Consider the following 72089-nt stretch of genomic DNA (forward strand, 5'->3'; position numbering starts at 1 on the left):
TCCCCTTTTGCATATAGCTAATTCTAAACAAGGCTTTTCTGCTCCATAAATTTGTTTTCCAGTAGTTTAGAAACTGCTTATTAATGGATAGAATCTCTGAAGCAATAGAAGACAGACACTGGCTGTACACACTATAGTTCTTCATAGAAGTGCTTTACTCATAGAAAAATGTCAATCATTCAATTTCAGCCCTTCTACTAAAATCTTGTAACGATAATCTAATAGTACTTGCCAGATGCTATTAACATTTGATAATAACAAATATAGAGAAAGATCTGGGCGGTAGAAAATTCCAGGCAACAGAGCAGTCAGTGATCTTCGAGCAGTCAGAGAGTATATCCTTCTCTGTCAAATGAATCATAATACCGAAAACATTGTACTAATTACTTTTGAAACTGTTTACTCTTCTTTTAATTGCTATCTCTTTAGGATATAGATCGTCTCCTGTCTGTTTCTGTACATCAGACAGAATGTTCTGGTCTTTTCCAAAATCTTTAATTTCAGGTTATTTTTTTTTTTGTTCTGAGAAATTGTCTTCCTAAATTTCTTTCCATGTTAACAATAGCATAAAAACTGGATTGCATAAACTCTAGTAACAGAAAAACTACATTTTTACTAAGGGCAAATCATACATCTCCTGCCGAGATGTGTTAGAAATATAATCTTAGCTTTAGGCAAATGCCAGCTGTGGTCCAGGAGAAAAAGTTCTGTTTGATTGCCTGGTTTTGTTTCTTTCTTTGTAGAAAAGTCTGAGATCAGGAGCCTCAAAAGGTAACTTTCGGTCCTTTATAGATTTTTCAAAAGAAAGCTATATTTGCTTTTATATGCAATGTTCTTTGGACATAAAACATAAAACCTACCCTACTGTTGATGATCTTTTCTACCTTTTTTTTTTTTTTTTTTTTTTTTAGTTCAACTGGGGATCCCTTTCAAGGTCTACCCCTTTCAAGATTTCCATACAGCCTTCAAACATCCATAGGGGTTTACACAGCTGAACAATAATGTTTTCTATTTTGTTCCCTTAACCCTTTCTGATAAATTCCAAAATGCAGTATGTCTTCGCAGAGTCATGGGATGACTGAGGAGGGAAGGGACCTCTGGAGGCCATGTGTCTAACCCTGCTCAAGCAGGGAAACCTAGAGCAGGTTATATAGAATCATATCCAGGTGGCTTTTGAAGATCTCCATGTGGGAAACTGCACAGCCTCTCTGGGCAACCTGTGCTAGTGCTATCATCTACACATTAAAGGAGCACTTCCTTATGTTCAGAGGGAATCTCTTGTGTTCCAGTTTGTACTCATTGTTATTGCAGTCGTCCAGTGTGTGTGCATTGCATTATGTACTTAATGTAATTAGTTATTAAGCAGTGAGCTGATGCTTCTGTACGGTTATCTATAGCGACTCTGAGCTCTTCTAAAGAGATGGTTGATGTACTATGCCTCTAAGTATTTAAGAAGCATTTGATAACATTGAAGTTTCAGGCAGTTTAGACTAGACGATCTTTGTAGGTCCCTTCTATGCAACTATTATAATTCTTTTCCTAATGTCAACGCCAGATGAGAATAGGAATCATAGGATGGTTTATGTTGGAAAGGACTTTAAAATCATTTAGTTCTAAACCATATGCCACGGGCAGAGGCATCTCCCGCTAGATCACGTTGCTTAAAGCTCCATCCAGCCTGGCCTTGAACATCTAGGTATGACGCATTCACAACTTCTCTGAACAACCTGTTCCTCATCACCCTCATAGTAAAAAAATCCTTCCTAATATCTAATCTAAATCTACAGTGTCAAATGCTTTGCACAAGTCTATGGAGATTACATCAGTTGTTCGTCCCTTATCTACCAGTGTTGTGATATGTTGTAGAAATTTGTGCATAATATATCCTTAGTGAAACCACATGGGCTGTCACCAATCAGCTCCTCGTTTTCTGTGCACCTTTACGTAGTGTCCAGAGGAGGTTTAGGTTGGATATCAGGAAAAACTTCTTTACAGTAAGGGTTGCTAAGCACTGGAATAGGCTCCCCAAGGAGGTGGTTGAGTCACCATCCCTGAATGTGTTCAAAAACTTCTGGATGTGGTGCTCAGGGATGTGACTTGGCAGTGGGTTGTTAGAGTTAGAGTAGTATGGTTAGGTTGATGTTGGACTTGGTGATCTTGAAGGTCTTTTTCAAGCTGAGCAATTCTATGATTCTATGATTCTATGTGCTGTGTAATCTTGCAATGTACAGAGGCAAGCTACCTACTGGCCTGTAGTTTCCCAAGTCTTCCCATTTATCCCCCTTTATAAATGAGTTATATTTCCTCTTTTTCAGTCAGTAGGAACTTCACCAGACTGCCATGACTTTTCAAATATGATAGACAGTTGTTGCTTATAAACTTCATCTGCCAGTTTCTTCAGTACCCTTGGATGTGTCTTATCAGATCCCAGGAATTTGTTTACCTTCGTGTTACTTAGATGTCTGCAAATCTGATCTCCTACAGTGGTGGTTCTACATTCTCCCAGTCCCAGATTCAGCTTCTTGGGTAAATGGAGGCAAAAAAGTTGTTGAGTACTTTCTTCATGTATATTGGAGCCAGATCTCCAGTTTCACTCAGCTGGAGATGTACACTTTTTTTTTTTTATCTTTGTTATCCTATATGCTTGAAGCCTATGTACTTGAAGCTTACAGTCCATGATCGGGTATCAATAGCTAATATTGTTTTACCCTTGGACTTTAACATTATAGTAATTTGTCATTGTATTACCCATACTCTTTATACTGAAAAATCTCTGTTTACACTGCAATCATCTTTGTTTCTTACCATGAAGTATAATTATGCATAATCAGCAAACTGTTCTGCTGCTGACACTCACTTAGCTTTTTTTTTTTTAAGTCCAGTGCATTTATCAAACTGATCATCACCCTGCAATGTTGAAGACTAACTCAGAAAACTCTAATAACTTTGTGAAGCATAGCATTCTTCTATGAAAGCTGTGTTGATTCTTTCTCCATATTACTTTATTTAACCAAATTTTTACATTGTAAATATTAGAATTTTGAACAAGTAGCCTACTTCTGAATCAAATGTTGATCTTTAATAGTTTGACTGTTCCTGAAGCACTTTCCCAAGGTATAATTTTTGCTTTTCTAACCTCCAGTTCTTCAGCTAATTTAAATACTAGTCTATATTACACAGTTACTACTTAAATAATTTCTGAATTCCTTTAATGCTTAGAATGCTATTTAGCCCTAACCAAGAGTTATTATTTGTTTTCTTTATTTGTTCATTGTTTTATTTATTTATTCAGCTGACACTGTAATTTGAGACAATTTCTTTGAGTCATATCCATGAAGAAATCTTTACTGTAGTGAAAAGTGATGTAAGTAATAGTATAAAGTTTCCTACCATGGTCTTATTTGTTTCCTGCATTGATCTTATCAGAGTCACTGAATCATAGAATCATAGAATCATCATATCTGTTGATCTACAAAGTTGGTGCTAAGTACTTCTGGTAGGTTTGAAAACATCCTATTAGGAGCATCATGGCTTTGGGAAAATTTTCTTCAAAGTCGTTTTTGTCTTTCTAAAATTTCATATTTTACTTGATAGAACTTTTTTTCCATTCACCTTATTCAGACAGCATTTATCTTTTCATTGTAATTACTGTTCTGTAAATACTATATTATAAATACTGTACTTCTGTAAAGCCTTTTTAATTTTGTTCTTTAACTATTATTCTTTATTGTTCTGTATTTTGTAATCAGACTGATTTTATAGTTACTCTATATCTTGAAGGCATCTTGAAGGAAGCTACTTGCTATCTGCAGAACTTTATTCTTCATCTAGTTCTTTCAGCTTACTTTTAAAAAGTTTTCTTGTTGACATAATTTTTCTTTGCAAAAATGAACATCACTGTAGTAGTTTATTTTCTGTGTTTCACTCCTGCTTAGATTTGAACACAAGTGTGTTAAAATCTCTTCTTGAGAGATTTTGAGAGAAGTTGAATGTACATCACACATGGACTCTTACATAGTAACTTACTGTAGATGTTCCCCATAAACTTTAAAGTTTTAGCAAAGCTCAGAAAAATATTTGCATCTTGCATTTTTGGTCTTCAGTGGAATCAATTAATTAACACAGCCAAACCCCACTGCTGTTGCCAGAAAATTATCCCCAGCACCAACATGGGTAAATATTAGTTAGATGGAATATAAATGTTGCTTTAAAAAGAATCAAACCTTTTTAAAAAAGTAAAAACGTAAAAAAAAAAAACAACTTCATAATGCTAAGATTTTTAAGTGATTGAAATAAATGCTATCTGCTAGCAACAGCATTTGAGTGGGTGGTAATTTTGATTCTGGCATGATGGTTCTATTTGCATTTACCACTGATTCCTAGAATCATAGAATGGTTTGGGTTGGAAGGGATCTAGTTCCAGCCACCCTGCTGTAGAAAGTCCCTCCACATCTTTCAGGCCCCCTTCAGGAACTGGAAGGATGCTATAAGATTCCTACGGAGTCTTCTCTTCTCCAGGCTGAAGAACCCCAGCTCTCTCAGCCTGTCCTTGTAGGGTAGGTGCTCTGATCAACTTCATGACCCTCCTCTGGACCTTTCCCAATAACTGCATGCCCTTGCAGTGTTGGAGGTTCCAGAGCTGGATGCAGTACTCCAGCTGGGGCCTCACAAGAGCAGAGCAGAGGGGGCAGAATCACCCTCCTTGACCTGCTGGTCACTCTTCCCTTGATGCAATCAAGGATATGGTTAGCCTTCTGGGCTGCAAGTATACACTGCTGTCTCATAGATTCACAGAATCACAGAATGGCCAGGGTTGGAAGGGACCTCAAGGATCATGGATCTCCAGCTCTGCCACATGCAGAGCCACCAACCTCCCCATTTAATACTAGACCAGACTGCCCAGGGCCCCACCCAATCTGGCCTTGAACACCTCCAGGGACGTGGCATCCACAATCTCTCTGGACAGCCTGTTCCAGCACCTCACCACTCTCTCTGTAAAGAACTTCCCTTGACATCCAACCTAAATCTTCCCTCCCTCAACTTCAAATGATTTCCCCTTGTCCTGCTGTTATCTACCCTTTCAAAGAGTTGATTCCTCTCCTATTTGTAGGCTCCCTTTAGATATTAAAAGTCTGCAATGAGGTCACCTGCAGCCTTCTTTTCTTCAGGCTGAACAAGCCCAGCTCCCTCAGCCTGTCTTCATAAGGGAGGTGCTCCAGTCCCCTGATCATCTTTGTGGCTCTCCTCTGGACCCTCTCCAACAGCTCTCTGTCTTTCTTGTACTGGGGGCTCCCGACCTGGACACAGTACTCCAGATGGACCTCACAAGAGCAGAGGACAATCACCTCCCTGTCCCTGTTGGCCACCCTTCTTCTGATGGAGCCCAGGATACCATTTGCTTTCTGAGTTGCAAGAGCACACTGCTGGCTCATGTTAAGCTTTTCATCCATCAAGACCCCCAGATCTTTCTCTGCAGGGCTGCTCTCAAGGACTGTTCCTTCCAGTCTGTATAGATGCCTGGGATTCCTCTAGCCCAAGTGCAAAACCCTGCACTTCACTGTGTTGAATCTTTAGTGAATATTTAGTGAAAATGTTAAAAAAACCTGAATACCAGTGTTGGCATGGCAACGCTTTACATTAATTGGCTCCTTGTGTTTCACGCTGGCCTGAATCTGATATTAAAATGACCAGTAAACAAGAAAACTTGTGTTGATCCATAGCTACATGCAAAACCAAAAAATGATTAATTGGCCCAAACAAATAGTGAATGCAATTTGAAAAAAATAAAAAAAAAATAAAATTTCCACACAGAAATGTATCTCATGGCATTGATATGTTCTTGAGTGCAAATATGTATGAAATCTGAGTTATCCATCGTAGCAAATCAAATTGGAATTCTCAAATGAATTGATTAAACTGTCAGTTTAATTGAAAATATTGTTTACTTTTGATACTCTTGACTGGTAAGGTTGCAGTTGATGGATTTTATATTCCTGTTCCTTGTTCCATCTTAAACTGTGAAATGGATGAAGAAAATAGAAAAAAAGAGTGAAATTTCTCAATCTTTTCCAAGCTTTCAGTTAAAGTGTTGGTAAATTGCAGATGTGTTTGAATTCACTTCTGTCATTTAGAGAGGATAAATCTTGATTTCTTTATATAATCATACCACTAATGATTGAAAAACATGATAATATTACTGGTTGGTAATGATAATTCAATAGTTGTCCAGACAAGCTGTGGAGTCTCCATTGGTGAAGGTATTCAAAATACAATTAGACAGCCCTGGGTAACCTGCTTTACTTGACTCTTCTCTAAGCTGAATAGTTGGACTAAGAAATCTCTAGAAGTCATAGAATCATGGAATCATAGAATAATTAAGATTGGAAAAGACTTCTGAGAACATCTTTCGCCTACCAGCAGTATTGCCCAATAAACCATGTCCCTAAGTACGCCTACAGTTTCCTTACACACCTCCAGTGGGACAGTGACTTCACCACTTTCCTGAAAAGCCTGATCCAATGCCTAATCACTTCTTCTGAGAATAAATTCTTCCTAATATGCAACCAGAGCCTCCCTGGTGCAACTTGATGCCATGCTCTCTTGTCCTATTTCTGGTTATGTGGGAGAAAAGGCTGACCCCCCCCTTGCTACTCCCTCTTGTCAGACAGTTGTAGAGAGCAATAACGACCCATCTGAGGGTCCTCTTCTCCACACTAAATAATCCAATTCCATCAGCTGCTCCCCGTAAGGCTTGTGCTCCAGACCCTTCACCAGCTTCACTAACCTTCTCTGGACATGCTCCAGGGCCTTGAGTCTTTCTTGTAGAAAGGGGCCAAAAACTGAACACAGTACTTGGGGTGAGGCCTCAGCAGTGCTGAGTGAGGTATGGTCACTTCCTTGCTCCTGCTATTTACACTATTTCTGATACAAGCCAGGATACTGTTGGCCTTCTTGACCACCAGGGCATACTGCTGGCTCTTGTTAAGCTGAGCATTGACAAACATCACCAGATCCTTTTCCTCCATGTAGCTTTTCTGTCACTCTGTCCCAAGCCTGTAGCAAATGCATGGGTTATTGTGACAAAAGTACAGGTCCAGATACTTGGTCTTGTTGAACTTCGTCCCAAATCCCTTCCAAAGTTAGCCATTCTCTGATAATACTAGATATAATCTCACAACCATAACTTGATGAATATAATAATTGCAATATATTTGTCTTTCTTAATTCTTGTTTTCTGCCATGCCAAATTAAGGCTCTGGTCCTCAAAACTACTCTGAGTAATGAGTCATTTGATCTGCATGGGGTCTTTTGAGGCAGGCAGCCATTTATATTGGTCATTTTCATTCTCTCCCAGTTTGTTTACATTTACAAATATGTATTTAATCTGAAGTGGAATATACAGCATTATATAAAAAAGGAAGAAAACTTCAAATAATCTTATTGTCTTCTCAAAACCATCAACAGTAAATGTAAATGTAATTTTGAACTTAAAGAAAAACAAGCAGTGTGAATTAGGTATCTTGGAATAGCTACTTTGTAACCCTGAATACAGAAAAAGAATGGAGAGGAAGAACAGAGTGAAGCAATATGATTCAGCGACTGTATCAGGTAGGTGGGACATCACCCATGTGGCTAGCAGCTACTGAGCCAGAAAATCAAGCTTTACCAAGAGTGAAACATTGGATCCCACATGAGTCTATTTTCTAGTCTAAATGGTTTCTAGCTTTAGTGGCATTTCATTAGGTCTACTCACATCACTGCATCCCAGTGATCCTATTCCATATCTGCTCTGCTCTCAGTTTTCAACAAAATTCTGTTATATTCTGTTTTGATTACCTGCAATATGAAAATACATCCCAAGATGACCTTTCAGTGAGTTATTTTATGCAAGCTGAAAGCTTTGACAGCTGAATTAAACAAAATATAGAGACTATAGCTAGTCGAGCCTTAAAGCATATTGTTTTCAGTGTAGTAACTACAAATAAAACTGCTTCAATCCTCCACAACTCATTTAACTTTGTATTTAAATATGCATGTAAATGTGATGGTCCCACTATTGAGTTCTTGTAGACTTGCAACTACCCACTGGATCATTTGTGTTTCCAGATGTCTTAAAATTTCACTTTGCCAGATCAGCTCCTTAAAGACTTGTCATGCCTACCCAGCATGTAGCATTATGCATGTTTGATTAATGCCCTGATATTCCACTCAAATTAGTAGTGCCATTTCAAAGTATTCCATCTCCTGAAGGGAAATTGTAGCCTGATATTCAGGGGATTAAGCTACAGATAAAGTAATTATCTTCTAATGAAATCTCTCCTCCTTAGTTTCATAATTTTTGTCATTATAAAGCAATAGTATAGTTTATAAACAGGAAAAAGCTACGTAGCCAAACATATTTAGAGATGTTGCATTTAAAAGACTGAATCATTCAGCTTTACAATCAGACAAAAGAAAATGTGACGACCCATTCAATCATTCTACACTTAAGCAAATACGTCTTTTCACTAGGACTGTAGAAATTCAGCAGAAGTCTGCATTTGTCCAGAGATCCTTTGTCTTTATTTTAAGACTATTTTTAAATTGTAAAATAAAATATTTGAATGCTGATATACTCATGATATAATCTGACTATTAGTAAGAAAATATTTTGTCTAGAGTGGACAATCTAAGCTGTTTTAAATAGGTTAGAACTGTAAATAAAACAGCTTTTATTATGTTGAAAAGAGACACAAGGATAATTGTAAGAAGAGAAAAAAAAAAAAAACCAAACCAAAAAACAGAGAAATGTCATTACTAACAACACAATAATGTGCTTTAGTAATCAACAGACGATACCAAATTTGTTCAGGCTTATATATTTCTTGGAAGGGGTAAATATTTTCCATTTTCTTCTCCAATTAATGTGGGACACATGAAATTACTATATGTTCATACTTTTATTTGTATCTCCTTTCTGCATCAGTCCGAAGAAAGACAGGTGCAGTCTTGTAAGTGAGGAATTTGCTTGGCCTTGTGACAATGACGATGCTGCACACTAAAGGAATTTCAGGTCCTGGAACAAATAGAGACAACACAGCTACTGAACTATGTCAGGACCCATAATTCTTTCTATGTGATAACAGCGCTTTGGACCCTGATCTCCTTGTCTTTTCAGAAAAGAAGCATGCAGTGCCGGAATTTGCTAGCAACTATTTCCCTTGGCCTTTCCTTAGCTAATATTGAAAACATTTTCAGTCAGATATCTGGAAATAGAGAAGATGGCTTTATGCTTTCTTCTCTAGGTGCTCATACTGCTTCTTATTATGCTTTGAGGAAAAGATGATAGGACAATTTCTATCAAAAACAGATAAGCCTTTCTTGATCTGCCCTGTTAATTGATTTCTGTAGCAATTAATAACAGAATATCTATGGAGGCTCTTTCTACATTCATACATAATCATATATACATTGATACATAATCACTCTCCTACACTATTCTGTCTATTTTTGCTCTACCTGAATGTAGTTCAGGACTTGCTTTCACTTCTGCTATAGTTTCTACCCAAGGAAGAATAAAGATGCCACATCAAGAGACATATTTAATCTAAAATTTCACAGTTATTTACTATGCAACAGGCAGCTCTATGGTCTTTTCACAACCGACTTGATTTGAAATGGTTTTTGCATGCAATATGCTGAGTTTTCTTCTGCAACTCTTTATACACTTCAAACATCATTTTTAAGCTCATAAGACAGAATATTAAGTGCTTTAAAAAGTGTACCAAGAACATTGGTGGGGCTTTCAGTTCCCATTCATGTGCACAAAAGAAAATACATCCCCAAATATATGCACTAGGTAGAGTGACTTAGGAGTACGCTGAATAATGAAAATGGTGTGGGTTCATCACAATAAGAATTTTTTCTGAAAATACTACTGATCCTAGGTATATTTTAATTTTATATCAGTAACATCTCAAGTGCCTGATTCTGTATAAAAAAACTTGATCACCTTCTTAGTGAACCAAATATCTGTGTCAAATACTCAGCATGCACATACATACGTGTATATATGCACACAGAGATGCAAAGTCAAGGTATTAGAGAACATGGCAAAAACAAATACTGCAAAATGTAAAAAATTCCATTTTCTTCACCTTTATTTTTTTTAATTACCATAATTATTTTTTATTTTTATTTTTCTCAAAGCCACATATTGGCTTCATATTGGAGGATTTTCAGAAAGAGTAAAGACACATCCCTGACACAAAGATCACCTCCATCAGTCAGCAGTGGATACATTCTCACCTTAAAATAACTGCTAAATGTTCTCAGGAAAAGTCTGCAAGAATATTTTTATCTTAGGCAGAGAAAATATTTTTACCTCACTTTTTCTTAGAAATGTCTGAATCATTTTGGCTGAAATTTTGTGTTCTTTTTTCAACAGTGACAGATGAATTACAGATCTGGTAGATGAGCTAAGCCTTCTAGTAGAGAAGATATATTCTGCTATGAGCACCTTTTGAGTATCCAGTCTGTCTACGTAAAAATCTAGAATACATATTTCCATATGTTACATGTGTTTTTCTCAACAAAACCATATTTGGATGTGGCTCTTATTTGTTTAATTATTCATTTCTTTATTAATCATCTTGTTTTTGCCCACAAGTTATTTAGACATTCTTCTGGTGCTAAGTCCATTATTTTCTTTCTCATTTTGAAGAACTGTCTCAATTTCTAGATTCTAAGAATAAATACATAAGGAGGTTTTTGTTTGTTGGTTTATTTCTTTCTTTCTTATTCTGTGAAGAACAAAGAAAGAGAAAACAGAAATTGAGGAATGAGTTTGGTATTTTTTTGATCTAATATGTGAAGTTGTTAATGGCAATTAAGTATATCACTGAGTTTTGTTTCTCCTAGGTATAGACTTCTTTTGTGATCTTGGTTTTTCTAATTTTCAATCCATGTTCTGAGCTGAGGACTTTCTGCAGAATAACGAGGTGAGTAGAGAAGCACATCTGGAGACTGTCCCATCCTATTCTAAAACAGGTATTTAAAAGGAAAAGAAAAATCTGTAGAGGTAATGGCTACCTCTCTTCATTGTTGTGTGAGGAATTGGGAGAAGTAGCTTAGATTGGATAACAAATTTAAGGATAGCTAAAAGTAAGTGAGATATATAACAATATTGAGGAACATAAAGCATCTTCTGCCACTTAAAAATTGTTTGAATTTTGATGTAAATAAGTGGGGAGAAAATATTTGAGAGGTTTTGTTTTTGTTTTCCAAATAATAAAGAAAAAGAGTTTGGTTCTTTCTTTTCTTCCCTTGGATACACACTATATTATTTACATTATGATTTTCATCATTTTTTCCTTCTAACAAAATCTATCTATGTACATTTTTATTCCTGACTTTTAATTATCCTTGAAACTTTTCTTTAGCTGATATTATGTACTACTACTGTACAAATAATTTATACACAGACATTTAAATTAAACATACTGTTTAAATTAAACATATTATCCGTATTCAAGTCAAAACAGACCTTTTTTCTCAGACTTATTTTTTTGTCCTTCCCTACTTCCCCAATTGTTATGTGTTTTGTAAACTTTTTTTTTTTTTTTTTTATAAACAACCTTTCTCCTAAATTGTTTGACAATCTAAGAAATGCATCTTAAGTTTCTGTAATGCATCTAAGAAGAAATAAGAATATATATCACTGGACAGGAAAACAATTCCCAGACATTCAGCATAGTAGGTCCTCAAGATTCAGTTATTTGCTCTAGAAATTATAAATTAAAACTACATGAACTCTTCAAAAGCGAATTCTTGCTGTTAGAGACTATCAGACTCACGTAAGTCACAGAATCATTTAAAAAATGCATGGATTTGCAATCATCCTACACTAAGGAGAGATAAGAGAATGGCCTTTCTGGATTCCATTTGTCAAGAAAGGTGTCCTTTTTAAACTCAAATACACTTAGAAATGTCAGAGAAATATATGTCAAAACAGCTAGTAAAAACTGACTGCAAAGATTTTGCTTCCAGAATGTCAAATTCAAAATAGTAACAGCAAACATAAACAAAGCATTCAATAGTACTTAAATGATTCTATTCCATAAATTCAGTGATCTTCTGAAAATGCATTTTCAAATCCAGAAGATGCCTCAGATCCACTGATATGGATTTAGCATATGACAGATTATAGAATATCACCAGTTGAAAGTATATATCCTGTAGGGTGGCTTCAGAAAAGCTGTGGAGAGACTTTTTATTAGGACAGGTAGCAATAGGATGTGAGGGGGAATGGCTTTAAACTGGAAGAGGGTAGATTTAGACTAGGTATTAGGAAGAAATTCTTTACTGTGAGGGTGGTGAGACACTGGAACAGGTTGCCCAGTGAGGTTGTGAATGCCCTATCCCTGCAGGTTTTCAAGGCCAGGCTGGATGGGGCTTTGAGCAACCTGGTCTTCTGGGAGGTGCCCCTGCCTATAGCATCTTACAGTGATCTTAAATATAGGGATTTAATATGATCTTAATATAGGTATTCCAACGCAAACCATTCTATGATTCTGTGATTCTATGATTCTATGATTCTATGATTCTATGATTCTATGATTCTATGATTCTATGATTCTATCCTAGAAATTTATTTTATCTTCTGATTATTTCAGGATAAGGAAAGTCTGGTTGAAAACGATCAGGTTTCACATTATAAATAGACTTCTGGAAATCTTTATAAAAAATTACATAGAATTTATAGTCTTGGCACATCCACATTACATTATTAGTCCAGGGCAGGATGGTGATTGGTGAATTTCTTGATCCACCATTTTTATTTCCCTGTGTAACTTGTGGGTTTTCACAGGCACATCTGTAAGTTTCAAAAAATAAAGCTTCAGGAATAGCTAAAGATTTTATCTACTAATATTTCTCAACAAATCTTTTTAAAAGAACCATTTGCATAACAGTTAAATAAGAATTAACTCACTGACAATTGTTTCCCTGATGACACACAGCTTCAGTGTGATTACTATTAGCTTGTTCCTCCAATTAGAAATTGAAAAGATCAGTTGAAAACACTGGTGAAGTTGGTTTTAGCAAACAAATAACTGCACTGGAAACAGCAAGTAAAGTTCACATATTCAACCTGAAAACAAGTATTGTCTTCTGGATTGTTCTGTGGCAGTAGAAAAGGTTACCTTCTTTAACTGATTGTTATGCCTTCCTGAAACCTTAAAGCTTGGCTTACCTTGGCTGTTGGTATGTGATACACTGATATGTGAGTGGCTTAATTTACATGAATTTGCTGAAACAATGATAAATAATGGAGATGTTTTTCACAATGCTGCCATGTTGGCAGATATGCAAAACTCTCACATACTTCATGAAAGAGTTGAGGGATAATGTCAGTTATTGAGCCAGCTGGATCTGAAGAAGACATCTGTCCTACAGCCTCATTTGCAGTTTGGAAATAGTTTAAGAAGCAGTCGATTACTGTCTCCAAAAAGAGATACCAATAGTAACTGCTGGTCACTTACCATGTAAGCATTTCTTGTCCATTTCCCGGTAAAATCAAAATAGATCAGAATGAACTACCTTTGAGGATGACAAACTAATCTACACAGAAATTGGCTGAGATTGTCCACACTGATAGATATCATCTCAAAGTGTTGCAAAAATCTCTGATTTGCCCACTTCAGACTCACTGTGTTAGGGACCCTGACTCAAGATGTGGACAGAGAAGTAGAAATGTCTTGAATCCAGAGGTTTAAGAGAGCACCACTTGATAAATTGTATTAATTATTAATTACTGCTTATATGCAGGGCAGACTTTTCCCAATAGGCAATAAGAAAGGAGAAAGCTGTTTACTAATATGAATATAAGCTGCACTATCCAGTGTCTCTCTGACACAAAAGGATCTGTTTTTGTTGATGTTTCTGTTAGAGAAGCAACCATACACTTTTATGTCTTTATTTTTGACTGTGGCCTGCTATGGGAAAACCTTGCACCTGCTTAAACTTGGGTGATCTTCCTCTAGAAACCTACGACGAAAACTTCTTTTTTACCAAACGTACATACTAATTCTGTAGTGGGTCACAGAAGACAGGCAGACTGTCACTCTGAGTGCTCTTCCCTACTGTTTATAGATAAAACAGTTTGTGGAGTTACTGTCATATTCATTTCATTATAACTTCTAGCAAGCCAGAAAATATCCTTGCAAAACTATTCACTTTTTGTCTACAGATTTCCAGATGAACTTGCCCTTCCCCCTCATGTAAATTCCTATCGAATCTGAGACACATTTGGCTCTTCCAAACTGTCATGCTGCAATTCACACAGAGTAGAGACTAAAAATTAAAAAGCAAAATTAATCACAGTCACACACAGTTCCCTAGGTGGGTTACCACAGTGAGACTAAATTTAGCTGATGGATGATATAAATGCTATCTACTGCATATAATGCATATTAAAATTTCTGAGCGTATCAGTCTAAAATAATGGCTCAAAATCTCTTACAAACACAAAGTTTAAGATGCTAATCTGTGCACAAGCATGCACTATGAGATAGGAAAAGAACTGTGAAATATTTTTAAAATTTTGTCTCTCAAATATAATATCAGTTTTTTTCTTATCTATGGTTTAAAGGAAAAATATTTTTCACATTAATGATTAACTAGTTTGTTCTTTTTTTTTTCTATTAAAACAAATCGTGATGCTTTATTCTTGTTGTGATATTGTGTTCATGATGTAAGATGACTGACTTCAATTGACTGTGAAGCACATTGTATTATGCATACATTTTTAGATAGTGAGTTCAACTGCAGTTCCTTGATACATTTATTTTGTGGGTTCACTGATGGGTTCACTGATGCATGCCCCTGACTACTTATGTTATTTTTTCCCTCCATAATTGCCCTTATATACTTAAGAAAATGATGACACATTTATATATTTAAGACATTTGTCAATTCTTATGTTTCACACCTTCTTTTATGCAAATGATTGTGATTTTTACATTGAAATGAAATGCTGTTACTTGAGCATAAAAGCTGAGTTCTATCAGCATGGTTAAGCTGTATATATTTTGCATTTTCAGGTAGTCACTAAGTATTATAAATCTTATTCTGGTTGGGCTTCTCTGCTGCTTCAAAGCACGAGAGACATGAACATTAGTTTTAATGCATTTCATTATTACTCTGATGATGTGTGAAAGGTTTGTTAGGATCTTTTTCTGGAAAACTTCAAAGCAGGATTGGAAAGAATGACATCATCTCCCTTTTCCCATCTGAATTTCACATGGTGTGGATTGAGAGCTTATGTGCTTCACTTGGCCACACTTGAGCTGATGAGATTGATTATCAAAGGTGTATAAAATTCATTACTTGCTGTTAAGTAGGGGTCCTGTACTATGTCATATTACAGTAAAAAGGAAAAACTGCAGAAGTGACCAATAAACTACTGCATTATCTCAGAGCAACAAAAAAGTTTTATGACCGCCTTTAAATATAAATACATTTTCATCTTTTCATGCAATCCACATTTTCTAGAATACTTTTATAATTCTGATTAAGCATCTTGATGTCTGACACTTGTTATTTATTTATTTACATTAAAGATTGAAGAATCTGAATACTTAAATATGTAAATCAATACATAAAACAAAGTTTTATAATTTCACTGATTTGTGGATAGGTATGTGGTGCACAAGGTGAGGCTGCAACACTTGATTTTGTTAAGTCCAAAGAGGAGAGCTGAATAGGGATCCTGCTGTCTCTCTTCAAATATCTAGTGGCTGAGTATAGAAAAAATGTAATCAGACTTTTCCTGGAGATCTGCAGGAAAATGAATGAAAAAACTGCAAACAAGGAAAAATCCGATTAATTATGGGAAAATGAGAAAAGTCACATAGAGCAGTTAAGCTTTCAAATGGGTTGAACAGATAATCTGTGGATCTGATCAGCCTAATTTCCAGAATACTTCTTCAAACTAAATTATTCTCTGTACAGGAGGGTTTCAATAGATTTCAAATAATTTCCTATACTTAGCATAATGTTAACATAATCCTGTGACCAGCAAAAATCAGTTGCCTTTTGCTTTTTGCTTTACCTTTGAATTCTTTTAAAATGACTTCCCCCAAGTAAGGTCACAAACAGTACTATTATTAACTATACAGATGTGTTTTCATAAAACTTGAAGGAAGTATAAAAGACCTTCATCTAGCTTTGAGAACTTACTGAAATTAGCTAGTGATTCAAAAGGCAGCAACATACATCCAGTATGTCCATAAAGATCATATCAGTGATCACACAACCGTGTGATCTTTATGAAGGATAATTTCCTTCCAGATCCAGGCTGCAACTGTTCCTATCTGTCAGCTGGGATTTCTTGAATTTCATGTAAAGTAGTGCTTCTTCCTACCTAGTTTGCTGGATGTTAACACTTGTGCATCTGGACATGGAATTTATTGCACAGAATTTTGTGGATCCCTTCATTCTTAATTGTTACCTTGAGTTTCCATTCTCTACCAATGGGAAGATCAAGTATAATCTTGTGTGTTAATGCCTTTAATATGTTCCAAAGATTTTTCTGATGTGGACAGAAACCTGTCTGTTACAACTCTTTCTGCATCAAAATAATAAGTGAAACAAAGTTTTTTTCAGAAATGAAAAACAAAGATGTGTGCATCTACATACACACACAGTCATGTCATTCTGCAGGACTGCAGCCAGAAGGATTTACAAGTCATTAGTGAAAGGATTATCACCAGTTCTTGTAATCTTTCCCTAATAGTATTATGATGTTTACAAAAAACAGTACAGCTAATTTTTCAACATTTTTGTTGAAATTTTGGTACTTAACATTTTTTTAAAAGCAAATTGATAAATATAATAATGAGAAAGTTCTTAAATGGGCTTGGACCCCTGTTGGGTAGTTTTTATTTAGTGAAGGATATTAATGTTGTACAGAATATGTAGCTAAGACACTCAGGTCACTGACAATCAAAAAAATGGCACATGTTTAATGATCTTTTTCAAATTTATGTCTACACACTATAAAATAATGGTTTCTTGTGACAGCAGACCCTAAAATACTTTTCTGATGATGAATTCTTAAAACGTTATTTGTAAGAGCCATAGCAAATAGGTAGAGAAGGAAGCCATGATGGAATTTCTGAAAAGAATTCCGTGAAATTGCAGTCGTATCTGTAAGGGTTTTTTTGTTGGTGGTGGTGTTTTTTGTTTTTTTTTTTTAATAATCTTCCCTTAAGAGGAATAAAAATTTAGATCTCTTGTTAAACAGAAGAAGACTAAGTTTTTGCCATTATATTGCTGAACTATTTGTATAAGTTCAACTTGATCATTTTCAGAGAAAGAGGAGCAGGGTGAAATTAGAATTTTATGGTACTGATTGAAATAAACATCCGTGTTCTGTCTGAAGTCCTGCTAGTAAAAAGTGATTAAAAATACTTTATTTTGACAGGTATTGTGTTTTTAGACCACCTAGTGAGTATTCACGCAGCCTGATGAGTTCTGCTAATTTTTCTTCTATTTTTCTCTTCAACCAGGCACCATAAAATCATGCGGGTTGAACATCTTCCATTAAAAGAATATCCAAGAACAGTTTTGTTCATACAGATAAAGGAACACTTTGGACATATGAGTGTCTTAATGAAGTCCTATTGCACTGTTCTGAAATTTGTGCTTTGGTCTCATGCGGAGTTTGGGCTAAGGCAATTGGGAAAAATCACAGATGAACATTCAGATTGTTTTATTATTTATAACAACTATATAGCATTGAGAAATGAGAAAAGCAGCTGGCTGGCAGTTGCAGCAATATAGCACAGATTGCTAATATGTTATCAAATGAGTAATATGATAATTCATTTTTAAATAGTTTTGGTACCAAGTTAAATTCATCTACTGCCAGATTCAATAATACTTGATTTTATCCCATCTTGAAAGACTTTAGCTTTTTGTCTTTTTTACACGTCCATTTCCAGTGTGTACTTGACTAAAATCAATATTCATACTTAGATTATGTTTGTTTTTCAATGTCCTTGAGTGAAACTTACTTTGTGAGTATAAAGCTCAAGTAACAGTCATTGTATCCTCTAGATTTCATGGGAATTAACGAAAAACTTTATGCTTAACCTCACCGCTTTAGACCTCTTTATCAAAGTGGTTTGAAAAAGTGGCTACAAGTCTTACGGTTGCCTGATTTTTCCAATAGAAATCTCCATTTTTTTTGGTCCACTGTTATCATAGATGTGTCTGAAAGAATTAATAGACAGTAAAGAACCAGAGTAAATCCAGATTTTGTGAGGAGTTAAAGGTTATACACCCTGTTGATCACCTCTGTTTTTATTAACTCTCACCTGAAAAATGCTTTACAACTGAAATCCTTTTTGACCCTTAAGACATGATTGATAACTTGAGTGTAGACAGATTGTACTGCAGCAGTGCATTGAGGGGACCAGACACTGACCAGGTACCCTGATATCCAAATTCTATTTTTGTAATTTTTTCATTTCTCCTTATGCTCTAGATCTTCTCCTGTAGATTTCTACCTGCTATGTTTATTGTATGTGTTGAAACAATTTGACTCACAAAAGTATGGGCAACTTCTGAAGTGGCTGGGACACTGAAACCTTTATTTCCTCGAGACCCTTCAGTACACTAAAAAAAACCAGCTGAGTGGCAAGTGGATAGAAAGGTCACCTACACAAGCGTAGATCTACTTGGCAGCATAATATGTTTCTATATCAGCAAATAACTACTTCACTAAAGAAGCAGTAAGAGAACCAAGGAAAGCTGGTCCCATGGGAGGCAGCAACTAATGCTCAAGTGCTGTCTGAATGTTGATAGTACATGAATTCAATAACCATTGTTCATTAGGAGTTTTTTTTTATGAATGATAGTTCTTTGAACTGGATAAGGTAAAGAAATACAAAATTATGTCACAGATTTGTGGATTTTTATTTATTTACTTATTTTCTTTCATTTCTAGAGAAGAGGAAAAGAGTGGGAAAGGAATTCATTCTTTTTTTTCTTTCTTCCTCCTCTCCCCCTTCCCCCTTAAAAAAATAATGGATATCTACTGACTTGTTTTAGGTTAGACATGAGGAAAAACTTTTTCTCTCAGAGAGTGGTCAGGCACTGGAATGGCCTGCTCTGAGAGGTTATGGAGTCGCTGTCCCTGGCAGTGTTCAAGAGGCGTCTGGATGAGGAGCTGCGATATATGGTTTAGTGCTTGTGGTAGCAGTGGTAATGAGAAGACGTTTGGACTAGATGATCTTATAGGTCGTTTCCAACCTTGTGATTCTATGAATCTAAATCGTCATTAAGACATTTAGAATAACAGCATATATTTTGGATCAGTTTGGAGGAAGGAAATTGCTACTGCACAATTATTTAACATTGGAAGACTACTTATTTTGAAGGCTATACTACTAGAAGTGGAAAAAGAGGTTTTGAAAATGTATGAAGTCAATTATACATTTATTATTGTTTAACAATGTGCACATTAATAAAGGTCCAGAGTATGCAGAGTTTATGCAAATTCACTGTATACTATTTATACAGGCTCCACCACCTCTCAGCATTGCTGATTAAAATCACTTGTAGCTATGAGAATGATCATGTAATCAAAGACATATAAATGTGATTTTTTAAAATTATTCACACCTGCACAAATTTAAAATAACACACCCTGCTGTATCTTTTAGATGCTGGAAGAAACAAACATACTGTTCACACTCTGTGTGGTATTTTTAAACGCCCACAATTTGTTATTTAAAGATCAGTTTCTGCTTTATTTATTTATTTATTTTTTGTTTTGTTTTAACATAGCAAAAAGTACTGTTTATCACCCACAGAGATGAACAGTTTTATTTCACTTGGAATTGTGTGCATTGTTCCATGTGAACTGAAAGTAGAATTTTTGGTGTAAGGATATATAGAAATACTTATTGAATATTGCTTTTAATCCAGCAGTTTGTGAATTACAGCATTCTGCAAGATCGTGAGATATGGACTCAGTTTCCAGCTTTATTTGAACAATGAACTGAACCATGCTACCTTTAATTCTGAGGTAAGGCTGAAGAACAGTGAGGTGAAGGAAGAAAACTGGCTTGTGTGATGGAAATAATTAGATAGTTATTGTTGAAAAGGTAAGGTAAGGTAAGGTAAGGTAAGAGAAGGGGAGGGAAGGGAAGAAAAAAGAAAGGAAAGGAAAGGAAAGGAAAGGAAAGGAAAGGAAAGGAAAGGAAAGGAAAGGAAAGGAAAGAAAGGAAAGGAAAGGAAAGGAAAGGAAAGGAAAGGAAAGGAAAGGAAAGGAAAGGAAAAGGAAAGGAAAGGAAAGGAAAGGAAAGGAAAGGAAAGGAAAGAAAGGAAAGGAAAGGAAAGGAAGAAGAAAGAAAAGAAAAGAAAAGAAAAGAAAAGAAAAGAAAAGAAAAGAAAAGAAAAGAAAAGAAAAGAAAAGAAAAGAAAAGAAAAGAAAAGAAAAAAAGAAAAGAAAAGAAAAGAAAAGAAAGAAAAGAAAAAAGAAAAGAAAAGAAAAGAAAAGAGGACTCATTACTACTCTTTGTAGTTAATGTATCAGGTACTGTGTATGAACCTCTGACTCACAGAATATTTCAACAGTCCATACAGAGTGAAGTTACTATTACAGGAAGGATAGGCATTGCAATGATCAATAAGAAGATGCTTAGCCTTCATGCTGGTATTGAAACCAACTCTGACACTACATCAATCTTTGACTGATTCTTAACAGGCATATAAACTTCAGTTTTCCACCCTGCTTTTGGGTATGTCAGCCACACTGGGATAAAGGCCCACAGCTGTCTCTGAAGAGCCATGTATCTAGAGAAAATTCACTGGTATTTTGTTTTGACAGTGACTATGATTTTATGAGAGCAGTCCATTGCTTCTGTTTTTCCTCTGTCTCATATATTCAAGGAGCCCCTGGGAGTCTGCTTGGCCTGTTCAGGCACAGCAAGGTTTACTATTTGAACTTATTGAACCCCAAGGAGGCTTCTGGACATTCTCCAAGAAAGTTGTCATAGCCACAGAATCTTGATTCTTTTTATTTGTATGTGCTCTCCTATGTCATTCCCTTCATGGTGGTAATTCACACTAGACCTCCAGGATGTTGCTGTGCCTTGAACTCTGTCTGCATCACCTGTCATGATTTTCAGGTCAACCTACAGGCAGGCCTTTTTCTTTTATGGTTAGTTTGTGGTGCTGCTTTTTGCATTACCTCATCTAACTGTGAGAAAAAGCAGAGAAGAAACTCACAATCTAATACTTTACTTGCTCATTGCTTTCTCTTTTCTGTCTTCCCTCTGGGTGGGCACATAATAAGTCTCCATCTTTTCTCTCGTTCGTCCTTTTCCATTACTTTCCAGGAAGTGATAGAAAGGAAAAGAATAAAACCTGCCTAATAACAGCATAAATCTGCTTCTGCATGCCTCTTTCTTCTTTTAACATTTATAATAAAACAATGTAATATCCTCTCCACACAAATAAATGCATACATTTATTTTAAAATTTATGTAGTCGGTAAACCCTGTGTAGCTGCTGTTACCGATGCAGTCCTGACCAGGCAGAGTGCCCAAGCACAGCAGCATCACACTGCCAGGAAAGAAAAATCCATGTCTGTTGTGGAAGAACTGGAAAAGAGAAGTGAAGATGAAAGAGCTGCTGAGTGGGGGCTGGAAAACAAGGTGCAAGGTCACTATGGAAGGGCAGTTCTGTCAGTTGTCCTACACCAGGTTGCTTACCACTGTTCAGCAGTCTCTGCCCAAAGGTTCCCAGTGTCACAGGCTTATGGTCTCAACCACAGAGATAGCCTTAAGAAGGGCAGATAATACCTAACGTCAAAGGTTAAACAAACAAACAAACAAACAAACAAACAAACAGCTGAGCGAAACTGTAGGAGCTATGTGGTCTAATTTTAGCAGCAGCAGAATAGTTTTAAAATGACTTAATCTGCTTGAGGCATTCTGAGAAACTCCAGATTTATGTGTGATTCTACTAATATACACTAATCATGATCCTGTGACTAAAAACATTCATGAGATCACAGGTGACTTAAGGGGATATATTGCATCATGGTAAGTGGGTATAAATGGATAAAAATCACATATATAGATATGAATGCCACATGAAAGTCAGCTGAGTAGAAATAGTGCATGAGTAAGCAGACTTATCATGCTTATTAAAAAACAACAAAAATACATTCCAGACTGCTATTGCTCTACTCTAAATTATAAAGCAGACAGTACTCACCCTTCTCAATGTGTAGGAGAATAAGGGAATATTTGTACAGATTTTTGTTTGTTTGTTTGTTTGTTTGTTTTAAATTTGTGCTGCTATTTGCTGATGTATGAGTTACCAAATGTGTACTGCTAAAGGTAAACTGGTTTACAGAGATTTAAGTTTTAGCTTCCAAGGACCCACATGGAAGCAAACTGCAACTATCCTTATGAATCTATGTCTTAGCCTTACTGTAGTCCAAAATTCATACATTCTCTTCACCTATGTTCCATTCACAACAATATACATGTATTGAAAAAAAAATATGCAAAACCAAAATATTCCAGTGTGACTATGAAACCTGAATAGTATCAGAAGCAGAGTTCATTTTAGTAAAATGAAAATTTAGAAAGACCTAAAAAATTTGCATTTCTTCATCACATTTGTGAATAATACAAATAAAATACCAGTGAGTTCATAATGGGTGGCTGCTGTCTCGATCTAAAAAGTACTAAGATACAGTGAGAATCCTTCTTTGTTTTTTTTTTTTTTTGGCTCAAAGCTTGCTTCCTGAGGTATTTCTTGTGATAAGACTCTGATTGATTTGTTGAGGAGCCAAATGATGGGTGCTACTGTGTGACAATCGACATCATTTCGTGGACCTTTGAAAGCACATTCCTCCGGAGCTGCTTGCTTCTGGAAGAGAGTGCTCAGGAGTATTTACTGGTGGAAGTTTTGGCCTGTGACTAAATAGCTCCAGCTTGGTATGGGAAAACTAGGGAATGATACCATCGTGTCCTGTGAAAAACAGGATGCAGGTGGGCATCCCTGCTCCCTCTTATCTGCTGGCAAGGCCTGGAAGATAGGAACAAAGGAGTTTCTGCTGAGATCTCAGAGTCAAAAGCTGCCATTCCAAGGAGAGCTGACTCAACCACTTTGGATTTGAGCTGTCACTCCAAAGACAGCTGACTCAACCACTTTGAAAGCATTGAAAAGGGGCCATCATCGCCATAGTCACCATTGCTGTTGTCGTCAACAGAACAACAATGCCCGACGACCCACCACTACTGAAGATCAAGGACTGAACTATGAACCACACTGGATCCATGGTGGTGACTATCTCCCTCTTGCTTCCTATCAAGACTCCTTGCTTCTTCTTTCCTATCTTTTCTATCTCCCTCCTTTCCTTCCCCATTACCCTAATTCATGATAGCGTCCGTCCTCCCCCATCTCCCTGATTAAGATTTGTAATAAACTGGTCAGACCAACATTTGAACTGTTGTTTCTTAATCTCATGCTGGGTATACAGATATTGAAAGAACCTCCTCTCCCACCTATAAATTGGAGACAGATACATAAAGATTCTCATGGAAAAGTAGGGCAGGGATGACAGGGGGAAGGAAAGTGGAACGGTACTTGACACATTCAGAGCAAAACACTCTTGATGGACAGTTGTAGTGTCATTGCCAGCACAGGATCTTCTGCTCCAGTCACATTACAGTCAGTAAAATACTCCAATTTCTGTCTTGCTGTTTACTCATTCTCCCATGTCAGAATACCAATAGATAATCATTGTATTCTGAAGTGGCCTCATATCTGTTCAAACAGAAAATCTGATTCTACATCGTTGTCTATATAAAAAATAATCTTGTAAATATTGTTCCTCATTTTCATCCTCCCCAGTTGTTATCCCTTGCACCACTGGTGCAGCACATTTTGTGTGTTCTCTTAGAAATTTAAGATCTATGGCAGAGGCAATCAGTAAGTATTCACAAAAAAACAAACAAAAAAAAAATTGAAAATGTAGAAGTGTGCTTTTTGCAGATGGGATGATTCAAATATATCTTAATTCAACTATGCTCAAATTTATTTGTTATATAGTTAACAGCCAGGAAGCTCCTGATCATCAGAACTGAAGCAACATATTTATTCTACTCTTCTGCTCCCCACACTCCTCTGTTTTTAATGTCCTTTGAGTCACTGCAGATTCTTCCTGGATATTTGTTGCCCTATGACTGTTGGCTTCATATTCTGCTGGCAGCAGACATGCAGCCACTTATGGTACATGAAACAGTACACTACTTTTTTATCTGGCTGCTGTGGCTCTAATAGAAAGTAAATGCAGCACAGGAAAACTACTGGGTAGTATTTACAAAATATGTTACTAATGTTATTATGTATATACATATCTATATTTGTGTGCATAACTTGGCACACTGCCTTTTTACTATTTATTGAATGTGCTTTTGCCTCAATTTACTATTTATTTCTGCAGAATAGCCATTATTGAAAGTTAATGCAGTGATAGAGGGAAAAGAAATCTTTCCTATTTGTCTGTGGTAACATACTTGACTTTTTTTTTAAAACATTTGATTCTAAGATTTTCAGTATTGGTAAGGAATCAAAATAATTTTTACCCTCTTCTCTCCTACCCCTGAAGACCCGTAGCTGATTGTTGTGACATCATTGCACATGAAACTCCTGTATCACTGATGGAGAATCACCAGTTTTTTATTCTCCATATTATTCATTTGTAAAATGGATGTTCTTTCTGTTATTTCATATGACAATTAAGGCAGTTTCAATGCAGAATGCTCTTAGCTGATATTAAGAATTATGCCCTTTTGTTCTTCAGCGTAACAATTAGCAAACCTATAACAAAGAAGAACATTCAGCAAGCACAATTTCATAATGTCTAAAATGTAAGTCCATGCATCAAATCCAAGTCCTTTTTATTTAAAGTCATTAAGCAATGGCTATTATGCAGGAAAAAAAAAATCTTCGTTTCCTTAAAAAGGAAAAAGACCTTAATTTCCTTAAAAACTACACTGGGAAAAAAAAAAAAAAAAAAAAAAAAAAAAAAGCTTGAATGCTTGTACACTATTGTCTGACAAAAAAACCTTCTAATTCATTAGCTTTTGCAGGATCTTTCTTGAAGCAATCTAGACAGGATGATATCCTTTACTGTTACTATAAGATTTCTTTTGCTTGGCAAAGACCCCTTTTGTCTTCGTAGAAAAGAAGACTCATCGTTTCTGGACAAAATCGTTTCTGGGAATCTGAACAATGGTCTACAATTTTACAAGGGAGGTAGCATGAAAAGCCCTGACATTTAAAGATGACAGACAAAAATACTCTTGTTGCTTCCTCACTGTGTCAGATTATTTTGATAGATTACGTAGAGATTTTATTATTTTAAAATAACAATTCTATTTTAAAATTATTTTTAAGGAGCTTTTGAAGATACATTTCTCTAATACATTCAAGTTATTTATATTGAGTTTACATCAAAATCTTGAAAAATTTCACAAAACACACATTTTATGTGTTAGAATCATGCATGACATCTACTAATGATTAGTTGGTTAAACCTTAAGTGTCAAATAGTTTACAATTATAAAAGGTCATAGATTATATTTAGAGTATAATTAGGCATTTGGGAATGCTGGTTCCTGAAACTATACTTAGAAAAGATATTTAATGATTTTTTTTACATGGATATGTTAAGTTTTCCTTTCACTAACAGGCAGTTTCTGTTATTTCTTGACAATACACTCTTTGTAAGATGGACTGGGGAAAAAGCAGGGAAGAATGTAGCATTTTTATAGCTCAGAAGTACTTAGGAACTATGCTAGTTTACAGTTCTTGTAGTATAGTGTCAAAATATCACAAAATCTATTCACATTAAAATCCAAGTACACTTCAGGTATACAAATCAATCCCAAATCTTTATTTATCTGCCATAATGTATATAATGTATAATGTAAGAGTTCCAGAGCAAAATCCTGGTATACTTGGCTAGGAGAAACGTCTTAAAGTAGTGAATATGTAAATAAAAGCAAGAAAAATTTAGACAAAAATATCTATCTTGTCATGTGACTAATGTAAGATTCTGACACAAAAGCAAAATCTGTATATTACAGTTTATATTACTTTATGATCTACTACATATAAAGGCATCCTGAAGAATAGGTGAAATGTGATTGATATTAACTCCAAATATAGGGTTTGTTCTCCTCCACTTATCAGATCATTCTCTTAATTCCAATAATAATGTGCATCATATTGAGCAGCAAATATTGCAGAATCTTTATCTCTAATAGGATAAATGTGTTTATTCCATTTCGCAATATGTTTTAAAGGAATATATGAATGAAAATTATAAATAAAAATGAACACTTTATTGTCCTTTCAAATGTGTTTTATGTATTAGAAATTCAGACTGACTCTTACACTTTGTTAATATTACAAGCAGATATTAAATACCTGAATACCAAAAATTATGACTTCTAAAACTGTCAGATTCTCACTATTTTATCTTCAAGTTTATATCCTGGCATTATCTTTACACTGTCTTTAATAAACGGAATAACTAGACTTAGGTCTACATTTTGAGTTATAAACACTGTAAATTAAACACCTAATTTCAGGACTGAAAATCAGTTCTCCCATTAAGATGTTACAAGTATCCCTGCATCTACCCCTCTAGGATGGGACGCAATCAGACCAAGGCTGATACAGAGAACACTGACTGGAGTGCTGAGTTTTTTGATGCTTTCTCAGCGGAAAGAATATAAAGCATCAAAAACTCAGTTAAGAGCCTTCCTTCAAGGTTGTGCTCAATCACTTCTGTGCAACTGGGATTTTGTTTTTCAGTTTTCTTTTTGGTTCATATGCACAGGTCATTCTTCTCACTTAGAATACAAGCAGTTAAAATCTATCTGTCTGGAAAATACTTTAGTGGCAGAAGCAGACTCTGGGCAGCATAGCACATTGTTCAGGCCTCATCAATCTGGAAATGTCTGAACTTTCAGCTCTTTCATTTCCAGTGGCTATTTATAATACACTGTATACAGCAGGACTGCAAAGGTAAGTGGTGTGGTATACTTCACAGTCTTGTGATGGAAGCCTCAATTTGGTTTCATTCATTTAGTTTAACTGGAACAAATCCTAGCCTAGGTATTTCTTGAATCATCTTGGAGTATTAGTTGGTATGGGCCAAATCAATGCTGAAAGCATGCTGATGATTGAACAGAATAGATGAAAAAAGGCTAGTATTAGACCATATGCCTTGTTCCTCCTGAATTTATTAGAATAGACATAACCAATAAATACCATAACAGGATTATGGGATACTCTGTGTCTTCCACATTCCTCCATTTGTTGCTGAGCCATGTTTGCAGAAAGGAATAATTGATTCAGAAGCCCAGACACAGTGCAGCTGAAAGGTAGGTAACTTCTTTAGCAGTATATAGCATTCCGCAAACAAAAAGAAAATCAAATGTGAGATTCTCATTTGCTGGGCAAGTACACTATATGCAACGCAGAACAAGAATACATCATTTCCATTTCCTTTCTTCTCATTATTTCAAAGAAAGTAGGAACTGCTTATTTCTTTGAAAGTATGTTTTACTCTGTGGATTCAAAGTGGATGCAGTCACCTCCAGCTTGATTTTGAAGATGCCCAAATCTCTAAACGCTTATTATAGCTCTACAGTCCACGTTGCATACATTTTAATAGCCTCTTCCTAATCATTTGTACTGCAGAGTTTGTAGTACATTCATCATAACTGACAAGAGGTTATCACTGAGATAAGGCACTTTCTGATATTCTGGTTATAATTTCAATGATAATAAGAAGCAAAGAATTCTTGAAAGACATTATTTATAAAAATTTCTTCCTATTCTTCTATAATAAAGTAGCTTTTAAAAAACCTCTGTAGGTGTTATGCTACTCTAAAGATGTGACAACTCTTCGATATAAACAAGCGGGTTTGTTTTAGGCACTGAGTGAAGACATAATAACACATACACAGTGTGCAATAAAGCAGACCATTTAAACTCTGCCTAAAATCAACATAACACATGACTCTGAAATATTTAATTTACATAGATGCTGTAAATCATATTCATTATTTAATTATAATAGAAACAATTACTGTCACAGAGCTTTTGCAAAGTGTAGGAGTGCTCTTTTACTGCTTTGTTAAGTATATTGCCCACTAGGTGGGGGTAGCCAACCTCATTCAAAAAACAATATTCTGAGAAGAAAATTTAGTCAAAGATGGTATAAAAATCACATTAAAATTTAAGGGCTTTTTTTCTTATTACTTTTTCCTCTTTTCTTTACTGTCATAAAATGAGATTAATTTCTGTTTGTTAACTATTGAACTTTATAAGTGATAATGAACAGGGGTCACTGTTTAATTTGAGCAGATGGGGAATTACAGCATTGAACTTTCAGTATTACAAGACAGGACAACCCTGTACCACTACAAACCAACTATTTTACTGAAAAATAAAGAATGGAGACAGAGCTTTCATCCTTTGGCAACAAATCATTAAATGGGATTATAAAATATCACAGTTGAATATAATACAAGTACAGACTAATGTGGATCAATTATTTTCAATTGCTTATTGAGTATTAGACTCAGGTAATAACAATCGATAGTCTACAGTATGTGGATTCAGAGATTTCTGAAATTTTAAAATTATACATAGAAACACAGTTTAAAAACAAACAAACAAACAAACAAAAACCTTGCCTGAAGACACTGAGGCATCAGAGGTCAACATACATATGATTTAATTAGCAATTTCACTAATATTGTGTGCACACCTGATGAATTCCATGCAAACTTCTACTTGCAAGAGAAAATTTTAAGGAAGTCAGAGTGACTTTAATTTCTAAGCTGCAACACAGGTGAATCACTCAGATAGGACTAGATGAATATATTGCAGTAAATGACTGTTTTCTGAAGGTCTGTCAATAAAAAGTATATTAAAATAATGATATTACAATATTATAAAAGCCTCGCTGGGAGTAAATGCCAGCCATATTGCAAATCTTGAGGACCTTTTATGTTGCAGGTTAATGGGGAATAAGAGAATACGTCAGATCAATGTTTTGTTTTGTTTTGTTTTGTATTGTTTTGTTTTTACCTTAGCTAGCAGCTTAAAAAAGTACTACCTGGGATGAAAGGTTAGTAAATTATGTTAGTAAATTAGTCTACTGTTCTCTTCTTTTTAAATAGCATCTTTACTGCTTCACAGTTCTTTCTTTTGTAATGGTATAATGTGATTTGAGACAAGAAGCTCATAATTTTTTGAGCACATTCAATTTTGTTTAATTAGACAAAGCTGATATTATATGAGAATACAGACAAATTAAGTTCAATTTCCAGCATTTTCAATTTATCATGAACAAAATGGAAGTGAAAATGAAAGCATGATATAAAATTCTAAGAACTACCTTAATTTTATGTCTCTGTCATGTTTTTAATATAGGCACTCTTTTCTAATGAATGTCGTTATTTTTCTTCCATGAAGTTTTGGTCTCAGTCATGTTTCCTTTGCTTAAGCTGTTACTGTCTAGTTCTGGAGGATTTTATTTCATTTGATCTAATAAATAACAGATTTTTAAAATTTTGCTACCACATTCCTGTTGCCTAATTTTGTTGAAAATAGAAGTCCAAGGGGAAAAATAATATTTGTATGAACGTCAGGCAAACTTTTGCTTGTTAATATATTGCCATGATTGAACATTACAGAAGCAATTTTGTTGCTGTTGTTTTTTAAATGTCGGTGAAAAAAACAGGCAAACTTCAATTTGGAACAATTTGGACTGGAGCACCTCCCTGTCCCTGCTGGCCATCCTTCTTCTGATGGAGCCCAGGATACCATTTGCTTTCTGAGTTGCAAGGGCACACTGCTGGCTCGTGTTAAGCTTTTCATCCATCAAGAACCCCCAGGTCCTTCTCTTCAGGGCTGCTCTCAAGGACTGCTCCTTCCAGTCAGATGCCTGGGATTCCTCTAGCCCAAGTGCAAAACCTTGCCCTTCACTGTGTTGAACCTCATCAGGTTCACCCAGGCCCATCCTTCTAGCCTCTCGAGGTCCCTCTGAATGACATCCCTTCCTTCCACCGTGTCACTCGCACCACTCAGCTTGATGTCATCAGCAAACTTGCTGCAGATGCACTCAATTCTGTCATTGATGTCATTGATAAAGATGTTACAGAGCACTGGTACCAAGACAGACCCCTGGGGGATGCCGCTCATGTCCAGCTTCCACCTGGACATAGAGTCATTGATGACCACCCTCTGTCTGAGGCATTTCAAACAACTTCTTATCTATCGAGTGGTCCACCCATCAAATCCACACCCCTCCAATTTGAGATAAGGATGTGGTGGGAGACCACATCTAAGGCCCTGCTCAAGTCCAGGTAAATGATATCAGTCACCTTTCCCCTGTCCACCAGTGCCATTACTCCATCATAGAAGGCCACCAGATTGGTTAAGCATGACCTTCCCCTGGTGAAGCTGTATTGGTTGTCTCGAATCACACGCTCATTCCTCATGTGATCAAGCATGTCATCCAGGAGGATCTGTTCCATGATCTTCCCAGGCACAGAGGTGAGACTCACTGGCCTGCAGTTCCCCAGGTCCTCTTTGCTCCCTTTCTTGTAAATGGGAGTGATGTGACCCTTCCCCCAGTCATCTGGGACCTCACCTGACAGCCACAACTTTTCAAATATGATGGAGAGCAACTCAGCAACCACCTCAGATATGGAGTTCATATGCAGTTCAGCATAATTGTGCAGTAACAATTGCAAGACTTGAAAGAGAGAAATCTTAGTCCTAATGAAGTCAACGACAGGTTTTGTATCACGAACCAGATTTCATTATCAAGCTTCTTAACAGTAACCTGAAGATTCAAACCTCTTGTTTTCTGCTTTCCACAAAATCTTAAGCAGAAATATGTATGAACATGCCAGAAACTGTCTAGTGCTTGAACAGCTGAAACATATTCTGAAAACACCATGTTTTGGTGTGGACACCAAAAGATGTGCATGTAGTTTAAACTGAAGCAATTTCTTTAGGAATAGTCAGTAAGTTCTTCACTTACACTCTGCAATCAATCCAATGCATTTCTAATATCTGTATGGAGAGTTTTAATTGTTTTCTTTTGTTTGTTTTAATTTGTTTTAATTTCTATTTATCTGGTCAGAGAATCATAGAATGATTTTGATTGGAAGGGAACTTTAAGATCATTTAGTTCCAGCTCTCCCACTAGACCAGGTTGCTCAGAGCCTGATCCAGTCTGGCCTTGAACACCTCCAGAGTGGGGGCAGCCTGTTCCAGTGTCTCACCACCCTTGCTATCTAGTCTAAATCTATCCTCTTCCAGTTTGAAGTCATTTCCCCTCATCTTGTCACTATATGTCCTGATGATACAACTATTTCTAATCCAATACAAATGGCCAAATTCCTTCTTTCCCAACTGGTCAAATTCCTTTTCTTCAAAGCAGAAAAAATGCTAAGTTCAGATAAAACAGGACTCATGGCTATATAAGTAACACTATATTAAACAGCACTGAGACCTAGACTCTGACTTTAAGGACAGTGGGCATAAATAAACCATATGTAATTAGTCATTAATAAATTTTCATATCCTTCATCATATAGCATCTGAATTCAAACTAATAACTGGAAATACCCTCATAGAATCATAAAATTACTCAGGTTGCATCAAGACCATCGAGTCCAACCACAACCTGACCATACTACCCTAACTCTAACAACCCTCTGCTAAATCATGTCTCTGAATACCACATCCAAACGGTTTTTAAACACATTCAGGGATGGTGTCTCAACCACCTCCTTGTGGAACCTTATTCCAGTGCTTAACAACCCTTTCTGTAAAGGGTTGCTCTGCCTTCCTGCCCTGCCTAGAAAATACCTGGGAGTCTATTGATTTGCTTAAGACAAAATTATGATGAGGACTAATCTGACTACCTAATGGTGTAACTATTCAGCAAAGATTAGTTTATTAGAATAGATATATTCACAATGTCTTTAAGTGTCTTCTCATGCAATCTTATGATGGTTGCATTAGAAGATCTATCTGAATAAGGTTTTACTGGATTCACTCTCTGCAGTTCAAGCCTTTATGGAATCATAGAATGGATCATAAAATGACATAGTTTGGAAGGGAGCTTAAGGATCATCCAGTCCAACACTGTGCTACCATGAACAGAGTAAGCCTTTGAAATAAGTTTTCATTTCTTAGTAGGAAATTTTGGTTTCCTTGACTACGCAGCACATTTTTATCAAGTTAAGATTTAACTTCATATTTTTAATTTTTTTCTTAGGGAAGAATTTATTCTTTTTTTCCTAGTAGCTGAAAATATTCACAAATTCAAATTAAATGTAGCAAATACTTTCAGCTGAAATAAATGAAGTATTCAGAAATATCAGAGACTATTTCAGCAGTTCCCAGATGATGCTCTGATTCTCATCTGCAGGGAGATGTGTTTGTATCCAGGTGTAATTCCAAAAATTCAAACCAGACTTTGAATTCAAATTCAAACCAAACTTCAGGAAATTTAATGAAAGGGACGAGCAAGCTCTGTCACTGACTGAGATCAGAGTTCTCACCAGAATTTTTTCCCCTCTCAGCAAAATGCCTTAGCCTGGAAGTTATGAAGCAGACCAAAATGTGAGGATGTTCCAATCTGTATAAATTGAATGCTTATTAATTTAGAACCTAGCAACCACCTACCTCCATTTTTCATCTGAGTGCTTGATTGACAAGTTTTGTGATAGGTGGCATGAAGAAATAAATGCTGAAATTTGTACTTTTTTTTTTTTTTTGTGCTGGTTGTATTAAAATATGTGGAAAAATTAGTTCTACAGATAACTTTCTCTTGATTTTGTCTTTTTTTTTTTCAAGAAAAACAAAAAACTAAACCTCAAACCAAATCAATTATATTGGTATTAATTTGTTTCTTTCAGAACTGTAAGAACACAGAACACTCAACTATTGATAGGGTTTCAAATAGGAAAGGAAATCTTTCTAAAGATTTTATTTCAGTGTAACTCTTTGACAAAAAAAAAAAAATATTGCTTCATGTTCATTTTTTTCTCCTAGTTCTGAAGTTGAACAGTTCTTTGACTTGATTTTACCTTATTTTATTTACCATATTTTAGTTGGAAAGTCAGCAAGGACATTGATGTTCTACATATCCTGGTGTGTATGCAAAATAAAAGGCTCAAAGCATACTAATGACTGCCAGTTCATGCTGTCCGCAGAGGATTACTAAGGATTACAAGTAATTATCTGAAATTGCACACTGTTTTTTTGCCAATTTTTTAAAAAAGCGGAATTGATGGGGCACCTAATTTCCTGTTAACGTTTTATTTCTATAGTGTACATACAATCTTTGTGGAAAGTAAAAAGTGAATAAAACAAATTAAAGTCCCTGAAACACTTTTAGCAATTAAACATTATTACACATTATTAAACATACTAAATCACAAAAACAAATGCAAAAACTTAGAGAAAATACCAGGAATTTATTCTATGTAGAAACGAATCTTGCTTAAAACAGTCTTTTCAAATGTCATTGTTGAGACCATGGATTAAATTTGAGTTCTAATTTTAATGATTTAAATCAGAATAGTAGAAGTCCATGAAATCAAATCACATCAATAGTGCAAAAAAGAAAGGTGTGTCACTGAAACAAACAGATATCTCAAATAATGAATTTATCTAAATAAATGTAGAAATAAAAGCTTAGCAAGAAATTCAGATTTTGTGGGAAATAGAAAATGTAATACATGGAAATTTATGTGTCACTTGAGATCTTCAGAAATGTCCATTTATTTTCTGTCTAACTTTTCGGATACCTAAAATTCTTAAGCACTTTCATTTAGTAGTATGTGCACATTTTTCTAGTCCTCATAATACAATCCTATTTTTAAAACAGATGTTTGTAATACAAGTGAAGAATGTTTGAGTGTTTTTAAAGAAAAAGTCTGCTCTGGTAGATCTTTCTCCAGCACTTTTACTAGAGTTGACCTTGAGCAAAATTCACCTGATATAACCAACTGAAAGAGCATAGATAAGAGTGACTGCAATGCTTTGTGTTTATTACTCTTGTGAGAAGTTCTGTTATGAAACTAAGTAAATACTAAGCTGCTTTTGATGCTTAATTCTAGAAGATTTAGGGATGAGTCTTGGATAGAGTTGGGTATGCTTTTAACCATGCTGTCAGACACAATTGTAACTTTAAATTATGGTTCAAGCAACTCTACTCATCCATCAGCCTGGCTGGTTTACACAGTCCCCCTTTCCCTTCCTGGAAGGCTGTTGCATAGGAAACGAATGTTACAACACCATTGTGAAAGTTTAAGAAATGAGAATATGATGTTTATTTTGCAATGTTTCAAAGAGATTTCATTTATTCATGCTCACATTCCAGCCTTCAAAACTACAAAGCTAGGGGTTCAGAAAATCTGGCCAGGGTCACTTATATGCCAGCTATTGAGGCTTCACCACAATTCTTGTAGCAGTTTTCATTAGTGATGACAAACTAGTTTGTTTTTTTTATTACCCTTTAGATACCTACAGTAACTTATGTGATTCTTTGACATCAGAATTTTACTTATCTAAGCTTCCATAAATATTAGGCAAGGTTACCACATTGCCTGCTTTTCCTTGTTTGGAATACACATATCTTTACAGTTACAGCCTGCCTTCCATTTGGGCAAACAGAGAAATAATGACGTGGAGAAATACAGAGTGTTTGATGTGTTGTAACTTTGTTTTCATCCTTCTGTTGTCACACCGCAGTGCCTTCTGCCAACAAGCTGTCTGTGCTGTGGTCTTACAGAGTGCAGGCTTTCTAGCCTTACTAGAAACAATACATTTTTCAATTTTATTGCTGTGAAAGGTGTTTTTTTTTTTTTTTTTTTTTTTTTTTGTTAGTAGTACATGCAACTCTCTTAACCCTCATTGCACTCTTTCTTCTGGTGTTTACACATGCACATTTCCATTCATGCTTCATATCAATCTTAACGTTCTTGGTACAGATCTCTTCAAAGTCATCTTAGTTTTTCTCATAGAGTTCAAAAACTGAGCTCCACAGGGCACAAGGACACTGAAGAGGCAAATCTAATGGTCTTGAGGATATTTCACTATATCTGTAGCGATTTAAGAGACTCGGTAAAAATAAGCAGTTTTAAAGTATAACAGTAAGCTATTAGAACATGCCTTTCCTGATCAGCATTATCATGAATACCTCACAATAGATTAGAAATTCAGGAAAGGAAACAGAAAAAAATCAAGACAGGATATAGACATTCAAGAAGGGAATTGATAAAAAAAGAAAAATGTATAGTATGTGAGCAGACGTTGCACAGCCAACAGGCATATCTTCTGTGGTATGTAAGGGAAACAGTATGTTGGAATAGGAGAGATATTCTATGACATAAAAATCCCTGGATCTTACGTAGTCTCATTGTCATAGGCAGTCTGTGGAACACTACTCAGACTTAATTCAGGGCTTTCCAAACTGTAGGAGTCCAAGTTATTGCTACATTTATATTTCTTAAGTGAGAGTTGTCACTTGCACTTTTAAAGTTTGCCAGATGAGTCCTCTCGTAGTTTCCTTTGGTCATTTTGATTGATTCTTCTATGTTTGATATAGCCCAACATATCTGAATTGAAATGAAAGGTTTTCATGATTATCATGCTAAATTTTTCAGCTTACAGTAAGAGCTTTATATAAAATCCTTTGTCATTCCTAATGAGTTGTAGGAGATGAGGACCGGTACATTGTAATTATATTTTTCAATCTTTGGAATTACCATAATTAAATTCCAACATCATTCTTATTACTTTACCACAAATCCCAAATTGGTGGTAGAACTTTATTATCCCAGATTCCAAAACTTCATCTAAGTATATGTAAAATTCCATCCCAATACCCAGATTACACTTTCCTTAGAAATACTAATTAGCAGTACAGTGCAGGGAAAAGAAGAAGAAAGAAAGCTAAGCAAACAAAGTATTTGGAAGACTTAAGAAAATTATATAATAAGATTAATAAAGAATGTTGAGTTGAATAACTGAAATTCAATGGAGCATTTGAAATTGTCGAGTATATCACAAAAGATATGGTAGGAAACTATAACATGTAACATATTAAGCAATTTTTGTGATATTAAAATGATTAGAGCCTTGCTGAAGTCTCATCTGATGAAACTAAAGTTTTGAAAATCATCAAATTAAAGTTTCTTCATTTCTCATCCAAAATTTTCTTGTTTTCTCATCTTCTCCAATGGATAAAGTCAAAAGAAGTGCATGGTGGGTTTTTTTTGTTTGTTTTGTTTTTTTTTTTGTGAAACTTTCATCTGAAGACTAGGCAGATCTTATTGGTTGAGGTGAAAGCTTAGAAATATTAATTTCTTCTTTTCTGGAACATTATTTTAAAAGAAGAGTTTCAAAGGCTCAAAGGGAAGTTATATAGCAAGGTCTTTTTTATTTCCTTTGGGATCTGAGGACATAAGAGTGCCCTTGAAAAATTCCACTGAGAGTCAGTAAAAATTGGAGAACATCCCAGAGTATCATCTCACCTGAAATCCTTTGGCTGCCTTACATCAAATGAGGAGGCCATGGGGGTGTGAATGTGGTATGTGTAAAGCAAAGGATAGAATTAATTTTTGAGGTCATCCAAAATTGTAAAGGTTGGTGCTGACTGAAGGAGAAAATGTTTCCATTTTATTATTTATTAGGATAGTTCTGAACTAAAAAATTATGTATGAGTTTGGTAAGAATGCATGTAAACTGAGCTTGTCCAAAATCATATGAGGCAGATAAAGTGAAATATCTCAAAATACCTATATAACTTGAGCTTTGCAAGCTGATCTAAATTATTATTGTTCCACTGAAGTCTGAGGGGTCATTCCTGTTCATCTCTGCTGAGCATTTGAGCAATTAAATGTACAAAGTCCTGGCAATCATGTCAGATGTCAAGGAAGATGTCAATTCAAATGAAAACTTGGAGTTAGTGAAATCCTCCACATAAGGTTAAAGAGTGGGCTGCCAAAAGGTTAAATCAATACACCTTATAAAAAAAAATCACTTCATAGTTCAATATTCAAGGAGTTAAAAATGGATCAAGAGCTCATGAAAGGTCTAAATGCTCTTGGGATTTGGGGAAATGATGGAGAGGTGCTCAAGAATTTGTTCCTGTTGCAAGACTATCAAGGGGATGATTTAATTTCCTGCAGACTCGATTTCCTCAGGTGGTTTGTAACCTGCATTAAATGTAAAGCCTAAAAACATCTCAAGTTCAAAACTGTTCAGCACAAATGCCTTCAAGATTTAAAAGCAACATTTTATAACGGAAATCTAGTGCCAAAGTTTGAACAGTAGTATGATAAGAATATAAATCTGCTTGTATTAGAAAAAAGTTCTTGGATTTGTTTGGATAGAGAATGTGTACCAATATGAAGTAATGACTAACCTGCAAAAGTGTTGAAGACATTCATTATGTTTGTTAATGGACATTTTCATTAACTTTCTCCCATGAAACTCTACAATTCAGGTAAAAAAAAAAGCACACACATGCGCACAAATAAAATAAACACACAAACAAAAACCCAGAAACAGCACTGTGGGAGAGAGAGTTTGTGATGTGGAACTGAAGAACAAGAATGATTTAAAATACAGATTAAAAAGGATCAGCAGCTGCCATTAGGATGCCACAGTAGACTAATATAAATCAGTAAACAAGTAGTGAATTGTTAATATATCTAAGTGTACAGAAACTAATTCTACTCCAATGTTTTTGTGTTAATTCCACTGCACCCTGTTGCATTACAGGAGATGGATGCTAATTAGGATAAATTGATTAGCTTTTTTAATTCAGCCACCTATACCCATCCACTTTTTGCAGTTTTGGACCTATACTGATCATTGTAAGAAATAGTTTCTCTTTTTTTTTTTTTTTTCCCCTTTTCTGTTTTATTTTTCTTTTCTGTCTTGCAAAAATATCTCCTCAAATCTAAGCTTCACTAGGACTGTCAGAACAAAATCATACCAGAATCAAATTAACCAAGGTAGACCAATATAGAATTAAAATTAAAACATCACATTAATTATAAAAATAATCCATCTTCATAATTTTTAAGAAGATTGTGATCTAGTTGGATATAAATTCTAATTAGATAATTTGGTTGAGTCAATCAATATAATAATTTGAATGTTTAATGCTGGAACCAAATTATTATTTAATTTTTAACTCACAATTTCAGGGATAATGCCAATGATTCCCACTTAAAATTCTACTCTTTTGCAATAGTTAACCCTTTTCCTCCTAAGAGCAGATATTGACAAAAATGTCATAAATTCACATATGTAAGAAATTGAGAGGGAAATCCTAATCCTTGTAGAACTTTGCGTATGGAAAGCAGCATAGTAATATGACTAATTAACAAGAAAATGTTTAAAGGAGATTAAAACTTCTGCTTTTTGTGCCTTCACCAATATAAAACTTGAGATCTATAAAGGTTCATTCATCCATAATGCTTGGAAAACATTGGCAACAAAGCCAGCTATTTAGCAGTTTTTCCATAAAATAAGTAAGTTCAAATTTATGAATAAAATACAGACATCAAACTCCTCTGATTTTTCCCTTTGAATATGCCAGATGGCTTATTTTTTCTGGAAAAGAAATGTCCAATATTGTAAAGATTGCATATTTCTACTGTTTTGTTCAAGGGCTAATAAGGTAACGTGATACTAGAAAAAAAATTGAACTTGACAGAATAAATTAATTTACTAACAAAAATGTCTTTTTCAAAAGAAAAAGAAAAATATTTTGCTTAATAAAAAACATCTAGGATGTCGTAGTATTAATATTTTCATTTCTGTTTTATGTTACATTAAACCTCATTTTGACTGAAGTATATGAATACTCTTCTCCTCTGCCCCACAGAAGATTTTATTTCAATTTTCCTATCTATCAAAAATTCTTTGGAGCTTTATTATTTAAGACTTCTACCTCTTTGAATTGAAGATGGAAAAAGATCTATTAGAAAAATGGAAGATTTCTTGTGAGTATCCTATTTGTGGTATATTAAAATATGTACAGATACATAATATTATACAGTAAAATCTGAATATTGCTCCACACTTTTCATCTATGGTAAAAGAGAAATGTTTGCAGTCTTTTTTTGTTACAAAACAGTATTCCAGTTCAAGAAATTATGTCAAAAAAGAGGATATACTTTTATTCCTTTTGCATCTATTTATTATTCTTGTAATTATTTTTAATAGTGCTAGAATTATGAAAGGTAACCACTTTGTACTTTTAATCGAGTAAAAATAATTCTTGAGTATTACCTTATAGCATGACTAAAATTTTGTAGGCCAATATCACAAAACTCTTATGATACATTTTCAGGAGTTAAAAATAAATATACGGTTGTTCTGTAGTTATTTGTACTTTTCAGACTGTGTGTCTGTGTGTGTATTCATTCATGTGCACAGGTATGCACATGTTTTTTATTTGTTTGTTTGTTTCTTTTTTATCATGACAAATCTTTTAAAACAGTGAAAATATTTATCAGCTCATGTATTCCTCCTGCTGGGGAGTACTTAGGTTTCTGTTTGCAAACGTAGTTTTATTTGCTATTTTGTAAATATTTTGTAAATAAATATTATATTTATTTGCTAATTTGTAAATTGAATAGTTGTAATAAGAACTTTATGTTACTAGCTTAAACAAATATATATTGATATGCTTGTTTTTTGTTTGTTTTGTTTTTATTCTGTCCAATTTATGTATTTATTTATTTATTTTTTATGGTGCTATTCCAGTTGCTTCCCTATTCCACTGAAAAATACAAAAATGAAGAATAAAATCCATTCAGTCTGGATAAATGTAATATTAGTGATAATAAATAAGAACGTCTTGTATGCAGCTAACAGACATTCCTTTCTAACCCTTTCATCGTAAGCCAGAGGAAAAAGAGCAGCTCCTTAATAAACTCTAAGAAAGGTTAACGAGTCTGCCTTCAGTGAATCATGGGAGGGAGCACCAAATGACTTTCTGTGTGAGGGATCAGTCTTAGAAAATGCCTTGCGACCAACTCCTTTTAAAATTAAAAACTCCTTTAAAGTTAGCAGACAGAAGTTCAAAGCTTTGCACTAAGTATAGCAGTGGTGCTGTCACATGCAGTGAGGGAAAAATTGTCAGCCAGCCATAACATTATGTCTAAAATATTCTACCTCTAATCTAACTCCAGAATTTAACACCATCACTCAAGCAATAATCGCTTACAATTAGTAACTAAATTGAATGGTGTTTTCTACAACTTCTGATTCATATTGCAGTGTGCAGGTAATTTTATTTGGATCATTCTCTCTAACTTGATTTAATACTTTAATTATGGAAATATTATTTGCCCTCCATTTCCCCTTTAAAAATGTACTGAGTCCCCTGGAAGCTTTATTTTCTTGGTAATAGAATTTAATCTGAGGTTAATGACACATAAATTGTACCTGAGTACTTAATTCTGTATTTAATTCACTTTTTTTTTTTTTTTTTTTCATTTAACTTGGTTATAAAAGACTATGGTAGAATTGAAATAACCCATAGTGCTTTTAAATGTTATTTTACATTTGATCTTCTTAAAAAACAAAAACAAAAACATTGCTTTCTTTTTTCCTGAAAGACAGTAACTTTAATTATTCCAGTGTAATAGGAAAAATGCCTTACTTCTTGAATGAAGCACTATGAATGCTAGCAGCACTCTGTTTGTCTCTGCTTTTCATCAGACACGGGATTGGTTAAGAAAGAACCTTACCTTAAAAAAAATGAAAAAATAAAAAAGCATTGTAGGGAAACTGGATAGATCAGATTTTTTCTTGTGAATAAAGAAATTCTAGTTCATTTTCTGTTGCTATGAAGCTGCTGATATATAACAGAGATTCACGTGTAAACGTTTCTGTGCAATACAGAGAATTACAGTAAGAAGAACTTTTTTGTCAAGAAAACACTAACTCCCAAAAACACTTCAGAGAGAAATGCAGCTTAGTGCTGCTGCAGAGCACTGTGTAATGCCACGTTACCGCAGGGCAGCAGGCCCAGTTCAGATGGATTTCTGATAGGAAGCCCAACACGCTTGCCATATGACCAGCAGGGAAAAAAAACACATGAATTCAAATGAGGAACATTGTCTTGCTGGCAGGCAGAGACCTGCCAATGAAGCTAACTGCTGTCTCTCTGTAAGGCTCTGCTGTATGTCTACATCTACCTGTCACAAACTTCCTATTTCTCTGTTGTATTTTTGCTGCTTAATTATAGTTTGTACATCACAGTTCCCTGATCCTCACTGTGCTTCTGGTTGTTAGCGCGCTACGATAAATAAATAAGAAATACTAATAAGCAGGAACAGCTGTAGCATAGGCTGATATGCTCCTGCCGGAGACAGCAGGAGGGTTGGAGCAACAAAGTTGTGGCTTTGAGACAGAAACAGTAAGCGAGCCCCCTCAGGAGCGCAGGGGGCAGAGCTGCTCCTCCAGACAACGTTTTTCCTGAGCACTTCTAGGTTTTGCAAGCTCCTTCTCTCCTGTGTCAGGGTTCATCAGTGAGCTTGTGACTGCTCAGCTCTGGCTCTGCTGTCTGCCTCTCACTGTGGAGGGGGACATGCTGGCTTATTGAAGCCATAAGGAAGATAAGCAGAAGTAAGATACTGACAGATGACTGTACCCTGCCTCAGTTTTGTCTAACCCTTACAGGAAATAGCATTCTCTTTTACAGATGGTCAGACATACTGGGATCAGAAATTGGGTACAGTCCTCCCATAAGAGCAAACCAATGGATGGTATGGCTAACTGCAGGAAAGATCATTGTCTGATCCGCCTTGCTGAGAAGCCAGAAAGAAGAACTGCATAAATGGCAAAGCTCAGAAATCCCAAAATTTATTTATGGTAAACATTTCACAGGAGGATTCTGTGGCACTGCTGAAACTGCTCAAGAAGTCTGTGAAGTGATGGTGAATTCATCAGCTTCACTCAGCCCTAAGAAGCACCGCATCCTCCACAAAGAAAGAAGAAAATGTGAAGCAACATTCCTTGAGTGGGGAAAAAAAAAAAAAAAAAAAAAAAAAAGGCAAGGGGATCTTAAATCAACCTCAAACTATTTGCAAAGGTGATAAGATCAGAAAAAGGAGGAAATGCTCAGAATGAATATGGGGATAAGATGACAAAACATTCATACAGGAATCACCGTCTTAGGAAAAAAAGAAAAAGGCTAAAGAATTAAAATAGCACTCTTTGCAGGGCTAGCCAAAAAAGATTTCAAGAGATCTCTTGACGATCTGTCATGGAAAACCCCAGCTCACAGACCCTGAATACATTATCAGGATCTGGAGAAACATGTGGGAGAACTCAGCTGAATTGCATGACTTCAAATGAATGCAATTGGAGATTCAATAACAGGAAGATGTAAACACAAATAACAAAAATGACTAAGACAACCTTTAAAAACAAAGAACTGGATAGAACCAGGACCAGATGTCATCCATGGCTTTGGATTAACTGCTTTGCTCTGATACAGCCACTGTTTCTGTGCATTTCCTAAGAAGAATAATCACTGAAAAGATGAGAGGCAGCAAAAGAGCACAATAAAAAGAAAAACAAAAGCCTGGATTGTCAAGAGATTTCTAACAACTAATCATTCATATGTATCACCTTCCTTTCCCCTTCCTCAGAAACTGCTAAGGTGGGTTTTATAATGTCAAATTTGGAACTCTGATTGTCATAGGATTTACATAGAATCAAAATGTAAGCAGATGAAAAACAAAAGACACCAAAGCTCTATTTCTGGCTGACTTCTGGTTTCAAACACTGTTCAGTCTAAGTCAAGAAATTTGAGCAGGGAGAACTTTTTTCATGGATCCAATTCAGCATTTACCAGGACCACTGCAATTGCACCAGTCTGCACCTGGCTGCGTGTAATTTATCTGGGCACAGCAAGAACTGCAAAGTGCCTTTTTGCTCAGATTAGGCAATATCTTTCTGGGGAAGCGTTACCTTGTAAACTGTTACTTTGTCCTTAAGCTGACCCCTGCAGCAAAATAGGAAACACACTTAAAAATCTTGATATTCCTACATTCATCTCAGCTTTCTGGGAGTTTGTCAGCATGCCTTGTTGCATGAGCATCCTTTATTTCTGCAGAGATTCTCTCATATTTCTCAATCTCCACGACTTCATTCTTAAACAACACAAACATTTAAAGTGAAAAGCATTCAAGTTTAATCTAGAAATATAAAATTTGACATCCTTGATTACAAAGCTGGAAATAATGTTACTAAATCAGGAAGTTAAAACAGCAAAATGTGTTCCTTATTACCTTGCTGGCATTAAAACAAGAGCTATGTAAGGTCCTTGATATATGTGGGCCTTCAAAACAATGGAACAATTCAGCTGAGCATTTTACTCTCCTCTGGATGCCAGTTTTTGGAACAAGACCTAAAATTGTTTCAGTGAATAGTGTAGCTATGCCCTTTCTCCCCATCATCAGTGCAGTTTCTCTGAACAACAATTTATGACTGTGTTCGGAATGTTTTCCTCTGCCATTCTTTTTTTTAACATGGATCAAATTGCAGATGCATTGAACTGCAGTTTGTTATGTTTTCTAATTTTCATAGACATTGCTATACCTCCTTTTTAAAAAGACCTTCCAGCTTAAATGCTTATCAGCAAAATTTTCATGATACAGTAAGCCATATATCATAATAAGTAATTCCTGACTACGTATTTCATAAAATGCAAAGGCTTTAGAGGCTGATTTGTTTATAACTTTTTATAGAGTTATAACACAGTATTAATTAAACAACTGTGTGATCAGTGAAAACACTGTTTTTCAAACTACTTTCTTCAAAATTTTAAGAGTCCAAAGTCTCAAAATGTTAACATATTGCTCTAACAGTAACACCAGGATGAAAACTGTGTGAGAAATCGAGAAGAGGATGCATCACCTAGCCCACGATATACAAGTGGATATTACCTTATCTGGCAGAATTTTGCTTTTTCAGCTGTCTTCTGTTACTGAGCTTGGGAAAAAAAGTGGCAGCATTAAAGATGATGGCAAGCAATCAATATGTATGGAGTTTTACTTTATGAAGTGTGTCCACAGAGAATCAGCTTTAGATATGATGGGCAAAACCTCTTAGAAGCACAGAAGTGTTAGGAAGCTGATGAACATTCTGCTAAATGATCCAGAACAGACTATTTGAAATCGTTGATTTATTATAGATTTGCAAATTCAGGCTCTTCACACAAATTCACTAGCACGCTATGTTTTGAAACAAAACACTAATACAGAAGATTCAATAAGCATAGCAAGATTATGCATCTGGCTGGTACTGAAAATTCAGTATGAAATATGGGGCAAGTAAATACATGCCTTCACTGGGATCTATGCAGATTGAACTACCTCACTACCACTGAGTGATAGTGGGAGCACAGACATGAAAATGGCAAATATTGCTAGAACTGTTCATCTTGTGACAAACTGCGTTACTAAACTATGCACTTAAACATGGATTCTTCTGGTATCTCAAGACACTGTGTGAGAGATTTTCCTCCCTAATGTACATGTCCTGCATGATTTTATGACAGCCTAAGTTATTTTACCTGCTGATAGCAGAAATGCCCAAACTGCACTAGATGCTTGTGTAATCTCCTCCACACCCCAACTCATTCACTTGGAATCAGCACTTGTCAGATAAGAAAAATAACAACAAAAAAAAAAGATTTCTCTTCAAATGTTGATCTTTATGGAAGAGGAAAAGATGTATCCTTTAAAAACAAAACGACCAAAGAGAGGAAACAGCCCCACAAATCAACAACAAAAGGATAATAAGCAACTGACAAAGTTATCTTAGTGATTGTGCTCCAGAATATCCACGTTTCTCATATTTCCTTCCAGTAGAATTCAGAGCTTGCAAAATGATGTCATTCTGGAAAATATTCCATACTGGAAGAACATGTTGACCTTCTGAAGATCCAGCCATGTCATATTATTCTAGATGAAAGGCTCCCAACTTGCCGGTCCATGAAGTTGTGATTTGAAATAACTGAGATTGTGGTGTAAGGAAACTGCTCTGATTACACTTGAAATATCTTTCTCAAAGCATGGGAAATACAGCAGTTTTTAATGAAGAATAATAATTCCAGTTTTTAAAATGTGCTCACTACATTTAATCTTAAAACCTCTTTTCTTAGTATTAGTCATTCAAGCCAAACTGATTGGTTTCAAAAAGCATTTTGGCTGAGTAAGAAGATATAGGCAGATTGCTACAGAAAACATAATTAAAATATCAAAACAGAGAATAATCTAGCTAGTGAATTTTAACTTCTCAGTAGAACTACAGCAGGAAAAATGAAACAAACCCTCTCTCTAGCATCTGAGTATACCCCCAACCCTGTTAAATAGAAAAGGTTATTCAACAAAGCATACTTCCTAACATTCACTACAAAAAAAAAAGAGGAGGACTCTTGTGAAAAGAATTCTCAGAGGATAATGTTTTATCACAAAAACAAAAATATATTGAATTCAACAGTTTACTAACTACAACCTGATAATCTTATAAAAAATATATAAATTATGTTAAAAATAAAAGGTATAGCCAAGAAAATCAGTCAGATTCCTAAAGGAACAGACTGAATTCTCACTGGCAGCAGTTAGCCACTCACCTCTCTCATCCTGATAAGCAATTAAGATGCTATTCTGTTAAATCCCTGCGCCGGCTACTCTTTGCTTGGCTCAGCTTAGACGGATAAATGAACAGGACTATTCCTTTAGTTCCTTTTTTTTATTTACTGCCTATGCACAGCAGGTTGGCAGATCTTGTGCAGTAAGTGTTAATTAAGGCTTCTGACTTATTTTTGCTCTTTCTTTTTTTTCTCTTCTTTTTTTCCCCCTGCAGTAACATTTTAAAATTCTCCATATGCTTTATCAATCAACTGCTACAAAGAAGTTTCTATGCAGTATTTGTACTAGCATATTTTAATATTCATACTGGAATATCAGTTATTGGAGGCTTTGAGCATTGGTATTCTGCAAAAAAGGCATGCTGTTCTTAAACGGGACTGATGGGAAGAGCTTGCAAATCCTTATGATTTTTTTTCCCCTTTTCATAATTCCATCCTCAGATAAAACATAGACCTTATGTGGAGTTTTTAATAACTACAGTCAGGGTCTTGGTACTGACTAGTCTGACAGCAAAAGCATTCATCTGAATCATATATGATATTTTTCCATGTCTCTGTGCTAGTGAATGTTTATTTACACAAAAGCTATACATCCAATATGACAGATACATCACAGTGCCTTGGGGGTTAAAGTCACCTGCTGCTGAGAGGAGAAATTTGAACTTCTTTCACTTACATTTCAACAGATTATCATCATCACGCTCTATCGTTTGTCTTTGCTTGCTGCCCATGACTGACACCCACTAACCAGCTGGCTTTGGAAAAAACAATCTCCACAAAAATTTCAGCAGATCTGGTGGGTTCATGTTAAAAAAAATATAAAGTTAGGATGCACATGCATCAATAAAGGAGAAAAAAACAACACAGTAATTTGGAGAAAGATACCCTATTTAGACAACATTATATAACATTTCCATAATCCTAGTTTATCTCCTTAAGTATTAAGTACACATACAGCATTTTATATCTTACTCATTTCAGTACTAAAATAATTTCTTAACTTACCAAACCTGTCAGTGTCTTTAAGCAGGCTGCAGCTTTTTGTCATTCACTAAATGTGAAATAAATGATTTGGAACTTAATTTCCTTTCATAAGAGCTGAGAGCCAGACTCACCTAGCCAAGGACAGCATGAGGGTTGTGTCAACATAGACAGCTCAGAAATTTTCACCACCATAACTAAAGCTTTGATGGTACCACATCCAACTGACAGCAGAGAACAGAATGCATTTTCAAGCATCTATAGCTTTCATTAAAAAAAAAAAAAACAAAACAAAACAAACAAAAAACAAAAAACAAAAAACAAAAAAACCTCTCTTGGATCTTGAAGAGGCAAATGAAGGGATTATTTTCCTGCAACTGTTTTCCCTGCCCACCTTCTGTTTCACATTCCTGACTAACATATTGGTGCAAAGAGCTTATAAGGGCAGATTGGTGCTGGGACAGTGTCATGTAAATGAAATGAATGAAAGTCAGGGAGACTTGCTTTTCTTGTTGCCTATGAGGAGGTTATTGATGCTCCTGTTACGCTAGGTACTGTAGAAGCATGCAGTGGAGGAAGAGAGTCTAAAGTGTTCTGAAAAGAAAGTAAAAGAGTTGAAGTTATAGAGCTGCCAATCTGTTTGCCAATACTTTGTAGTGCTATTATATACTTGGTTATTAGAAATTAAATTTTGTCAGATTTTGGATATAAGCCTTACAGAGATGGAACTACTAACTGCAAAGAGGAGATCAGAAGAGTCTCTAAAGTATGTTGCTGATAAAAAAGAGTGGATGGTCATAGTAGCAAGCATAGTTTTTGCCACAGTATCAGAATTTTCCATATTTTATTTCTGTATTGATGCTCCAGTGCAATTGCCGTAATAATGTTATTGCATTCTAGTATATGTTTAATTGCTTTCTATTAGAGTCAGGAAGGGAAAATACTGTTGGAGCACAAATTGCAAACAAATCTGACACAAATTGATAATTCATTGATATAAATGCTTAATGCACATTCTGATTTTTGGTTAATAAAAACTTTCTTGTGACCACAATGTCAACATTTTCTTGTTGGATAACACACTTAGATCACATTGTTGTAAAACACTGCTGTAAAACCATTACATGGTTTTAAAGACAGCAAGTAGAAAAATCTTTTTCTTTCAGATTTTCAGAAAATCTCTAGAAAATTGGTTTTATGTCTACCTGTTATAGAAAAAAAAAATGGTAACAAAATTTACAGTGGGTCTCCATTGAGGCTTAACCCTCTTTGTTTCAGTCAGTTTCGCAAGGAAGCATACTCCAAGAAAACTTTTTTTTTCCAGATACCCACTTCAAATCCTCTTGAAGATAGCCTTTTGCCTCCAGTACATTTCTTGTTGGAGCAATCAGGTATCAAAAGCAAAGCAAAAAGATGGTAAGCCTTTCAGGTCATACTGAATTATACTTCACCAAATTTAAATCCCCAGGTCCTTCCTAAAGCACAGAAATCTAGAACAGCATGAAAAATGTTTCAGCTCTGAAAGTCTCTCACCTTTCCTTGAAGGCTAAGAACTTTTGGATAAATAGCAAATAGAATAAATGGAGAGCTATTGAGTTGCCAGACACATTTCTTCCTACCTTTTGGAGCTGTATTTTTACCATATACTTAAAGTTCTCCATTGTAGTTAAGCTTAAGTCAGTTTTCCAAAAAAACCTAAAATATTAATGCATTGAAAAACCATAACACATGTTGAAATTAAATTGCACTTATAATTCTATTCATTCTGAGATAAGGTTCTTGAGTTTCCTCCAATCAGAGGAAATTCTTTTACTCTCATTATTAATAAGTGATTCAGATCTGTAAATTTCATTAATCAATTTAATTTAAAAAAGGACGCTGGTGTAATTTTAAATATCTATTTTGATTACTTCAATGTCAATTCTTACAATCTGAAACAAAATACTTTGAATACAGCTGCATGGAGACTTGATATTTTCTCTATGAACATCAATAAAATTAAAATAAGTCTTGTATCTGGCTGCTTTGTGTGTTGTTTGTTTGTATGTTTTGCTTTTATGGCATTGAGGCATCTAAATTTTTAATATTCTAAAACTTCTTAATTTTGTTACTAACAAAGCCAATTCTCTTTTCTTAGAAAAAAAATATTAGAAATCAGTCCTCATCTCTAAAAAATAAGTTTCTTAGGTTCTAAAGATGTGTAAATTCATTTGATGAAATAATCCAAGTTCCGGTCTTATAGTGTTATCAGGGATGAGCCAGTTAATTAAGTATTGCAAATATACATTATAATTTACACATTTCCTGTTAATTTCATCCAGTATCTGTTCTATACTGTTACTGTGTAGAGCTTTTAAAAATGACTATATTTAGGAGAAGATTTAAAACTAAAAAATAACATATACTTTTTGATTTACTTGCATTGAAACATATTTATTTTATTATTCAGTTTCTGTTTCCATCAGGCACGCACTCATGAAACATGTCAGTCAAAATATTTGCTTTCCAAACATACTCCCTTTCTTTCAAAAGGGAATTCACTTTCAGGTAGTGCACATCATCTAGACTTACAAACTTATCCTGAGCAGGGAAGTGAAGCTACAGGGAGCTGAGAGCATCTCTTCCTGAGAGCTGAGAGCTGAGGTTAGTGGAGCTGACTGGCTGAGGAGCAAGGCTTTGCATTTTCTAACTGTGAAAATGGACCTTAATGACCAGCAGTTAGCCTGTTTCAAGTTTGGAGTACAGAACTCTCCTCAGAGTTAATTACGCGGTGGTGTGGTTCACTGTAATGGGTTTTATTGCTTTATTTGTGTGATTTCCATGTGCACTAGCTTACTTATCTTTCTTACCTTAAAATGCTTACAATATTAACATATTTATTAATTTATTTTCTTCTGGTTTTTGGCTATTACTTGGAGTCCAGTCTTGAGTTCTCATAATAAAGCAAGTACTCTAGAAACCCATCAAATGAAAAAAAAAAAAAAAAAAAAAAAAAAAGATAATATGCTTACTTGTATGTTACAAGAAACAGCTGGTACTGGAAATATCAGTTTAATTGTTTCCTGGTGTAAGGTTTTCTCCTCCTAATAAATTGTTAGACATTGTTATAAGGATTTGAGCTATCACTGGATAAAACCAGAATTCATTCTTTCCATTGCTGATCTATGAAATATTTGTAGATTCCTCCAAAAGTAATGCCTCGTATTTATTTCCATGGAAAGTACATCAGATATCAAGAACACAATAACACTCATCTATAGAAGAAATTCTCAGCTGCAAAAGACTGGTTTTCAACGTAGTCACCACCATTAGCTATGCATTTTTGCCAGCAATGAACAAAAGCCTGCATGCCATGCTTGTAAAAATATGCACCGGCATCACTGTTGCACAGCTGCTAAGACAGTGTTGTTGCTAGGAAATCATTGCCCACATAGTCTTTCTTTTGTTGGTCTGAACAGAAAGAAGTCAGAAAGCGCTAAATCCAGACTATAAAGTTGGTATGGTAGGACAATCCAGCCAAAATAGGCCGTGTGCTCCATGGTCTGCAAAATGGTATGGGGTCTGGCATTTACTATGCTGCAAAAGAAAGGTTGTCTTCTTCCCTGACCTGACTCCAGAATCTTGAACCTTCAGCTTAGTCACTGTTGGATGTAGCAGTCAGACTGGATGGTTTGGCCTTCTATGATGGGGTGACGGCATCGGTGGACAAGGGAAAGGCGACCGATGTCGTTTACCTGGACTTGAGCAGGGCCTTTGACATGGTTCCCCACCACATCCTTTTCTCCAAATTGGAGAGATATGGATTTGACAGGTGGACCACTCGATGGATAAGAAACTGTTGAAAGGCCGCAGACAGAGGTGGTTATCAATGGTTATAAATTTCCAGGTGGAAGCCGGTAACGAGCGGCATCCCCCAGGGGTCTGTCTTGGGACCGGTGCTCTGTAACATCTTTATCAATGACATCGATGATGGAATCAAGTGCACCCTCAGCAAGTTTGCTGATGACACCAAGCTGAGTGGTGCAGTTGACACAGTGGAAGGAAGGGAGGGACCTCGAGAGGCTAGAAAGGTGGGCCTGGATGAACCTGATGAGGTTCAACACGGCAAAGTGCAGAGTTTTGCACTTGGGCCAGAGGAATCCCAGGCATCTATACAGACTGGATGGAGCAATCCTTAAAAACAGCGTTGCGGAGAAGGACCTGGGGGTCTTGATAGATGAAAAACTTAACATGAGCCAGCAGTGTGCTCTTGTGACTCGGAAGGCAAATGGTATCCTGGGCTCCATCAAACGAGGGGTGGGCCAGCAGAGACAGGGAGGTGATTTTCCCCCTCTGCTCTGCTCTTGTGAGGCTCCATCTTGGAATACTGCATCCAAGTCAGGAGACCCCAGTACAAAAAAGACAGGAAGCTGTTGAAGAGGGTTCAGAGGAGGGCCATGAAGATGATCAGAGGACTGGAGCACCTCCCTTATGAAGACAGGCTGAGGGAGCTGGGATTGTTCAGCCTGAAGAAAAGAAGGCTGCGGGGTGACCTCATTGCAGACTTTCAATACTTAAAGGGAACCTATAAAGAGGAGGGGAATCGACTCTTTGAAAGGATAGATAACAGCAGGACAAGGGGAAATCATTTGAAGTTGAGGGAGGGAAGATTTAGGTTGAATGTCAAGGGAAGTTCTTTACAGAGAGAGTGGTGAGGTGCTGGAATAGGCTGCCCATAGAGGTTGTGGATGTCCCGTCCCTGGAGGTGTTCAAGGCTAGATTGGATGGGGCCCTGGGCAGCCTGGTCTAGTATTAAATGGGGAGGTTGGTGGCCCTGCCTGTGGCAGGGATGTTGGAGATTCATGATCCATGAAGTCCCTTCCAACCCTGGCCATTCTGTGATACTTTGTGATTCTGTGATTTGTCTGGGTACTGGGAAATCCAGAAGAATCTCACCCTTCCTACCTAAAAGACAGTGCACATCACTTTACCCACAGAAAGTTATGTCTTGAACTTTTTCTTCGATGTGGAATTCATATGTCACCACTTAATGGACTACCATTTTTAACTGTCTCACAGTGGTGACACCATCTCTTGTAACTGGTAATGATGTGATCCAGGAAATTGTCTCCTTCATCCTCATATTGGTTCAACAGATCCTGGCTTTTGCATGATGGTGTTCTTTCTGTTCCTTGCAAGCATTTTGTGGGACCTGTCTTGCACAAATTTGTGATATTCCAATGTTGTCCTCAGCATTTCTAACACATTTAAACTGATTTTGTACTCCTTAAACAGTTCCCTGATTGCAATTTGCTGATTTGCGTGGATGAGCTCACCAAGATGAACTTCACTTCGTAGGGTGACAGCTGCCTGGAACATGGCTTGTCTATCATGTTGCTATCACTACTGATGAATTTTACCATCCACCAGCTTGCTGTGTTCACATCCACTGTTTGGCCATAGCAACTGTCAATAATTGTCATTTTTTCTGCATGGGGAAATTCACTTCCACACCTTTGCTTCCAGTCAGATGCCATTTTGTCAGACTGCCCCTCTGCTGCCATCTGTCACACAGCAACAAAATGTAATGGAATATTGGTGGGAAGATTTATGCTCTTTTGTCATACCACCAACATCTACCTTTGATGTCATGGGCCATCATAATAAAATAGGAGGCGTTACTTTCAGAGTATCTCTCATATCTAAATCCATAAATATGTATGCATAAAAGTAATAAAATCTATAATACGTAAACTGTGAGATGAATCATTATCACTTAGTGCTTCTGAAAGTATATGATTTTAGAAATTCCTAAATTGCAATGAGTTGGCCTGCCGATTTCCAGCATTTATGTATTGGCAGATACTGTAGCATGCAATATATAGGTTTTTTTAAATTAAATGGATCTTACTTTCCTATTGAGCTAATCTGTGATTGAAGAAACAACTTTATTGGACATTTACTATAACTTGTTTTCTGTAGAAAGATCTTCAAGGCATTTTCTGGTAATGGATTGATAGTCTTGGTTACAGTCAGAAGACTTGTTTAGGCTCTCTGGTCAAATTGAGGAAGCAGTGACCTCGTAAACATGACTAATGTAAGTATTGTAAAGGAGGGCAGAAATGACCTCTCAATCTTGTTGAGAAAATAGTGAATATTTTTAAATCAAGCTGATTTTCTCAGCCTAATATATTGTAAAAATCTACTATTCTAGTTTAACTTACTTAGCAGATACAAGATATTTAGAGACAGCTTAGCTATCTGTAGAACTTATTTGGTAATTTTTTTTCTTTGGAACCACAAGAATCCCTGCTTAATGAAATATTCTATACAAGAATATTGAACATTATTTGAAATGAAGATTTCAGGATTCATGTACATTACATGCCGAGTGGACTAAATGGACATTCACTTGGGAGGATTCTCCTCTCCTGGTTTTCACTGCCTAAAACTTAATCATCTATTTTAAATGACATCTGGACTGGCTCCATGGTCACTGGATTAATTCTTCCTAATCTAATACAATGGCTGTATCTCTTCATTGATTATTAGAAGAACTTCACTAGCTAGCTTTGATGGCCTAAATGAGGCAATATTGAACCATAAAATTATTATTAATTCATTGTAATGCAATAATTAATTTCATTGGGATATTGTCAGAATACAGTACAGGTATGGACAAATTTTAAAAGAATATTTGAAAGTATGCAGTGAAAGGAATGCATAAGAAATTGTTGCAACCAATTCTAGAATTTCTGCTTCATGAATATTCACAGATAATAGAATCACTGAATCATAGAATCCTTAGAGTTGGAAGAGACTTTTAAAGGTCATCTAGTTCAACTCTCCTGAAATTAACTGCGACATACACAGTCAAATTAGGTTGCTCAGGGCTTGATTCAGCCTCGCGTTGAAAGTCTCTAGGGGTGGGGCATCAACCACTACTCTAGGCAACCCATTCCAGTGCCTCAATACCTTCACTGTAAAATATTTTTTCCATATGTCCAACCTAACTCTACTGTCTTTAAGCTTGAAGCCATTAAAACAGATATAATGGGACTAAGTATACTTAGTTTCCTAGACTGTTTTTTCTTTTAAACAAATTAGAGAAGGAAGCAAGCATATGCTCTGCTGTGTCAGCCATTTACTATACGTCAAAGACCCAAACCCTTCAACACTGTAGTACATACATTTTCTGATCTTTTAAGAGGACTAGTTTCTAGAAGAAATGTCCACTGGCAAAGATAAACTGCCAATTCTTACTTTTGGATGACAAAATAAGAGTCTGAATTGTCTTAATCCTCTACCTCCTCTACCAGAGCATTAGCTGGAATTTAAGGAACTGGCATGCTAACTGACACAGTCAAGCGAGAAAGCAGTGAATGACAATGGCATTGTAAGAATAAATGGAGTTTGTAGGGCAAGTGAGAATAGTGACGCTCAACTTTTCTCTTTGCTACAGTTGCTCCATCAGTACATATGCCTCCTACAATAATAACACTTTTGTGTTGATGTTGGATCAGATTCATGAGTTCTGAGAATATACATTGCAAATACACATACACTGTATCTTTTTGGAAAAGTAAGAGATGAAAATCATATTTTAAATGGTTAAATTTCCTCTTTTAGTGAAATCTGACTTCAGTTTCATGGAGCAAGAAGGGACAATTTTCTAGCTCTGTGTACAAGCACTTGTAAACAAACAAACAGATTTAAAAGATTTTACAGCTGATCACAAATTAACCCCAAACAGCTCTTAGAATGGAGAGTACTACATACTCTACAAGCATCTCTGGCCTATGGATTGTGTTCTGTATTATATGATTATTAACATACACTTCATGTATTGAAACTAATAGTAACAATGCAGTATTTCTAAACTTTTTTGTTGCTATTTTTTTTGAAAATATTGATCAGGCAGTCTTCTAATCTTCTGGTTAGACCGAATTCCCCTCTATAGTCTTCATCTGAAAGAGAAAATAATATCAGAAAAAAATTAACAAACTTTTCAGAAGATAAGAAAAAAACTCGAAGCTTTGACTTTCACAATTGAAACTAAGTCTCACAACAATTTAAAGAAGACATTTTGAAAATATTATCTGGTTAGGTGATATTCACTGACACCAAAGCACACTGACATTAGGTGGTTTGCAATCTCCTTTGGGAGGGAAAAAAAGAAATGTAGACATATAATACTCCTTTCTACGCAGAAGAAAGATGTGGGAGAAGACCATATGGTCTGAAAGGATTAATGAAGGTGTTATCATTCAACAAAGATATCCTCAAGGAAACTCCAAAGCAGTAAATTATTAAATATAAAAATATAGCACCTGCTGTAGCAAAGCTAATGATGCATATCTTTTGAAAACAAGAACTAGCCTTGGGTATAATCCTCTAATATATTCTGCATCTAGAATTTTTAGTTTAGTTTTTCAGAAGTCACAGACTGGGCAGCAAATGCATTGATTATAAGGTGGAGTGCTTTTACTTGTATGACTGTTAGATATGACTCTGCTTCTGTAATGTTGCCAGTCCTCTGTTTATCTTTGTTCTGACTGTGTGGCTCTAAATCAAGATAAAAAGCAACTCAACATGAAGGAAAATAAAAAGAAGGTCATTTAATCACCCCGTTAGCTTAAAATGATTATTGATTCCTGGAGGTGATGTCTAATTCTGCCAGAAAATCCATTTCAGTAATGATTACTGCCCTCTGTTTTATCTATTATCCTGGAGGTTATTAAAAGTGGGAGTCTCCGGGGAAGTATATAGCTTTAGACTACTAATATCATATTTAATATGTTTTTAACTGAACAGAGTTTCAGATTTTGGCCTTTAACCTACAAGTGAATCAAGAGTAGACAGTTAGGAATATGCATTTCGCAATAGGTCTAATTATTATATATACTACATTGGGATGTGGTCAACACTGCATGATAGATAAATATCAGCTGGGACAAGGGTATATTGAACTCTTCATCGGTCTGAATTACCAGCTGCACACCACTCTAGCAATAATGTACTTACAAAACTTGCAGTACCCTTTTGAAATAGTTATTCTACTTGCTGTTGCATTTTCCCAGAATGGCTGAGGTTAGAATGGAACTCTGGGCTTATATGGTCCAGTCTCTGTTCAAGTAGGGACCCCCAGGGCAGGATCCCCAGGACCATGTCTGGGTTTCTTTTGAAGATCTCCAAGCAGGACACTCCATAATGTCTCTGGGCAACCTGTGCCTAATCTGAGTCACTTCTCATGCATACAGAAATATCTGTAGTAAAAGTACATGTATAAAGATGTCTCTCAAGTGGCACTCTCCAACAAGCTTATGTAAATAAGCCTAGAACGAAGGTAAAAAGATAAAACACAAAGATCATACATTCAGAAAATCAGGCTAAATAATTTGATTTAATCAATATTTTTATACCATGGACTACTTGATATTACCCTGTGTGATCAGTTCATAATAAGTTCCAAATCTTTGTGAACCAATGGATCAGTATTAACTCTTGCCATTTTAATAGATCATAGTGCACTATTCTCATGAGTTTTAAAACTGGAAAAATGGGCCAGCTGCAGATTATTTTCCATCAACTTTTGGAACACCATTGATGGGCATGTGGAGACTCTAAATAGACAAGCTCCCACTCAAACGCTATTGAAAATATAGTCTTCTCCTCTACTCTCTGTCTCCTTCTCTACCTCCTCTCTCCTTCTTTTTCTACTTCTTCTTTTCTTTTTTAAATGTTCTTTTCTCTTACTACATTGTTATTACAGCTTTCAGACTTCAGAGAGAAGTTGCTAGAAGGGTTGTCGTTGATTTTAATGAGCTTTTGTATTAGCCCAACAATTGTTAGTCCTTAACAGAAGTAAAGGAAGACTGATGATTACATTTCCAGATGCAGTATTTAAATTACAAAAAAAATCATGGAAATTTGCTTTTAAGTTACCAACTTATTTCAGTTCTCTTCCGTAATATACACAGTGAATAGATGTGATCTATATTTTATAAATGTAATGCGTGAAGTACTGACCCTGTTGATGTCAATGAATGTTAATTAATGTGATAAAAGTTTTACACTACATTTTAAAATTAAAAATACATGCATACTCTTTAACATACTATTGAATGGTTAAATTTTTAATTTCTGAATTGCTTTCACTTTGATCTGTGGGCCAATAAATTATGTACTTAGTCTGTGCTTCAGATGCTGTGGTGTTTTTCTGAAGTTAATTCAATTATTTTTGTATAGTTTCAGTAATTGATTACAAAAAACAGAGACATGTCAGCTATGCCACTTTGCCACTTCTAGGACAGTACTATATTTCCTTACAGTATTGAATGGTAGCTGATTTATTTATTTTGAACCTTTAGAAGTGGACTTGTGTTGCTTACTGTTAGGACATTTAGCAAAGTAACTGTTTTTTGCTTTTATCTCAGAGACTTGTAGAGTGAAAAAAAAATAAAATCCTAGATTAATGGCCGTAAAATATCACTGTCATAGAAATCAGCCAAACCACATTTTTAATGGAAGGAATATGTGTTATTTTCGTTTGAAAATACAGACATGAGTGTAGTGACAGCAACAATAAACAAAATATCATGAAACAAAGGTGGGTCAGATCCTCAGCAGCTGCAGATTTGCATGCTCCATTAATGTTAACAGGATTTATATTACCTGAAGACCAGATGTTCTGTGTTTTTCTGTGCATGGCTCTTTCAAAACCATAGTAGGTTTTTGCTTTAGTGATATTTTGCTTGTTTGTTTGTTTATTTTTACTGTTTGCATATTGCTGTATTTGGTCTTTTGACATATTTAAACTTTGACAGAAAATAGACAATTGCTTATTAGTTTGCATATTTACATCTAATCTATGATAAAATTTGAATCAACATGTTTTCTACTTGGTCAGTTCTGAACAATCTTTTGCATTTTTCATATTAATTAATTTATTCTCAGCAGCTGTGAGAACAAATAAAGGAGTTCAAGTCTTTGTTTTCATTAACTATCATCCCTATTTCTCACCTCTCTTTTAACATTATTGTTTTACAAATCACGTTTGTACTAATACCGTAAGAAATTATTAAATAATATTAATGATGTATCTCTTCATTTTATTACTTCTGTAATAGAAGATTGGTCTATAAAACACAGATGGTGTTTGAGCTGCACTTTAAACAATTGCAGAGTAGATGAAAAGAGCAAGAAAGTGATAACTGACTAATACTAAAAGGTATTCAGTTTGGGGAAGATTATGAAGCAATTCATTCTAATCAAACAAAAAATTTGATTCCACACATAGTTAAAACAATTCTTTTGCATAATAGCTTATATAATACTTTTTGCATTCAGCTTTCAGTGTTGTTTTTGCCAAGGATGAGAGTGATATTAAAGAAAACTAACAAGCAAACGCACCATTATACCTTTCTTGACATAGTCCAATATCAGGATTGTATTTTTGACCATTTCGTGCCGAATAAATTTTGTCAGTCAGCTGTTCATGGGTGCAGCTGAAGAACTCACCATTAAGGATCTTCATTAATGTAAATCTAATGATTTGTAAATGATAATGTAAATCTAATCAGAAGATATTAAAATTTTGTCCTTCCTCTAAAGCTCTATGGAGAGAAACCAATGAATTATTCTGCAAGATTTATCATTTTGTTTCTTCTTTCTTAAAGCTAATATATTATCATCATTTCAAAATAGTGCAATAGATGTATTTTATGTCAGAAATACTAAGACTTCTGCTGATTTATAGAGAAAAAGGTTATTCACAGTTCTCTTCTTATACCAGTTTTACCAGTTTCCCTGTGTCCATGCATTACTAATGACAAATGTAGAAGAAATTTGTCTTTCCATAGCTCCTGACTATCAGTAAATGACCCAATAAATGTTCATTGACTTTCAGAAGAGCAGATATTTCAAAACCAGCATATTTCTCTTCTTGTCACTTCTAAACACCATAGCAAAGACTAAAAAACTAGCATGCAGTGGGAAACCTGGTGCCTGTTGAGATGTGGAAACAGCTGCCATTAGGCAGCTCCAACATTTCTGCCAAGACAGTAAAGTAAGAGGGAAATTTCCATAAGCAGTTTACAACCATACACCTCTTTTTTCCCCCCTTCCTTTATCTTCTATTACTCCAAGGTTCTGATTGCCAGCAGTTCTGCTCAGTGGCCCTTCTCAAAGTACAATTCATAATGTTTATAATTGTCATTACTCCTATCTATCTCTGTATTTTTGTTCTTCTGACTCAATCTTTCTCTTTCCAGGTCCTTGCCGCCCTGCAAAAATGTTTATAACCTCTCTGGCTATTCTGACTGACTTTGTAATCAGAGTTTTTCATAACATCTTTAATAACCTGCTAGGAAGAATCTTGAAATCATTCTGTCATAGTCAGTGTTATGCTAAAAACCTGCTATTATCTTAACTTGCTTGCTCAGAATATTGGCATATTAAATGCTTGATCACTGACTGATGTGATGGCCTCAATTGTGTGAACTCTTCAGATTTTTTTCAGAATTGTATTTATTTTTCTAGAAAATTGCCACATTAATAATCATAGAATCATTGAATTGTTTGAGTTGGAAGGGATTCTTAAAGGTCATCTAGTCTAACTCCCTTATGATGAACAGGAACATCTACAGTTAGATCAGGTTGCTCAGAGCCCTATCCAGCCTGACCTTGAATGTCTCCAGAGATGGAGCGTTCACCACTTCTCTGGGTTAATTACTCCAGTAGTTCACATCCCTTATCATGAAAAACAACTTCTTTATATCCATCTAAATCTCCCCGCTTTTAGTTTGAAACCATTTCTCCTTGTTCTACCACAGCAGACCTTGCTAAAAAGTGAGTCCCCTTCTTTCTTAGTGCTCCCCTTTAAATATCTGTAATAATAAAGGATATATTTCTTAGGCTGTTAATTGTTGGAAATTTCTGTGCTGAATATTTTGAATTGAAACATTTATCTCAGACCAGAAATGTTCACCTAAAATAAAGGGCAAAAATTAGTACAGGGTTTTTGTTTGTTTGTTTTTTGTTTGTTTGTTTGTTTTTTGTAAACTTTTAAGCAGCATCATAAATAAGAGATACAAAAATACAACAGAATCATAGAATGGCTTGGATTGCAAGGGAGCTCTAAGACAATCTAGTTCCAGCTCTCCTGCAATAGGGGGAGGTTGAGCAACCTAGTCTTACTGTAGACTAGGTTGCTCAAAGCCCCATCCAGCCTGGCCTTAAATACTTCCAGGGAGAGGGCATCCATATCCTCTCTGGGCAACTTGTTCCAGTGTCTCATCACCATCACTGGAAAGAATTTCTACTTTAATCTAAATCTATACTCTTCCAGTTTAAAGCCATTTTCCCTTGTCCTGTCATCCTATTGCTAATTGCCCTTATACAATGTCCCTCCCCAGCTTTCCTGGAGATCTCCTTCATGTAATGGAAGGCAGCTATAAGATCTCCTTGCAGCCTTCTCTTCTCCAGACTGAAGAGCCCTAGCACTCTCAGCCTGTCCTTGTAGGAGAGATGCTCCAGCCATCTGATCACCTTTGTGACCCTCCTGTGGACCTGCTCCAACAGCTCCATACCCTTCTTATGTTGGGGGATCCGGAACTGAACATAGTACTCCAGGTGGGGTCTCATGAGAGCAGAGTAGAGGGGCATATTCAACTCCCTTGACCTGCTGGTCATGCTTCTGGAGTGAAAAACACACATTGTCAGCTCATGTTGAATCTTTCATCAACTGACACTCCCAAATCCTTTTCCTCAAGACTGCTCTCAAGCCATTCTTTGCCCAACCTGAATCTGTGCTTGAGATTGCCCGACTCAAGTGCAGGACTTCGCACTTGGCTTTGCTGAGCTTCATGAGGTTGGTGTAGGCTCACCTCTCAAGCCTGTCCAGGTTCCTCTGGCTAGCATCTAGGCTAAAGCATTATCAAATTGTTTGTCTTGGAAGAGGCCTTAAAGACCATCTAGTTTCAACTCACCTGCATGGAAAGAGACAATACTCACTCAATCAGGTTGCCCAAAGCCCCATTCATCCTGACCTTCACCTAAAATAAATAGGAAAAATGAGAACAGGGTTGTTTTTGTTTGTTTGTTTGTTTGTTTTGTTTTGTAAACTTTTAAGCAGCATCCTAAATCAGAGATACAAAAATACAATAGAATCATAAAATGGTTTGGATTGTAAGGGAGCTTTAAGATAATCTCGTTCCAACTCTCCTGCAATAAGGGGAGGTTGAGCAACCAGGGAGGGGGCATTCAAAACTACTCCTCACCATCCTCAGACCAAAGAACTTTTTCCTGATATCTAATTTAAATCTATCCTCTTTTATTTTAAAGCCATTCCCTTGTCTCTGCATGGTCTTGTAAAAATACTCTCTCCACTTATACCCTATTTAGGTATTGAAAGGTTGCCATCAAGTCTCCTCAGAGCCTCCTCTTTTCTGGACCAAGCAAACCCAACTCTCTCAGCCTCTCTTAACAAGAAAAACATGAATTTCATTTTCATTATATTTCATATGGAAAATGGTATATATTATTACATATTTTTTATTGTTACTGTTATTATATTATTAGATAGCCCTTATTTTTGATGCTGGGGAAGTCTCAAGGCTGTGTAATCATAAGATTTTTTTAAAAATTGAATTTTGGTGTTAACACTTCACAGCTGAGAATTAGATACTCTTTGACTCAAAAAAACGCACCAGAAACTCAAACACACTAACAATTTATAGTTTCTGTTTTGAGAGTCTGCACAAAAATTCACATTTGACTAGAAGGCCAGAAATACATATACCTTTAGCTACATATGCATATTTATATCAGAAAGTATCTATATATATATGTTTATATACATAAATACACATACTTGTGTATATAAACACAGCATAAATATATATAGTGAGGCTCTCACATTAGGAAACAATAGTTATGATACCAGGGAAATATTTTAAGGTAAAAATAGAGCTATCTTATGTACCAGTTTGTAAAAATGTAGATTTAAATCAAGAAAGTAAATTCAATTTAAACTCATCTCCAAAGTTTGCATTAGGTCATCTATCTGTAGTGCTTTATGCAAAGTTTTGAAGAGCACATAAAGCTCAGGTATTATTTCTGCAGAAATTGGGAAGAAAATAAAATAAATTAAATGCTACCACCATATTACATGGTTTTATATTTCCAATGGATTTGCAGGTCAGAGAGACAAGTATGAAGTCTGGCAAATGTTCATTTTTCCTTTGGAATGAGACAAAAGACTCCCTGAAAACTCATTCCTAATTCGCTGCTGCCAGAAGCACCTGCCATGCACAAAGGGCCAAACAGAAAAATACTTTGAAAAAAGATTTGGATTTCTTGAATGAAATTATAAGAGCATGAGTGCTGCTAACAGTGGAAAACTCATTCATTTGGCAACTGTGAAATGAGTATCTTCTCTTATTGAACCCATTCCACCATGTTTAGAGGGAACAAGACATACTGCTCAGTTTTGCAGATGTCAAATAATCCTTATGAATAATTGCGTCACAGACATGGTATTCATGTCCAACAAGGCACATACTGAAATGCCTGAATACCAGGAAAATCAGAAAAACACAGTGAATGCTGGTATCGTTCCTGCAGAGTTTTAAATAATACTAGCCAAAAAATCCTTAGATTTATTCCAGGAATCACTTCATGCTTATCAACAAGAATGCAGAAAGCCTATCACAGTGGTCAGATGAATGAACTACTAATAGGACAAAGCAATCTGGAATAATTAAATTTCAAAGATAATGCACAATGTGTTCCTGAATGGATAGTACTGTAATAGTATCCCTTGATCTCAGTCAATTCTGTATTCCTATGCATAAAAAAATAGAATGAATAAAATTGATGACGATCACAGTCCAGAAATTTCCTCAGCAATTTTATTTCCAGTCTTCAGTCTTGATGGAACATATCAAGGTTTTTAATTTCTTCATGAAGCAGTCCATGAATCTTTTAAGTATTTTTAATAAAACTCTGTTAAATAAGAATTTAGATCTTTAATGTTAAGACCAAATAGTTATAAAGACTTTCAAGAATGCGTTTAAGCTGTGTAAAAAAACCCTGACATATTTGCAAAATTTCTATTTGCAAAAAACGTAAGATGAAAGGAGGATAAACTTTAAACCTGTTGCTTTGATTAGTATTCAGTCACAGCATGGGCAGAAATATCATCAGGATAGGCTGAACAGCTGAGAATTGATTATTTGTTTGTGGTTGCTTTTTTGGCTGTCAGTGATATAATCATCCCTCTGGCTGGTAGAGAAGGTCAAATATACCTCAGCATAAATAGGAGAATCAGATGATAGCAGAAGTAGTTATGACATTTTTGAATTAGAGATGTAGAAAAAAGATATATTTTTAATTTTAAAAATGGTGTAAACATGAATCAATCAAAAACAGAATATTTTTGTGCTGATCCAATCTAGAATAGCAGTAGAATTAAGACAATGTTAAAAGAACGAATGGCCTGTAATTCCTTCCCCAGGCCTTTCTTTCTTGCCCTTCTTGAGGCTATGTGTGACAGCTCATCAGGAACCTCCACAAATTGTTGACCTTTTGAAGATGGTAAGTGGTAGCACCACACTGATATCTGCCAGTCCTCTCTGCAGTCTCAGATGCATTCTGTCTGTTTTCTTGGACTTGTGAATAAGTAGTTTTCTAAAATACTCTCTAATTTTTGAACCTACTCTTCTAAAATGTTTTGTTTCTCTAGAGTGTAATTCTGGGTTTAGAAATGTTGTTGCCTGAAAATAGACGTTACTACTAAAAGCTAATAGAGAGAAAACACTGATTATCACGGTCTCTCCTATGTCCTTTGCCACTAGTTCACCTTCCTCACAAATCGGGAGGATGGCAGTCTTACATTTGTTGTCAAAATATCTACAGCAATGGAGCATCCATTGTTTACAAAACTAAAATTGTACAGTTTGTCTAGTTAATATTTTAACAATCTAAACAAAAAGCAATAGTTACTATTATTCCAATTACAATATTAATACTTACAGTCCAAATTAAGAAATTAGTAAAAAAATTAATGAAAGAAGATAAATTGTCGTATACTAACTATCAATTATCTGCTGTTTCTTTCTTTCCACTGCAGTTGCTGTCTAGATGTGTGTTATACTCACTCTTCAGTGTCCCTGATCAATGGTGCAGGAATTCTCAAAGCAGAAAAAGAATGTGTGTGGGATGGATAGTAGACTAAAGGGCATGTCAGCATCCTCACCTGTTTAACAGGAGCACTGTGATCAATTTACTTTGTGGGCAGTTCCTCCTCTATCGGTTCCAGTTGGGGTTATTTTTGTATTTGTTCTCTTAAAATGATCTATTTCCTTTTTATTGCTTTCAAGCTCAAGTTTCAAAGTTTTACAATATTCTTCTCCAGCCTTATTTAGTAAGGACTGTTTCTAGATACTAAAATCAGTCAAAAACATACAAACTAGTTATCAGTAACCCTATGTCTTTAATGTAATATCTATTTAGTGAGAGCTTTTCCTGATTTTTCTTGAAAGTATCACTGACCATTAGTCCTACAACTGAAGCCTGAGATTTCTTTTTCCTCCTAAATTGTGTTTTCAGATTGTCTACAAGAGAATGAATACACAGATACTAAATGTCACAGAAAGTACACATACATATTCATACTGCATTCAATTGAGTATAGAAATTTACAGCGTACTGGAAAACTAATAATATTAAAAAAAAAAAAAACAACACAAACTGAAACAATTGTCTTACTTTAGCGTAAAAGTGCTTTTTCAACAGTCAGTATCATAGACAAAGTTAACGTGAAAGGAAAGAAAATATATATCTTGGTGTAGGATGTAATTATGTTTCTCATTTTTATATATTCTGCATGAGAGGAATAGAGGTATGTGTTGATTGCACAACAGACATTTTTAACCCATCAGATAACCTCAGTCATTTTGATTCTCAGAAGTGCTTTATATGACATTCTATAAATTCAGCTGGCAGGATAAGAAATAATATTTTTTTACTACAAAATAAGAGTAATAAGATGTAAAGAATTTCTTTACTAGTTTATTTTTAATCAAGGAAGCCTGGTTAAATAACATTTCAGAAGGAATGAGCCTCATTGATATTGATGCAAACATCTTACACTATCTTCAAACAGACTTCTTTTAAACGATTTAGCAGTATAGTTATCCAGAAGAGGTAACATACGTAGACAAAGAAGATTGTGTCTTTTCCTGTTACTTAACCCTCATTAAAATATTCTACATTGCTCTTTAACAAAATTTATAGCTTCAGCTGTGTATATAGAGCTGGCCAACTGGAATATGAAGTACTGAAACTCAGTTTTTATCCTTGATTTTCATTAATCCTGACACCTTTAAAATACATTCCGTGAACACGATGAGAAACAATTAACACTCGTTTATAGGTAATTTCTCCTGAATTCAGCAAAGCAGTGGTTTAGTCAGGAAGATTGACTGTAAAGATCTCACTCATAAAATTTCGCTATACTGCACTGCACTCACTCATGTTCATTCCAGCTTTGCTCCTCCTATAATTTTTAAAATTTATTCCTATCATTTCTTAATCATCCTTTCTTTTTCTGATGCATTGAAGCTTCAACCCCTAACAGACAAGTTGCCTCCTCATTCAATTTCTTGAGAGATGCTTGCCTTTCTTACTTCTTTTCTGCTCTACTGTTGAACATACCTTTCTCTACTGTTACCATTTTCTTTTTCTAAATGTCTGTGCTCCATTGTGTACCACAGCTTGGTCTTCAATTCTCAGTTTACTTTATGTTCTCTAACCCTTGCCCTCCTCCATGTATCCCAGCCTTCAATTGTGTTTCTTGAATGTTTCTACATTCCTCTCTCCTGTTCTCTTATCTAAGACCCTCCCAATTAATTCTACTGCAATTCCTATTGATAAAAATGTAGATATTATGCATATGCATAATAAGTTTGTGGACATAAGTTTGGGATCAAATAATTACAGAATGTCCATTGTGATCTTTTCCTACCGAACTGTCTACTTTAGATGTCTTTCTTTTCTTTCTTTTTTTAATTATTTTTTTATTATTATCTAGGTGAACGTACTCTTTCTGGCTACTCAGCAAATAGATTTGTCCTAAAATATGTCTACTTGGTGTGTACAATACAATACAATCATTTTCACTATCTAAACAAAAGGAGATAGTAGATAAAACAATGAAACTGGATTTATCATTTTATTTCCCAGTATGTAAAAATATTAAATTTTAATATTAAAAATATTAAATTAAAATATTAAATTTAAAAATGAAAAACAGTTGTTGCATATAAATCGTATTTCTCCATTTAAATATCGATCTTTAGCTTTTCTCTTCCAAATATTTTCCTTAAAACAATCATATTCCATTATTTTTTTAAACCAATAAAATATAGCCTTGTTTTTTTCTGAAAGAATGAAACTGTATATTTATTTCTGTACTACTACTATCCCCTAACAGTCTGCGCAGAGTAGTCTTATACTCACACGTGCATTTAATAAAAATTCATAAAAATGCAAAATAAATATGAATATAGAAGTTTAACCAAAGAATATTTTGTAAACATGAAACAGGAACATTTAGAAAATAAACTATTCATTATGAATTATTTAATTCTGAATTACCTTTGTATGTGCAAACTATTTGGTGACTTAATCAATAACAAGGGGTATTCCTTTTTCTCCATAACCATTTTTTTACAAGAAAGCATGAGTGAGTAGAGGACAAAGCACACAAAAAAAGAAAATAGGTAGACTTCTCAGCAAGAAATGTGAGGCTTGTAGTTGAAAGAACATAATACCAACCAGACTTTCTTTGTTAGAGAAATAATTTTTCACTCATGATCTGTGTAACTAGAAGATGAAAATTAAGTTATTGTTTGCATTTATATACAGTGACTTTGAAAATGTCACTCTCACCTAAAAATAGACTTCTGGCAAACACTGAAGCAGTAAAAATGCATTTATTTTCAACTCTTCTTGAAAGCATTGGTCTGATTTCAGTGGCCACACACTGGTTTAAATGACTGACTTCACAGCAATGGAGAGCACTCTTAATTCAGTCTGTATAATAAGGTAAGAACAAATTACATTTTGTATCCCTACTGGGAAAAACACATGCTTTCTGATTGTGTTCTTTTTGCAGACAAAGAAAAACCCTTCTATTTGTCTACACCTTTATGTAAATCATTATTTTTATAGGTCTTCTTAATTAATTTCAAAGAAGCTTTTTTTTTTTTTTTATGACTCATCTGTTAGCATAATATTTTTTAGCACATACAAAAAAACCTGTGTTCATTTTTTAATCTTCTTACAGTAAGAATGGAATAAGAAATCAGATTTGAAGATTTCCTTCTTCCAATCCTGCAAATAGATTCTTAGCTTTACAAATTATTTTCCAAGACTTGCATTCTCGAGGCTCCAAACAGAACGTGATGGGTGGAGACAGTGCAGTTCAAAGGCTTGGAGAGGGGTGGGGGGATGCTGCTTCTCTTAAGTGCCTGTATACTAATGCGCGTAGCATGGGAAATTAACAGGAAGAGCTGGAGTTCTGCGTGCGGTCGCGAGGTCATGATCTCATTGCAATCACAGAGACATGGTGGGACAGCTCGCATGACTGGAATGTTGTCATGGAGGGCTATGTGCTTTTTAGGAAAGATCAGCTGGCTAGGCGGGGTGGTGGAGTTGCTCTTTATGTGAGAGAGCAGCTAGAATGTATTGAACTTCACTTGGGGGAGAGTGATGTAGCAGTGGAGAGCTTATGGGTGAGAATCAAGGGGCAGGCTGGTAAGGGTGACACTGTTGTGGGGGTGTACTACAGGCCCCCTGATCAGGATGAGGAGGCTGATGAGGCCTTCCATAAGCAACTGGATGTAGCATCACGTTCCCAGGCACTGGTGCTTATGGGGGACTTCAATTATCCAGATATTTGCTGGAGGACCAACATGGCCAGGCACGCATGGTCCAGACAGTTCTTGCAGTGCGTTGGAGACAACTTTCTGATGCAGGTGGTGGAGGAACCGACGCGGGGAGGGGTGTTACTGGACCTTATTCTCACCAACAGGGATGGACTTGTTAAGGAAGTAAAGGTTGGGGGCAGTTTAGGTTGCAGTGGTCATGAGATGGTGGAGTTCAAGATCCTGAGTGGAAGAAGCAAAGCAATAAGTAGAATTGCTACCCTGGACTTTAGGAGAGCCAACTTCGATCTCTTCCGGGACCTACTTGGAGCTATCCCGTGGGCTCAGGTGTTAGATGGTAAGGGAGCCTCTGAGAGCTGGTCAGCATTTAAACAGCTCTTGTTCCAAGCTCAGGATCGGTGCGTCCCTGTGAGCAAGAAATCGGGAAAAAGTGGCAGGAGATCTGTGTGGATGAGCAAGGAGCTCATGCGCAAGCTCAAAGGAAAGAAGAAGGTCCATGAAATGTGGAAAAAGGGACCTGATGGGGTGCATCCACGTGTGCTGAGGGAGCTGGCGGAGGTCATTGCCGAACCGCTCTCCATCATTTTTGAGAGGTCTTGGATAACAGGGGAGGTCCCTGAAGACTGGAGGATAGCCACTGTCACTCCGGTCTTCAAAAAGGGCAAGAAGGAAGACACGGGTAATTATAGGCCTGTCAGCCTCACCTCTGTCCCTGGTAAGGTGATGGAACAGCTTGTGCTGGATACCATCTCCAGACAACTGGGAGAAAAGGAGGTTATCAGGAGTAGTCAGCATGGGTTCACCAAAGGGAGGTCGTGCTCGACCAACCTGGTGGCCTTCTATGATGCTGTCACATGCTGGGTGGATGGGGGAAGAGCGGTAGATGTAGTCTATCTTGATTTTAGAAAGGCATTTGATACTGTCTCCCATGACATCCTTATAACAAAGCTGAGGAAGTGTGGGATAGACGAGTGGACAGTGAGGTGGGTTGAGAACTGGCTGACTGGCAGAGCGCAGAGGGTCGTCGTTGGTGGTGCAGAGTCTGGCTGGAGACCTATAACCAGTGGTGTCCCCCAGGGGTCTGTGCTGGGTCCGGTCTTGTTCAACATCTTCATCAATGACCTTGATGAGGGGATAGTGGCCACCCTCAGCAAGTTTGCTGATGATACGAAGTTGGGAGGATTAGCTGACACGCCTGAAGGCTGTGCTGCCATTCAGCGAGACCTGGACAGGCTGGAGAGCTGGGCAGTAAGAAACCGGATGAGGTTCAACAAAAGCAAGTGTACAGTCTTACACCTAGGGAGGAATAATTGCATGCACCAATACAGGCTGGGGGATGAGCTGCTGGAGAGGAGCTCTGCAGAGAGGGACCTGGGCGTCCTGGTGGACGACAGGTTGGCCATGAGCCAGCAGTGTGCCCTCGTGGCCAAAAAGGCCAATGGCATTCTGGGGTGCATTAAGAAGAGCGTGTCCAGCAGGTCGAGGGAGGTGATCCTCCCCCTCTACTCTGCCCTGGTAAGGCCTCATCTGGAGTACTGTGTCCAGTTCTGGGCTCCCCAGTACAAAAAAGACAGGGATCTCTTGGAAAGAGTCCAGCGGAGGGCCACAAAGATGGTGAAGGGCCTGGAGCATCTCCCCTATGAAGAAAGGCTAAGTGAACTGGGTCTGTTTAGCCCTGAGAAAAGACGACTGAGAGAGGACCTGATCCAGGTTTATAAATATCTGAGGTGTGGCGGCCATAGCGGTGAGGCCAGTCTCTTTTCAGTGGTACGTGGAGACAGGACGAGGGGAAATGGACATAAGCTGCAGCATAGGAAGTTTCGCACGAATGTGCGTAAGGACTTCTTCACGGTGAGGGTGACGGAGCACTGGAACAGGCTGCCCAGGGAGGTTGTGGAGTCTCCTTCTCTGGAGATATTCAAGTCTTGCCTGGACGCCTACCTGTGCGACCTGGTGTAGGAAACCTGCTTTGGCAGGAGGGTTGGTCTCGATGATCTCTAGAGGTCCCTTCCAACCCCTACAGTTCTGTGATTCTGTGATTATCAGCTTAGAACCACAAAGCAGGCTGAGAATAGACACTGACTTAGCACTGTAGAATATAAGTGTCCCTGACATCATAGTGACAGAAGACTGAATTTCTCCAATTCTGTTTTGTCTAGGCTCTGGATATTTCAGAGCACAAAGCTATTAGGGCTATACTGATTCTTCCAGAATACTCCTTTGAGCAGATTTTGTAATCTATACCCTCAAACAATCTACTTGTAAGAGTTCCAGACTCATGAGACTGAGTAGCGTGGTCTCTGGTGCCATACTCATACTGAAGCATCATGGTTCCTTCCTTAAAAAATTATGAATTAATGAATGAATGATAATCTTAAGGTTGCAATTGCTGTCTTCGTTGGAATGAAATGTACTGCTGATGTAATCAAATGATCATGTAAAATCTTCAGAATATTGTGAAGCATTTCAGTTACTAAAGTTCAAGCCAGATTTAGAAAAGGTGCCAGACAATATAGAAAAGAAATATGTATTAACTGTGTTAGGACTACTAAGCTTTGTCGTCAAAAGTATTGACAACAGGAAATCATAACACAAGTGCTGTACTGATACACTGCTATCACTGTCTAGAAACACTGCATTTTAAAAATTTTTTAATGAAGAAAACAATGAAATCTAAACAGATTAAAATGTGTTTTTTTACTAGATGAAACTGCATTAAAAATAGTTCCGCATAGCTAAACCTAAGATTACATCAACAATGCATGTAAGCCAGCCTACAGAAGACAACCAACCAACCAAGCCAGCTAAATCAACGTGAGCTGATGTTCAAATGCAGTAACAAGAGATTTGTGTAATCCTCAGAGGAATAAATCATAGAAAGCAAGAAGACAAGTTCATTTCTATGTAGCACTGATGACAGTAATATTGAAGTGCTAAATGCAGCTCTGTTGTTTAAATGTGAAAAACAGAGCAGGGAAAGAAAGAAATAGCTCAAATGCTAGTAAAAAAACCAACCCTTTATACTGGAACTCAGTATGTTCAGCTTTTCCAAAGAGAGTTGAATCAGTGTGGAAGTCTTGGCTCTTGATGGTGAATGTGGAGACTGGATCAAGGAAGACTCTTTCAATTAATACATATACAGATGTATATTAAGAACTAATTAGTAGGAAGATTCCAAAAAAAGAGAAATGTTAGAAATGGATTGTGTTTTTTATTTTGAAGTGATTATTTACTATTATTATGTGAATGGATCCTAGGAATCCTAGTCATGGCTTTGGAGATATTTGTTGTTTTTTGTTTGTTTTGCCTTGAAGAACCTCCAGATTTAGTGTTAAAACAACTGTTGAATTAAGGCAAATTCATAAACAGATTGGCTGGCAATATATGAAAGTCCATCTTACGTTATACAAGATAAAAATGTCATAGAACTCCAGTTTAAATTCATATGATCTTTGCTTTGTGATTTCACAGTGCCCAGAGTGTCCCTGGCACATTACAAAAAGGAAGTGTGATAATACGTGGGGAGAAGGAGGGGCAGAGTTCTTGGGAATTTCCTCAAAAGAATCAATTAAGCTCAGTGAATAGTTCTCAGCTTGTGATTTACAGACTAACAAGTACTTTTAATATAAATTTGCAGGGATATTTAAGAAAGCCACCAAGCTTGGTGATCAATGGATGATCCATCTTCTTTCCTTGCCCTCTTGCTTTTCTCCCAAAACTTACCATAAAGCCACAACTTTCCCTGATTATTTCAGGCACAGAGTTTGTGGGTCTCCCATAGCACTTGTGAAGGTGGAGAGATGCATTTATCTCTAAATTCAGTCGTCTCTACATCTGACCTCTAACTATTGGCTTATGTTGAAAATGTCAATAAGCAGGGGAAATGAGAGTTCTCCCTTGTGTGCTGTTTCTTTCCTTACAAGTCAGCATTGCTCAGATGGTTTTCATAAGTGATATTTTTACTGAACAATATTGCAAAGTCCACAGAGTTCAAAATAGAAATTATTTTTGCAAATTCATATACGAACACGTACATATTTACAAATGTATATTTTAAAACATCAGGAACAATTTAGTCATGGCAGATTAGAAGAAAGTTCTGAGCAGTCAAAAATTCGACCTTATCAGGATGTTTTATGAGAACATTTTAGAGAACTGTAACCAGCACTAGGTCAGGAACTAAAATGTGAAAATACATACTCTAAAAGGTGAGGAGATCACACTACTGTTACAGCAGATTAAATCGCTACAGAAGCGAAGTAGATCTAAACTGACTGATATATGAAATGATCTCCATTACCAGAGTTATCAACCTATGAACCCCAAACAAAGATGAAAATTGTATTTTGCTATTTTATGGATAC

Source organism: Meleagris gallopavo, chromosome 2 (genome assembly GCF_905368555.1).
Source record: "Meleagris gallopavo chromosome 2, MGAL_WU_HG_1.1, whole genome shotgun sequence".
Classification (NCBI taxonomy): domain Eukaryota; kingdom Metazoa; phylum Chordata; class Aves; order Galliformes; family Phasianidae; genus Meleagris; species Meleagris gallopavo.